The sequence below is a fragment of the Rhinolophus sinicus genome, chromosome 18 (genome assembly GCF_057876585.1).
Source record: "Rhinolophus sinicus isolate RSI-liver-muscle chromosome 18, RSI-T2T, whole genome shotgun sequence".
Lineage (NCBI taxonomy): Eukaryota > Metazoa > Chordata > Mammalia > Chiroptera > Rhinolophidae > Rhinolophus > Rhinolophus sinicus.
The window spans coordinates 38,550,736-38,622,498 of NC_142518.1; the positions used below are offsets into that span (position 1 = coordinate 38,550,736).

Genomic DNA, 71,763 nt, shown 5'->3' on the forward strand with positions numbered 1-71,763 from the left:
CAAACAGTAAATTGTTTTGGCAGTGTTGAACCTTCTCAGGCAGCTATTTTAAGGAGGCTGGGGGTCATCATCCCGGGGACATGGTCTTGAGCCGATAGAAACTGTTCTAGTGTTTATTCAAGTCTCTTAATATAGGGATTGGATGAAATTCTTGGTGCTGAAAGTTGAAGTTTTCATAGGCCAGGGTTGAGGCCTAGTTGAGAAGAAGGCTCAGCAGAGCCTGACTATACCCAATCATCAAGTCATATACCTTAAATATTTACATTTTTATTAAAAATTAATTTTGTTCAAGAAGGGAGACTGTCAATGGTGATGAGCTAAAATCCATAGTACAGGACCTGTTTTTCCTTTACCACACTGTTGTCAAGGGGAACTTTTGATGATGAAGCTGGAGGTCCTGTGTTTGGCTCATGTCTGTGGAATAAGAAGCAGAGAAAGAAAATGTTTACTTATTCTGCAAGCATAAGAGTGTATATCCCTACGATTAAAAAACAAAAAACAAACCAAAAACACCTCTATCTCTCCTAGCCCAGAAGGGTGAAACTGTGATCTGGGCCTGGGAAATGTCTTACCAAATCCCCTAAATGACAAAGACATAAAGGAGGCATATGTCCCTGTGAGTCCCCAACTGATGTAGGGCACTTGTATGTGAGTGAGTGCCGGGACTGTGCCTCATGAGACCACAGAATGGAAACACGGATCCAGGAGAGGCAAAGAGTTTTACAAAGAGGATGGTTTACTGAAAGGAAACTTTCAGAGCTGCCGAGCAGGAGGGAGTCCCGAATAGGGGTGCCCCATGACTGAGGCAAAAGCTCTTACTTTTATACCTTCCCTTGCCTGTTTGGGGAAGGGGAGCTGTTGAAGAAGGGATCTGGCTCCTTCTAATGAAATTCGTCTACCATGTTTGCTCTGCTTGCCCATCCTGAAGGAATTAGCAAAATAACCCACACTTATCTGTCAGATCGGCTCCGTTTGTCAGGCCAAAAGGACTTTTACGATTAATCTCAAGGTGTTGTTGAATTTTGTCATGGAACAAAGGAGTGATGTCAAAACCTGGAGGGTCAGAATATGGCTGCTTTGTTTATTCCACCAGGGACCTCCCTGTCTACCTAGCGACAGGACACGCCAGCTAACCTGTCTCAAACCCCCTCTGAAGAGGAAACCCTAACTGCTGCTAGGGGATAGGGGCGACGCCCGCGATGGCTGCTTCAGGCTGACCGGGGGCATGGCAGAGAGACCGGCAGTTAGGGCTTGTCCAGAGGCCTATCCAAGGGTCCCCGGTAGATGAACAAGTCCAGGTGAGGATGTTGTCTTGTAGGCCAGTGGGTAGTCTGTAAGCTGAGATGCATTGTAGGCAGCAGCATGAGGTCATATCTATAATAATGAATGAAAGAGAAACGAGAAAATTTTCTTTAAGTCCTGTTAAACTGGGAAGCTAGGAAGAAAATATCTAAGCTGAAGAATCTTGTGTTTAGTTTAATATTGGAAAATGGGTCATGAATTTGTTGAAGTTATTCTTTAATTAACTGTGAATTATCAGACAGATTGAAACAGCATAACCCTTTAAACTTTTTACACCCTTGATTGTGTTTGAAAAGTAGATCATCCATGCCAGCTCTGTTTGAGACCTGTTTCTCTGACCTAGCCTAACTCTTGTCTCATAGCTTGGATAGCCTGTGAGATGGCGTTTGGGGATTTTGTCATTGAGTGAGCTATTTGACTATTTAGTCTTCGGTATGTTATTTTGTATCAAAGAACTGTCATCAGTGAGGAGCGCCAATCTGGGTTGTCTAGGGGTGTTTGTCGTAGAAATGTTCTGGCGGCAGCATAGGTCTGTATTACAATTTATTGGCAGTTAATCCTTCCTCCATCTCTGGGAGGAAGGTGGCAGGATTAAGGGTGGTGCGGGTCCGTATTTGGGTTACAGGCCTTTTATGAGAGGGCCTGATGCCCAAGGAGGCGGCTATCAGTGAGCCTGTGACTCTTATTAGCATCTAAAGGCCCTTGAATGTGGTGTGGGGCAAAAACGGTTAAATCTTGCCTCATGGTGAGCTTGGTGGCTTTGGGAACAGGGGGGCAGCTGTAGCTATGGCCTGGAAGCAAGCTGGCCAGCCGCATGCTATGAGGTCTAGTTCCTCACTTAAATAGTTCTAGAGTATTTTTAACTTTAATTTGTTCATTTTGATTTTCTTTAGTTATATAGACCAATGATAAGAAACATGCTAAATAAAATGAGTCCAAATCTGGGGGCTGTCTTTATCTTTACAACCGAAGCAGTTTTTAGACGATACAGATCCAGAGTGAGGGCTTGAGACAGAATGAATGCCTTCTATATCAACTAGGAAATTAATACGCTTACCTGTCACGTCAGGGTCACCTGCTGTGTTTTACCCCCTGTGATGAGAATAGCTTGGGAGCCGCTGGGAACTTCAGGCCCAACAGTGATGACGCCCATTTTGGTGGAGGGAGTCGGTCCTTGCTCCCTTCAGAACAAGGGGTACTCTCTCCTGTAGTGCCCTTCTGTCTGTGTAGGGGGCACGGCTGCTTTGGAGAATTAGGAATCCAGTGATCTGGGCTTGTATATCCAGAGTAGGCGCCTTTTATCTTGGCGCTGTCTCTCTGGGGCTTCTGGAGTGCCCTTAGGTGGCTTCAGCCTTGGGTTGTCTCTAACTGTGGCCAGAAGTCTGGCCTATCTCTGGTCTCATCCAGTGGTCTCTCTGTTCCTCTATTCCTTGTTTTTCTGTCTTGGCTGTTAAAGACGTTTAAACAAATTCCTGGCCTTCTCTAGGATCTGAGCCTGTTAATCAGGGATGTAACAGTGGGCCGGAACCGTTAGAATTCCCTGCCAGTTAGGGGGAAATATTAGGCTAAGCTTCCTTATATTGGCCCATAGCTGATATCGAGGAAGGCACATCAACTCTAGCAGTTCAACAATACAAAAGGTGACTTAACTATTAGCCAAATTCAGTTTTTAGGTTTAATTTTTGAGGAACCAAGGACCTGATTGAGAAAATATAAAACCTAGCAAATTATTCAGGTGACATACGTACTGATAACCAAAAGCAAGCGATGAGCACTTCGGAAGGAGGAATATTTTCCTGTGAGGCCCCAAATCACGTAACCGATGTTGGATCCGCTAGCAGTTTCTGGGTGTGGCCGGGATCCTGTCTCGTGAAGCCGAAGAACGGACACACGGACCAGGGAGAGGCAAAAGGTTGTAGAGGAAGATAGTTTATTAGAAACAGGAGAAGTGGTTGCAGCTCCCAAGCGGGAGTGGGTACCCTAAACTGGGAAGCCCAATAGCTAAGGCAAAGCCTTTTACTTTTATACCTTACCCAGCCTGCTTGGGGAAGGGGGCTGGAGCCTTCTAATGAAAATCATCTATTAGGTTTGTCCTGTTTGCTCATCCTGAAGGGATTAACAGACTAACCCCGTCCTATCTATCATATCTGCTCCTTTTTTGGGCGTGGAAGTATTCGAGATTATTTATTAACCTCAAGGTATATTGTCATGTCTCTGTCCTGGAGTGAAGGAGACATTCCAGGACCTGGAGTTTTAGGGCATGGCTGCCTTTTTGTTTATTCCAGCAGGGAAGCCCTGTCTACCCAGCAACACACTAAGTAACCAGCCTCATTATGTCTGTGCTGTGCATACCTATCTGTCCTTTCCTATGAGTGATTGAAGAAGTGGAGGGAGAAAATAAAGGACTTGCAAAAGTCATAAACATTCTCATTATTTTTTCTTCAGAGGGCAGCTGCTAAAGGAAAGCAGACTCTTAGATATGTTGAGGGTTTCCTTTCAGGTAGGGACTTAATTAGGCAAGTAAGGTCTGTTCTATCGCCTTACTGTAGAAAATGACTTAGAGCTATTTTTGGCGGGGAGGGGTAGAGGGTTGACTTGTCAATGGCCATTTCTGGTCAGGTTCTTCTCTCTTATAATTGTGAAATTTCCCTCCGCTGATTTCCTAGAACATTTGCTTATTGTCTGTATAATTTATCTGAAGTTTACAACTGTAGATCTGGCCTTGTAGAATTAGTTAACTTTTCCTACTCCTGGGTCTCCTACACTGAAGCCTCGAGGGCAGGTTCTCGCTCATTGTATCCACAGTGTTACGGGGCACACAGCTGGGCTCAAGAAACAAATGGTTTTAGAATTTCAGGCAGAAAACATAATTCAAAAGCCACGGAGTCTTGGAATCTGTCGTAATGACAAAAAACTTGCTTAGCTATTTTTGAGTGGGCGGCCTTCTTCTTAGAGCAATCATTCTTACACTTTAGTGTGCCTTAGAGTCATCCGGGGGTTCATCAAAACCAATAGTTGGGCACCATCCCAGATTGTCCACAGGTCTGAAAATTTGCCTGTTATCGTGTTTTCAAACATGATTTAATTCTCACACAACCCTATGGAACGGGTACTATTTTAACCCTGATTTTATTAATGGGTAGCTAGCTGGTGCTCAGAGGAGCCATTTAACTGGTGGTTTAGCAGATTCGGCACTAGCCACTTCCATCATCGCGGAGGTGGGTGTATGTGTATGTGTGCAGAGATTAGCACGCCTTTTCTTTCTTCTAATGTCCAAAAGGCAAAAGAGAAAGTCCCTGAGGGGCTGGTGGTGGCAGTATAAAGGGTCCCTAGTCTGATCTTTTGGCCCCATCTGCTGGTTTCAAGTCTGACTGAGAAGTGTTGGTCGGTTATCTCCCCCTGCTGGTGAGAATGGTAGGGTCGGTCAGTCTCCACGGAGATCCATTTGCCGAGAAGCGGCTTTTTCTGGAGGCGATTATCTCGAGGAGGCTCTGTTCTGAGGCGGCTGTTCGGAGGCGGCTCTTCTGAGGCGGTTAGTCCCCCGTCCCTCTGTCCCTCATCCGTTTTTTTTTCGTTTTGTTTTGTTTTGATTTGTCTCGTTTCGGTTTCTGATTGGTGGGGAGCGCCTTTCCCATGCGTACCTTTAGTTCCAATCCTTGTATGGCTTGTTAAAGGTGTAATTTCTTTTTCTAGGTATTGAAAGAGCCTGTCGCCTTACATATATAAATATGTAAATCTATTCTATGTCAGGGCTGGAGATGTGGCTGAGGGAACTAAGTTGTTAAGTCAAATTTTTTCTTTCCTGTCAAACCAACAAACTTGTCTCCAACATCTGAGAAAAAGTACTTAAATATGGTATTGGTGGTAAAGGTTTTCTCTTTCCCTCCTAATAGTATCTTTATATGTGAATGAATGTTTCGGTTTAAAAAAAAAAAAAAAAAAAAAAAGACCATGAAGGAGAGGAAGGGATCCTGGAAGCACGAACCCCTTCAGGTTCCCTCACAGAACTTGTAGGCATCCTCCCCCCAACACACACCCTTAAGGATCCCCCTGGCTTCAGGGACATTAAAATGGGATGAAGACTGGCCGAGTCTTCAACTTTGTCATGTAGTTGCCCCGTGGGGATGTCAGACTTAGGCCTTCTGTGCCTATTGCTCTCAAAGCAAGATGGTAAGTGGGGGTAATGAGTTCATGTGGCCACTAGGGGGCGCCGCTACTTGGACGACGTATTCCCACACAGTACAAGATTACCCCATACAAAAGCCCATTTTGCGAAGGCATTCCTCAGATTAAAAGGGAAATCGTTGATTCCGCCCTGATAGAATCACTTCCCATCCCACAAACTGCATTTTCGTGTGTAAGACTTATTGACTTAATATTTAATATAATATTTATAACGTAGATGATATAATATTATACTTAGTAATATAATAATCTTTCCTTAATAGCCCCATTATAAAGATGTATACAGGTTCAAAGGGAGAAGTGATTGTCCAACTCTCTGTATAGACCGTAACAGCGGCTCATGTACTTAGACACTCAGTAATGACTCTTGGTGATAACGGGGTGATTGTAATCACAGTAATTATGTTGGCAGTAATAGCATGCTGAACAACATGTGTCCTTTGAAATCCTTAGCAGTTGTGTATTCACTTTTTTGGCACTTAATTCTGCCTTGTGTTGTAGTTGTTTCATGATGAGTTTTATTTTTCCAAGTCCAGAAATGCTTGAGGAGAATGACTGTGTTTTCCTTATTTTCATTTACCCTGCAAAGGATAGCACTAGGTTTATATATATTACTAAGTGCTTAAGGATATTTATATAATTGAGAGTGTGTACATCAGAAACTAATATAATGTTATATGTCGATTATATCTCAATTTTTAAACAAGAAAGAAAATTAGTGGTAATGGTTGTTTAAGAATCGCTATGCCCAGAACCATATAGAAGTGCTTGGCTATGGCTGAGAACACTGGACCCCCTTTTCCAAACTGCCTGGCTTATTGCAATAACTTCCTAACTGGTTCCACTGAATCGTTCCTTGCCACTCTTCAACAGAATTTTTTTAAAGAACCAATGTATTTTAGTAGCCACTGTTATTTTTTATAACAGCTTTATTGAAATATAATTCAAATACCGTCTAGTTCACTCATGTAAAGTGCACAATTCAATGATTTTTAGTATATTCACAGAGTTGTGCAACCATCACCATAATTAATTTTAGAACATTTTCATCACCAGAAGAAGAAACCTCATACCCTTTAGCTACATCACACCCCAGCTCCCTCAGCCCTATACCTCCCCAGACTTAGGCAACCACTAATCCACTTTATGTCTCTGTAGATTTGCCTATTCTGGACATTTAATATAAATGGAATCATACAGTATGTAGTCTTTTGTGACTGATTTCTTTCACTTGGCATATCTTTTTCCAGTAAAGAGTGGTGATAACATATGTGAAATGCTATTTATGAGGGAAGCTCATTAGAGACTCAGTGTTAAGGGCTTTTATTGGAGGCTGGTCCTCTGCCTAGCACTTACAAAACTCCAGAGTCCCAGGAGGAAAGTTGTTGTTCCCCATAAACCATATTGTTTGCACAAACAGTTAAGGTACTCTAAGCTACTCTCATCAGTTAGAGTGGTGGGAACGCTACCCAAATCCAAGTTCCCAAATCCTGGGCAAGGGCCAACTTTGCCAGCAGGATTTTCAAATTATAGCATTCTCACGCCTGCTATCTTAACTGTTTTCTACACAGACTTTGACGGGGATTACGTTGATTCTGTAGATCAATTTGAGGAGGATTGCCGTCTTAACAATATTAAGTATTTCAGTCGATGAACATAGGATGTCTTTACATTTGTTTAGGTCTTTAACTTCTCTCAGTGATGTTTTGTGGTTTTCAGAGTGCAAATCTTATACTTCTTTTGTTAAATTTATTTTCTAAGTATTCTTTTTGATGCTATTGTAAGTAAAATTGTCTTTTATTTTCACATTGTTCCTTGAAAGTGTATGGAAATGCAACTGAGTTTTGTATATTGATTGATCTTGTGTTCTGCACCCCTGAGCTTGTTTATTAGCACTAATAGCTTTCTCTCTCTCTCTCTCTCTCTCTCTCTCTCTCTCTCTCTCTCTCTCTCTCTCTCTCTCTCTCTCTGTATTCCTTAGACTATTAATATGGTAGATTACATGGATTGATTTTTTTTGAACCAGCCTTGCATCCCTAGAGTAAACCCCACATGGTCATGGTATATACTATTTTTGATATATTGCTAAATTCTGCTTGCTAATATCTTGCGAAATATTTTGCATCTATTTCCATGAGGGATATTGGTCTATAGTTTTCTTTTTTTGTACTGTCTTTCTGTGGTTTTGGTATCATGGTAAAAGTGTTCTCAAATGAGTTGGGAAGTGTTCCCGCCTCTTCTATTTTCTGGAAGAGATGGTGTAGAATTGATGATAATTATGCTTTAAACATTTGGTTTAATTCTCTAGGCCCAGTGAAATTATCTGGGCCTAGACTTCTATTCTTTTTAAGAATTTTAAAATTACAAATTGAATTTCTTTAGAAGAATGGAACTATTCCAATTAGGTATTAAATATTGGGTTATTGTGGTAGTTTGTGATTTCCAAGGAATTTGTCCATTCAATTAAATTGTCAAATTTATATGTATAGAGCTCATAGTATTCCCTTAGTATTCTTTTGATGTCATTAGGGTCTGTAGTGATATCCTTTGCTTCATTTCCGATATTGCTAATTTTTGTCTTTTTTCTTTCTTAGTCTTGCTAGCTAGATGTTTGTCAATTTTATTGATGTTTTCAAAGTACAGCTTTTTGTTTCATTGATTTTCACTATTGGTTTTTCTGTTTTCAATTTCATCAATTTATGTTTTTATCTTGATTATTTCCTACCTTATGTTTGCCTTGGATTTATTTTGCTCTTCTTTTTCTAGTCTTGAGGTGAAGTTTAGATTATTGATTTTCAGACTTTTCCTCTTTTCTAATGTAAGCAGTTAGTGCAATATTGTTCAGTTTCCAAGTGTTTGGGTATTTTCCTGTTTTTGTTATTGATTCCATTGTGGTCAGAGAACACACTCAGTTACGATTTCGGTTCTTCTATATTTGCTGGTTTGTTTTATGATTGAGGGTATGGTCTATCTTGGAAAATGTTCCATAGGAGCTTGAAAGGTATGTGTATTCTGCTGTTATGGGGTGGGGTGCTCTAGAAATGTCCATTAGATTCTGTTTGTTCATGGTTTTGTTGAGTTCTTCTATGTCCTTGCCAATTTTTTATCTAGTTGTTCTATCAGTTATTGAGATGAAATATTAAAGTCCCCAACTATGAGTGATGGATTTGTCTATCTCTCCTTTTAGTTCTATCAGATTTTGTTTCATGTATTTTCCAGCCCTTTTGGTTAGTGCATACACATTTAGGATTGCTGTGTCTTCTTGGGGGATCGACACTTTTATCATTATGTAATATTCCTCTCTGTCCTTGGTAATTGACTTTACTCTGAAGTTTACTTTGTCTGATATTAATATTCCTGGTTTTTAAAAAATTAATGTATGTATGGTATAACTTTTTCCACTTTTTAATTTTCAGCTTCCTTATATCATTATATTTGAAGTGGGTTTCTCGTTCACAGCATATTGTTGGATCATGTTTTCTAAATCCACTCTGCCAATCTCTGTCTTTTAATTCTTCTACTTAAACTATTTATATTTAATGTGATTTTTGATCTGTTGGGGCTTAAGGTCACCATTTTACTTTTTGTTTTCTGATTATTCCCTGATTAAAACATTTACGTTTTCTTTTTCCTGCCTTCCAGTCAGTTGCTTGAAGATTTGTTTGAATTCCATTTTGATGCATCGATAGTGTTTCTGAGTGTATCTCTTTGTATAGCTTTATTAGTGCATGTTTGAGGTATTACATTATATATACACAACTTATTGCAGTCTGTTGGAGTTAATATTTTGCCAGTTTGATGGAGGGGTAGAAACCTTTCCTACCTTCCCCTTCCCCATCTATATGATTGTTTTAAACATTTCCTCTACATACATTGAGAAACACATCAGACAGTGCTATAATTTTTGCTAATACTGTCAAACATAATTCAGAAAACAGTATCAGAAGGAGTCTATTGTATCTACCTATATTTTTGCTCTTTCCACTGTTGTTCCTTCCTGATGTTACAAGATTCCTCCTATTAATATCTATTTTTTTTGCTTTGTGATCTTTCTATTCTTTTAAAGTGGGCATCCAAGAATGACTTGATTTCCCCATTACGCCTGAAGGATATTTTCCTTGGATGTAGAATTCTGAGATGAAAGTTCTTTTCTTTTAGGACTTGGAAAATTTTGTGTCACCTCTTTCTGGCATGCATGGTTACTGATGAGAAATCCATTGTCATTTTTTAAAAAATCACCCCTATTAGAAAGGTGTCATTTCTGTCTTGCTGGTTTCAAGGATTTTTTTCTTTGTCTGTATCTTTCAGAAGTTTGATTATGACGTGTCTTTGTTTGAATTTCTTTGGGTTTATCCTTTTTGGGGTTTGGTTCGCTTCTTGAATCTGTAAGCTTCTGTATCAAATTGGGGGAATTTTCAGCCTTATTTCTTGGAATAAGTATTTTTGTAGGGAAGATTACCAGAAGTAGAACCTGTGGGTAAAATGGTTTTAAAATTAAGCAGGTATTTTCAAATAACCCTCCTAACTGTTTATGGCAGTTTTTATTTCCACCAACAGTGAATAAAAGTGCTTGTTTACACACCCCCTTATCAGCAGAAGTTATTATTAATCTTATTAAACCTTTGCCAATGACCTAAACAAACAAAAATAATCCATTGCTGTTTTAATCTGCATTTATTTTTAGTGAAATTGATCATATTTTCATGTTTATTGACCATTTGTATTTCTTCTCTTGTTATTCATTTTTTTGCCAGTTTTTTTTTAATTTATTTTTTTATTGGGAGGTTCATCTTTTTCTTGTCGTTTGTGTTGCCAATTTTTTTCCCAGTTTGTTGTTAGGTTTCTTAACCTTGTTTTTGTTTTTTGTTTTTCCAAACAAAAATTTAAAAATTTTAGCCACTAAAATTTATTGATCCTTTTGTTGTCTCTAGATCTTTTTGTTCCGTTTAGGTCAAATTTTTCCTTCTGCAAGATTATAAAAATATTCTTTTACATTTTGTCTAGTATTTCCATGGTTTCGTTTTCACAATTAACTCTTGGATCCATCTGGAGTACATTTTCATGTAAAAGTGAGGTAGCTAATAGCAGATCCTTTCTATCAGGTTTTAACACAGGGATGTAGAAAGGAGGAAATAGGAGAGTTTATGAGAAAGTTGTATGCCTGGGAGGAGGGAAATACACGAAAATGTTAGAGTCAAAGGGCTGTCTCCTCTTTTCTCAGTTTTCTCTCTGAGTCTACCCAAAGGAAAGGTTAAGTTAATTGGAGGTGTGAAGGTTGAGAAAACAAATACAGAATTGTTGGGGGCAGTTGGATGGTTCCGTTGGTTAGAGCGCGAGCTGTGAACAACAGGGTTGCCGGTTCAATTCCCACATGGGATGGTGGGCTGCGCCCCCTGCCAAGTAAGATTGAAAACTGCCACTGGACTTGGAGCTGAGCTGTGCCCTCCACAACTAGATTCAAGGACAACGACTTGGAGCTGATGGGCCCTGGAGAAACACACTGTTTCCCAATGTTCCCCAATAAAAAAAATTTTAAAAAAGAGAGGCAAATTATTTCCTTAATCTAATACAAAAATAAAATAAAATAAAACACATCTATCTAGGGGGAAAAAAGGATTTGGAAAAATCACAACTTTTACTCAATCACTGTTTAAAAATTGAGGTATGGCTGACATACAACATTGTATTGGTTTCAAGTGTACAACATAATTATTCAATATTTGTATACATTGTGAAATGATCACCATACCAGGAAAAATGTAATTGCTCGTTTTGTGATTTTTGTGTTGCCATTGTTTTGGTAGATGGACCTTTTTTCCTCTTGACTAAAGAAGACATATAGTGACTTGTGTTAATACTGTATTTCCTTTATAGTGCATCTCGGTGGGACACTTATCCACAGTTACGATCTTTAAAGGAAGATACTCATTTGCTTAGTTAACAGACATTTTTCAGTCATCTGTCAAGTAGGCTCGTATCGGGTAATGCTTATGTGTTTGGTCTCTGTAATCAGACCGCTTGGGTTTAAATCCCAGTCCAATAATTTAGTAGCTGTGTGATCTTGGGCAATTTACTGAACTTCTCTGTATTTCAAGTTCCTCTTCTGAAAAATGGGGCTATCAACACCTCATTGTCTTGTTGTGAGTGTCAGAACAGCGTAAAACATACAGTAAGCAATTGATAAATGTGAACTATTATTAATGCTAATCACTGGAGATAGATAGAGCACAAGAGATATGGTCCTTGTAGCTATAGACCTTGCATTCTTGAGTGAGGATATGGGTGAAAAAATTACCATTAGCAACAACTACTCTAAAATAAATGTAAGGGGCTGAGATAGAGTATAAGGGAGGGGGGAGAATTTTACCTTAGTTAACATGGCCAGAAAAGGCCTCTCTGAAGAGGGGACGTTTAAGCTGAGACTTGAAGCATGAGAAAAAACAAGTAGTTTAACGAGTGGAGGTAAGAATATTCCAGACAGCGAAAACAGCATGTGCAAAGATCCTGAGGAGAGGGATTTTGGTATACTCAAAGCTTTGAAAGAAGACCACTGTGGTTGCAATGGAATAAATGAGAAAGAGAGGCATGAGATGAGGTTGATGAGATAGGTGGGACTTTTAGACCAGATTAAGGAGTTTGGATTTTATCTTAAATTCTGTGGGAAACCACTAAAGCAGGAGAGGGACAGGATATGATTTTTCTTTTTAGAAAAGATTGATTTTGTTGTCATGTCGTATCTGTATTAGAGAAGGGCAAGATTGGAAAGGGAAGAGCAGCTTGGAGCCTCTTGAAAGTAGTTCAAATGAGAGATTATGGTGGCAGTGGAGATGGAGAGACGTGGATGGATATACGCTACATTTTTGAGGTAGAATCCACAGAACTTGCTGAAGGATTGGACATGGGAGAGTAAGGTGATGAAAAAGAGTTTGAATCAAGGATGATACCAGGTTTCTGGCTTGATTAACAGGCTTGATGTGGTACCAGTTCCTAAAACGGGGAGGCATTGGAGGAAGGATCAGGTTTGGTGAGGGTTGTGAATATGTTGAATTTATGAATCTGGATGAGATAACCTAGGGAGTTTAAAAAGAGAAGAGGGCCTGGGGTTATGTGAATATTTTACTTTTAACATAGAAGCTATGAGATACTAAAAGGAGAATGGGCTAATAATAAAGGTAGAGATATATTGTAGTGGTAGAGTATCTGCCCTATATGCGGGAAGTCCTAGATTTTATTCCTGGAATCTCCATTTTCTCTTTGCCTCCTCAGAGGACAGCACAGGGCTACGTATTTTTTAGTCTCTTGTCAATTACGTATATTTTCTAGTTCCTGGAACAAAGCAGGTGCTCAACAGATATTTGTTGAATGAATAAATTAATGTATGAATGAAGTACATGAGAAGAATATCTGGGTTGTAGTACCTGCTGTGCCACAATGCAGTTTTGTGATACTGGGCAGTTCACACACTACAATTTTATCTGTAAAATGGCAATAATAAAAGTATCTATCTTTTTGGACAGGGTTCAAAATACTAAAAAATTATAATAACGAGTACAGAGCTAGTGCTGAATTAATAATAGCTACTATTATTAGCTCTCTGCACTTGGGTACTCACCCATAAAATAGGGGGCAGTAATTTCTGCTCTGCTCCCCATCGCAAGGCCATTTGTGAAGCCAGCAGAAGTTAACGTTTGATTCTACAAAGCGTTATTAATATTAATGTTTTAAGTAGGTTGAGCCTACTTTATACCGCCGCTCTCCTCCCTTCCTCCAGCAGTTATTTAAATGAAAATGCCTCTTTAAAGAGACCCAGTACTTTCCCTTCTTAAACCTGCCTAGTCCAGCCAATGGAAACCACGCCCCGATGCAAAGTCTGTTAGCCACCGAGTTCGGTTAAAAAGCCCAGCCCCGCCCCCCTTGCACGCTGATTGGCCCCTGCTGGCCAATCACCGCCGCGCTTCGTCTGGAGCTGTAATTTTCAAAATTCGCTGCGGGCCGATTGGAGGGAGCGCAGGCCAGGTTGAGAGCAGCACGGGTCGCTACGACACGGAGCTTCATTCATTTCCAGGGGCTTCTCCTGGTCTAGGAGTGTGTCCATGGTCTTTCCTGTTCCGCCCTTAATCTCGGTGTGAGGTAGGCGCCTTGGGGCTTGTACTGCCCGCTCGAACGTCTGGCTCTGTCGCACGCGGGTCGGTCCTTGGGCGTCACTCCAGCCCCTTGTTACACGCTGTCTTCTCCTGGCCGGTTTCGCCGGCGTTCCTGTGAGGAAACCTTTGTTTTGTTCTTCTGTCCGTGAGAAGTCTGTGGAGAGAGCCCTGTAAGCCGTGGGGCACGGAGTGTGTGTTAGAGGGTGAGACGGCAAAGTAGATGAGGCTGGGTCCCGCAGGCTGTTAGATGGAGCGTCCCGTACACATGCCCGAGTCAGAGTCCATTTACAAAACGCCTTTATACAAGTGAAAGTGCAGGATCGATTTCCTCCACAAGACGTATTTAAGTCAGAGAACGCTGAGGGATGTCTTTTGGACTACAGATTGAAGGATACGAAGGAGCATGAAAACGAGTCTTTTCTCCCTTGTTATCCTTTTTCTCTTCTATCCCCGCCTCCAATCCCTTCAGCTCCGGCTAGCCCACTGCTCTCTGCTATGTGATTGGAATCCTAGACGGTCAGAGGTTGAAGGGACCCTAGAATACTGCTTCTTAAACTTTAACGTGCATACGTCTCACCCGGGGATATTGTTAATTTGCATGTTCCTATTTGATAAGGCCTACTACCTGGGCCCGAGACTTTAAATTGCCAAAAGCTCCCACGTGATGTTTTGTTGCCGGTTCATTTACCACAGTTTGAACAGCCGGGGCTCCGGTCCCCTTGCCTCATTTTATTAGGTGGGGAAAGGAAGCATAGAAAGAAAAAAGGGATTGTCCCAGTGTCACCAAGCCAGCTAGGGGCAGGGTCGGACTAAACCCTAGGTATCCTTGCCAGCCCAGTGCTGCTTTCATTGACACCATGCTGTTTTCTCTCCCCAATGTCTTGCTGTCTGTAACCTGCCTTTGTATATACCATTTAGTTGCGACTGTTTCCTGTAGATTGTCTTGATCTACAGTTTTGGAGTCTGAACAGTTGGGCTTCTAAAAGAGCCCGCTTTCCCCTGTGTGGGTTTCAGCACTGCACTGGGACGTCCAATGGGGTGGGTGTTCAACCCTTAGTGCGCGTGGGGGGTGGGTGGAAAGTCTGGAAAATGGAAAGGATTCTAATTTTCTTGTTTAAGTAAGGCGTGGCGTTTTGTAAGTGGTAGAAGTCGAGAGTGTTCTGCAGAGAGTGTCTTTTTATGAAAGCTTGTTTTTGGTTTGGTGGTGTCAATCCCCTCCCCCTCCAAGTGGCAGGGAAATTAGTTACTTAAGTCAGTGTATGTGTGTCCCCCAAAGCAAGTGATTATTGTTCAGGATAGTGAAGGTGGTATATGACCATCATGTGGTCGACGTAAGAAACGTCCAAACCTGTGGAGAATTTTTATAAGAGTTTCTTTGAGCCAAACATATGCGGGGAGCAAGATTTCAAATGCTCCAGAGAAGAACAGTTTTGCAGCTTCTTTTATGCCTTTGAAATTAAGGAGGGGGACATAAGGAAGATTGGAGAAAGCAAGGAGGGGATTGGACTACGGGATAGTTAACAAGTGTTATATGCTCTTGAGGGTTATTCTGGCACTTCAAAGGTGTGTTAACCTAAATGCACAAGAGCGATGGACAGGGCTGGCTTAAAACCTTTCACTAAAGAAGTTACAAGCTTGGGATTTGACTACCCACCATGACCTATCCAGTTAGTAATTTATGATCAGATCATCCTGTGAGGTTACTTTCCATAGAACCCCCTTTTATTTGTCCACAGTGTGAATAACCTCATTTTCTCTGAGGTTTAATTAACCTGTGACATCTTCAGCTGAAAGTTTTTTAGCCTTTTTGCTCCAGTCCGATTTTTAATTTCCCTTTGAAAGATAAAGTTTTTAGAACACGAGTCTTTGGTCATCCACTAAAAAATTGTTTGAGGTGTGAAGAATAACAGTGGAATAAGTGGTTTTCATACAGTGCAGTTAAGGGCGGGTGCACCCAACGTGGCTTCATTGCTGCTTGGCAGAATTTTGAAGGATGATTTGAAAACGGGTTTGGATTTGGGGGAAGGGAAGGTGAGTAAGACCCACCATTTATTCAGCATGCCTGCCATGCTTGGTCTTTGGCATGCAAATTTACATTTGAGCCACAGGATGCCTGTGCAAGTGAGAGGTGGCATAGCTCTTTGGCAAAAGAGGAGCCTGGGGCTCAAAGATGCTAATTTGGCTGATTCAGACGCCCAGATGCTTCTGTAAAAAAAGCCTGTGCTCATTCTACCTCCTCACACTACCACACCATGGCCTTTCACTTTAGACCATGGGCTCTTGTGGAGTGTTTTTGAGTGTGATGGGAGAGACTTCATGGCATTTGAGAAAGAGCCCTGGAAAGAGTTGTGTGATCAGTGCTGCTTAGTAGTGTGTCCTGTGTAGTAAGTCAGTTGGAAACATTTTTGTTGTGAGGATCGGCAGGTAGTAAATATGAAGGCACATACTTGTACTGACTTTTAGTCACCGACAAAATGTTTAATACTTCTCCATCCCAAGCAAAACCCAAATCAGCCTTTCTCCTGTCTTAAACCTTCTCAAGCTGTAGTCTTCTCTGCTTTTCTTTCTTAACAGCCGCTTAGCCGCAACCTAGCTTTTAGCCCCTTTCTAACTCCACCGTGAGAGTGATAAATTCTTTATACGCCGCACTCCGGACAACCTGGACGTCCCTGAACCTGCTGTGCTCTGCATATTCAAGCCTCTGCCTGGGCTTAGGCTGTCCTTGCCTGGAAAGCCCCTCAGTCTATGGGAACGGCTTTGTCATTTAAGTCCAGATGGAATGAATATAAACGCCTCTGTGGAGCTTTGCTCCGCCCCTCCTCCCCACCCCCACAAGGTTACTGACTTTCCATTGTGTTTCTATGGTACTTTGTTAAGTCATTTGTCACATTTTGATGTTAGAGTTAGAGCTGTGCATGTGAATACTTCTAGGATAAGATCCATGGTTTATTTGTGTTTGTATCTCCACTGTCTGAAGTATCTGGTGTGTACTGGTACGTTTCTTGCATTGCCTTTAGGGGCTCTCTTAGTGGAATGCGGTTGAACTTGGAGATTGAATGTGGGTGGGGTTGGAAGGGCAGTTGTAGCTGAGTGGGAAGGGTCTCTAGTGTATGCAAAAAAAATGATTCCTCCTGATAACGTGTTTGCTTGTAAGACACATAAGTGTATCCTACCTATTGAGGACTCACAGACTAAAGGAACCTTAAGAAACATAGAATGGGGTCCTGCACTGAAGAAGGTAGGATTCTCCCAAGGGTCGTAATGACTTGTGATTTTCAGTAAGTTAGTTCCTTCTGCTGTTATCTCATCTTTTGATTATTTTCCCTACCAGGTGTCTAGAACTGGATTACAGTTTCTTCTGATTGAATGCAGCCTTTGCATACTCTCTGACCTATTGTGCCCATGTGTGTGTGCAATGCATTCTTGTGTCTTCTCTGTAGCATCGTTATAATCGCTGTGGCCAGGACCCCATGCCTTTTAAAGAACATTAATCCTACCAGCTTCCATCCTGTATTATCTGTCATGTTATTGATTGTTTTCCGTGTAAAACTCTCCTGTAAGTTGCCCCCAATGTTCCTAGGCCCAAAGTAAGGGCTAGGCCATAGTTCCAGTGCCCACAGAAGATGGCAGGTGCTGTGCTGGGCTTTTTACATACAGTATCTCCTTTAATTTGAACAGAACCCTCCAGAGGTAGCTATACTCTTCTCCGTTTTATAGAAGAGAAAACTGAAACCCAAGGAGTTTCAGTCCCTTGCCCAAGGTTAATTGTGGTAGAACCAAGATTTGAACCCAGGCCTGCCTAACTCAATTTCTGTTTTCTCCTAGGGGTGCTATAGAGATACTGGGTGTTTTTTTTTTTTTTTTTTTTCGGTTTTTTTTTTTCATGAGTTTCCAGAGAATTCTGTGATGTTTCTGGTGAAGGGTGTTTTAAAGAGTCCCTTTCTGATTGCAGCTCTGCCTTGGATAGACACTGCTGAATCTGTAAGCGATGCCGCTGCCACTACCACCCCGAAGCTCCAAACGTGAGACAAAGAAATCTCGGTCCAGCAAAGTTGTACCCAGTGATCATGGCCAGTCTGAAAAGGTTAGAGCAAGCTGTCTCTCCCAACAGCAGCATCTCGGGTAGCTTCTTCCTGTGTTGGCTCAGCCCCTACCCTCACCCTTAAATCTTTCAGAATATGGGTGGTTTAATTTGAGGAGGAGGGAAGGAGTGGGAGCTCTTGTAGTGGAGACCAGCAAATTAGAACTTGGGGGAGAAAGGGTGAACTCTTCTTTCTCATAAATGCGTGGCTGAAATGAAGGCCGCCCTCCACAGTCTGCAAAAGCAAACAACGCTCTTGTTAATGATCACATTAACGGTGACATTTATACTCTTACTTTCTCTCAGGCTCAAAGCACTTTGCCAGGAGGCTGCTTGATACATCCTGGGGAAAGTGTGAAGATTAGGTCAACAAATGTGTTATGCTTTTTACAGCTATTTAATTTGAAGAATGGGTCCGTTTTGACTCTGCTGTTTGGACCTCGGGAATAGTTTGACAGAGTCATTCTGATTCCTGAGATGTATGTTTGTTCATCATCATACATATTTTAATCAGAATTTTGCTAACACTAGTGGATTACCATTAAGAAAGTATTTTCTGGAACAAACATCATGAGGCCAATTTAATTTCCTTGATTAGTTTCCTCTCAGTACAAATGTTTCTAATCATTTTTTTTTTTGTTTTACTAAAACGGTTTTCATGGAGGGGCCGAATGTTGTTGTTTTTTTCTATATAAATTGGCAAGAAAGATTTGATACATTGATCAGATTTTTGTCCATATCAAATTTTCTGATTAGAATTCTGCCATTGTAAGTTTTTTGGTATGCTCGGTAGTTATTTTTCAAAATCCAGCTTTCTTGGGGCACATTTTATAAATGTGAATTTTATTGCATTCAGTTTCCACTGTAAATTTTATTTGGCGCTGATTATTTCTATTGGTCATATTAAGGAGGAATTAGATAGCAGATCGACAGTTTATTTCTTAGCGAATTTGTGAGAAAATAACATTGTATTTTTGTTAATTCTACTAGGATTATTTATTATGAACTACACAAGAGACTCATAGTTTACTTATTTCTTAGCTTAATCAAGTAGAAAACAAGTAATTCATCTCAGCTCTTTCAGGATTACTCTACTGGGCTGGATTGGTCTGTTGTATTATGAATCCAATTCTCTAAATTTCTGATCACTTACTGTGTCATGTACGAACCGTTCACGGTGTAGATGGAGGACAGAGCACATAAATGGTCTGACCTCAGTGCGTCTGTTTCACATTATAAGAACTCTCTGATTTAGCTAGGGCAGGGTTTATTTTCATTTCATAAAGGGTACCTGATACTTAGGAAACGTTCACCAAACAAAAACCGTTAAGGTGTAGGGGAGCCCTACAGTGTGATTTACCCTAACTTTATCTCCGTAGATGGTCTTACTCATTTGAGAGTGGGGAAAAGCATGTACAGATAAATAATACCCAGAAACAAAGCTCCCCTTTGCTCCAAAATATTTACCTCGCCTCCCTCCTATCTTCCCTCGTTTGTATACAGTAACAAGTAGGGAGTCTTATGGATTATCAAACTCCTTTCTTAAAATACAAAATTTTCCCTGTAACATTTAAAATTATATTGGACTATATACTTTTTTTAAAAAATTTGAGTTTATTTGAGCCAAACAGATGACATGCCAGGAAGCCAGATCTCAAATGCTCCCTCTTACTACATACTTTTAAAATATGATTTCTGTCCATTTGTAGTTTATACAGACTTTTTTTTTTTACATGTATTCTCTTATTTCATCCTCAAATGAGGTAGGTTATCGTTCCAATTTTACTGATAAAGAAATTGAGGCGAGATATTAAGTGACTTTTCTAAGGTGAACGGCTAGTAAAGAGCTGATCCAGGCCCAGTATCTAGGTATATGTCTTATTGTCCTCATTGGGAATGTCTTACATTAACTGCTTAACATAAGAAACACTTAAATGTTTGTTAAATTATTGAACTGATTTGCCTGAGACCATCCATATTAAAGGCATGACTGGGAATGGCAGGGTACCGGTGGTGGTTCTTCCTCTTGGATAGGATAACCGTACGTATGAGAGAAGTAAGAGGGAAAGGTCACTTCACCGAGCTATGTCGCTCACGCTGAGCTCCATGAGAGGTCATCTTGTCTCCCGACAACCTTGTCCCCATCATCAGTGGTACCTCCTTCAGGGACTCGAAGCGGCAGTGAGTGCCAACATTTCCTTTTGCTGTAGTTTATTGGGGTTTATTATATGCATCTGCGTTGCTTGGAGATTCTAGAGTTTCCCCCTGAGCCCCAAAGATGACCCAAAGTCCCTGAAAAGACTGTTCACAATTGGATATACTCATTTCCCTCTGTTACTTTTTTAGAGAGGAGAGAACTACCGAGCAAAGATGTCTCCGTCTTCACCTCAGGGACCACTCAAAAAGAGATCGGCTCTGGAAGATGTCACCAATGTGAGTATGCCAGTCCAGTCCTCTCTGTGGTGCTGCGTAAGTTTTAGACAGCCTCTTCCTTGAGGGACCTTTGCAGTTTACCAGACTCTGACCCTCTCTGGATGGTGAGAGCTGATTTTATTTGGAACCGGTGACCCAACCTCAGAAACCGCAGGGGCTCTTCTGCTGCCAGATACCATCTGGATTAATTGGTGGAGCTCTCTCAAAGCCTCAGACAAACTGCTGATCAGATATGAAATTGCAGATAAATATGAGAACTATGGGACCTTGCATTTAGATACAGTCCGGAGGTGGGTCAGCTGGCTGCCTAGCTCTTAGAGGTCAGTACTTTGATGGATTGACTCATTGCAGTCTAGGGAAGGGTTGATCAATTCACGCACTGTGGGCATTTTGGGCAGGACACCTTTTTCTGTTGTGTGGGACTGACTGCAGCCAGCATCCCTGGCCCCCAGGCATTAAGTTCCACTAGCATCCTCATCATAGTTACAATAAAAAATGCCCCCCGACGTTCAGAACCATTGAGCCCCACAGTTCCAAGATCTGGTTTTTAACTATGGCGATCTAGAAAGCAATTTTGACTGGAATTCTGGAGTTCACTTCCATGTTACCTCCCTTCTGGTATTATTAAGGTACCAGCAAAAACCAGAATGGATAATTAGGATGTTACTAATTGAATACAGAATTAGGCCAAAGATAATCTTTAGTCTTATAAATAATAACTGATACCTACTGAGTGCCTACCATCTGCCAGGCACTAGTCTAAGCACTTTTTCCTGTATCAACTTGTTCCTCATATAAGCCTATGAGGTAGATACTTCAATTATCTCCACTTTACAAATGAAAACTTGCCTGATGTTGGTGTTGAAGTCTGTTTCATCCAGGATCTAGAGAACCCTGGGGAGCTCTTCCTGTCCTCCAGAATAGAGCGTCCTTCTGTGGCTACCAGAATACTTGTATCTACCAGATAATATTTCACCCCCTCGGGCAGGATTGAATAAGCATTGGCAAAGTTTTCCCCTTTGGATCTCTGATCTTTCGATGCTATGTGACCAGCCTTGTGCTAACACCGTCTCTTCTCCATGGAGATTACAACATATATGATTAGGTTACACCTTTCTGCAGAATTTCAGATTTAGTATAGAATGGTTGCAAGATACTCTTCCCACATAGACTTGTAACTCGTTTCCTGAGTTATTTGTCCATGAATCTAGAAACTTGGCTAAAATGAGGTAGCCACAGAAATCAGGACCCTATGCAATCCATCTTGGTGTGGCTTCCCTTGGCCCACAGAGCCTCTGATGGGAGTATGGTGACACTGCAAAGCAAGATCTCATAGCATGGGAGAAACTTTCTTGTTATGTCTCAGTCCTTTTTCCTGAAGTTTATGGGGCCATTTATGGAGAACAAACACAGATAAACGATTAGGAAGTACGTGCAGATATCCAGGACCCTCCTGACTCTCTAACTGAAGTCAGCATCTGCTAGGTCACATCCAGGGTGGGGGTGGGGTTAGCAAGGCATCCCTGTGCAGTAGCGTTGCCTCTGTTTAGCTTTACAGAATCTCATTTTCATTTTGCATTCAAGTTCTGAAGATTCACTTTGGTCACCGTGATTGGTCTTTGGTGCTTTCTAGAGAACGTTCCAGCATTACAATGTACCTAAACCATTCCTAGGGTTGGGCATTTGCAGACATCTGAGCTCATCTATTTGAGGGTTTAGGACTCTTTTCTCTATGAATTTTTGGGGACTCCCTGTCTGATGGTTTTGTTCTTCCTATCAGGATTATTCGGTCTCCATGTTCCCATATCTGTCTTCTCCTTGACATTCACCACAGTGAGGTCCTGGCCTGCCAAAACAGTTGCTCTATTCTAATTAGTTAATCTGTTATGAGTGTTTTTCTTTTCCTCTCCTTATTCCAGCATGGGACAGACTGTGGGTATGTGAGAGGTGGTCTTCATCCATTAGGTTCCATATCCATGTTTACCTGGATGATTTTGTGTCAGTAGGATTTTCATCTCTAGTTTCCTATTTCTTGATGAAAGAGTTATGGGGAAGTACAGGTAAAGGCCCCCTGGAGCCTAGATCTGAATATGTTAGGGCCTTGAACCTTCACAGATGGCACATGCAGAGTGTTACCCTGCAGGCGAGTGTCTCCACCTCTCTCCTGCTAAGAATGCAATTCTTTTCCAATTCTGAATCTCAGTTGCACATGTAGGGAGTTTGTAAAACTTTAGGTGAAGTTAAAATAAAAACTGGGCCGGCCCGGTGGCTCAGGCGGTTGGAGCTCCTCCGTGCTCCTAACTCTGAAGGCTGCCGGTTGGCTTCCCACATAGGCCAGTGGGCTCTCAACCACAAGGTTGCCAGTTCGATTCCTCGAGTCCCAAGAGGGATGGTGGGCTCCGCCCCCTGCAACTAAGATTGAACACGGCACCTTGAACTGAGCTGCCACTGAGCTCCCGGATGGCTCAGTTGGTTGGAGCGCGTCCTCTCAACCGCAAGGTTGCCTGTTTGACTCCCGCAAAGGATGGTGGGCTGAGCCCCTGCAACTAGCAACGGCAACTGGACCTGCAGCTGAGCTGCGCCCTCCACAACTAAGATTGAAAGGACAACAACTTGAAGCTGAACAACTAAAATTGAAAGGAAAACAACTTGACTTGGAAAAAAGTTCTGGAAGTACACACAGTTCCCCAATAAAGTCCTGTTCCCCTTCCCCCCAAAAATAAGTAAGTAAGTAAGTAAGTAAGTAAATAAATAAATAAAATTTAAAAAAACTGCCAAGCTCTTTGGAGAGGAGAGGTGGATGACTTGAGGGCCTTAGAAAGAATTCCCTGTTGGACTGTCGTTTGCTTATTATGAGCTGATGATACAAAGGCATCACTTTTTTACATTTCATTTGGAAATAGTTTCAAATTTACAGACAGTCGCAAAAAAAGAAAAATTGCACAAGGAACACACACTCTTTACCTAGTCACCTATTAACATTGTCTCCCATTTGCTTACATAAATAATGTCCTTTTACCCCTAAGTACTTCAGTATAGTGTCTTGTATATCCACAGTGCAAATTATGAACTTTATGAAATTACACTGATAACAGTATTTTTATGTAATCCGTCATCCAGTTTTTTTCCAGTTGACTTTATATTGTCAATGTTAAAAGGATATTTCCCCTCCAGTAAAGGATTCAGTCTAGGGTCGTTTACTTGTCATGTCTGTACCTTCTTTTAATCTGGAACGTTTCCATAGCCTTTCTTTGTTTTTCTTTTCTTGTTTTATGACATTATCCTTTTTGAAGAATACAGTCCCCACCTAGCACCCCCCTTGAAAAATAGAACGTTCCTCATTTTGTGTTTGTCTGATGTTTCCATGTGATTAGATTGATGTTCTATATTGTTGGCTGGAACACTGTGTAGATGGTGTTCCATCCTTCTTACTGTATCACATCTGGAGACATACAATGTCCATCTGTCCCTCATTGCTGAGTTTAATTTTGATCACTTAGTTAAGATGTTATTTGGTTTCTCCAGTGTACAATGACTGTTTTTTGTTTTTGTTTTTCTCTAACAACTGATAAGCAGTCTGTGGGACATGCTCTTAAGAGCCTGCAAGTAACCTCTGCATCAAAATGTCACCTAGGTTTAGCATCCATTGATGACTTTTGCCTAAGCCAGCCTTTATGATGATTTTTCCAACTGTAGCACTAGCTCCCTATTTACTAATTTGACCTCGGCATTCTACCACAAACACGAGCCTTCCCTTCTTTTCTGTGTATTTATTATTGGCATGGATTTATGAATTGCTATTTGTTCAGTGGTTTATTGTTCATTATTGTACTTAATTAGTTTGGTGCTCAAACTGTCCCAGATTTGGCCAGTAGGGTCCACTTCAATCTAACTTCTGTGACATAGTCTCATAATTGTGACATACTGCCTTTGTGACAGACTCTTATAATTTTTTTGAGCAATTTCTTTCCTGCACAACAGGATGTTCCAGATTCATTTCAGATGCATTTTATCTCAACCCAGGAATGGTATCAGAGAGCAACATCTCAGTGCTAGATGTGCTACTATCTAGGGGTGTGTGCTTTTTATGCCTTTTCAGCAGACAGAAGTAGAAAATATGTGCATGTATACACACATACATGTAGTTAAACATACATACACATATATGTAAACAGAGATATGCACACATATCTATATACTCAGATAGATAGATAGATAGATACACACACACACATACATATACATGAGGTCATACAGACTTCATTCCAATAGACCGGGCTCTCTCTTGTATTCCCTGATCCATATTTGTATGTTCCTTTTACAATGAGAATCCTGGTTCCCAAGAATATCAATGTATTTACTCAATACTGTAATACATCTAAAAGAGTTTCAAAATTACTTTTTCCGTACCTTCATAATAAACCTACTAAAAATAGTTCCAGATTTATTTACAGTATTCTCTGCCACTCCATAAACCCATCCTGATTGAGAGTATATATGTTGAGGGTATATAGTCTAATAAATACTGTGTTTACTTGGGTTAGTTGTTTCTTATCTTGTATTTTCTTCTGTTTTTATTTTTTCTTTAGTGTGGTCATGGTATTTATTTGCAATATAATTAGGTTCGATTTGTTTCATTTTAAAGGTATAACTTTTAAATTTATTTTTACTAACATTATTTGTAGTCCCATGAGCTCTCCTACTGTTTAATAGAATTAGTCATGATTAGAGTTTGTGGTGGAGCTTCCCAGAGCCCCATGTTAAATAAATATCCCCTCAATGCGCTGGGATAGATGTATCACAGGTAGTGTTGTATTAGAGGTCTACCCTGAAAAGGGAGTTTTTCTGTTTGTTTGTTTGTTTGTTTGTTGTTGTTTGTGGTAGTTTATTTATTTTTCTTTTCTTTTTTTATTTTTTTCCTGTAGTGGATTTTCAGCCCTTGCCATATGGGGTTTCTTTTCTTTCTTTTTTTTAATGAGTTTCAGGTGCACAAAACAATGTACTAGACATTTATCATTTACATCCCTCACACAGTGACAGCCCCTCCCCCCTCCTAGATGGGGTGGGGTGGGAATAAGGGTGTAAAGGTGATCTTGGTACACCCAGGCAGCAAAGCCCGTTATATTGCCTCCCCCGCCCCAAACATCTTACGGGGTCAAAGTGGAACGTGATGTTAGCAAAACGTCTTTTGGGGAATTTTCCGGCCAGTGTGCCTGACGTGGAGATCAAACCGACATCCTCTGTGTCTTAGAATCACTTAGTAATGCTATTTAGCTAATATTTACCAGTTGTATTGTACTGCTAGGCTCCACTGTGATTAGTCCGCACCAGTTCTATACCGGTTGTGAGATGTTTTGGTTATTATTCCTGGAAACACCCAAACAAAGTGTCCAGGGCAGGCATGTGGGTCAGGACTTTCCTGTAAGAGCCACCTATTGGGGAATTGGTGCTTCTCTCCATTTCTTTGCTTCCCTCTCCCCCCTATTTCTTTGCAGGCTTCTCAAAGTCAACCTGCACAGCTCAAGAAGGAAGCCAATAAGGAGTCTGTGAGAGATGTTTCCAAGAAGATAAACAGGAACACACCTACTCTTCGATTGGCTGAAAACGATGAGCTGAATACGAAAAAGTGAGTAGGAGGGCACACAGATGGCTTTGTTTTAGATGGTAAAGGAGAGTGTGTGACATCGTTTTGACCCTTTTGTCACCATTGAGCCCCAGTGGTGATTACTGCATTAACCCTGGTTGCTGAGGTGGGCCCTGCGGTGGTTGTTAAAGTGTTACAGGTGTCTTCTCTCTCTGTCTTTTTCCGTGGTGTGTGTGCATACTGGAAGATGACACAACAGTGTCGTTGGGGAATCTGCCAAAAGATCGTGTGCTCATCTCTTCTATCTTTTAGTAATTCAGTCCCTGTTTGAGCCATCTGTGCTGGAGAATGTGGGGGCAACTTAACTTTCTGGGGGATTCTTAGCAGGTCGTTGATAGCCTGCCTGTCTGCTTATCCATTAGAAGCTTTAGGGGAGCTTTGTCCTTTGTTACTGGAGAACGATTCCTGTCTCCCTAGGCCAAAACATATTTTCCAGCGCTTACAGGGAACTGTTCATAGGTTCTTCTAGTAGGTATGAGTATTCTCATCTAGGATTGGACAAAGGATTTATGTCTAGGAAAACTTTTATTGGAAGAAGAGTTAGAGAGTGGAGTGAGACGTCTCTATGTCCTCTCCTCATTCCAGTGGGATACATAGAAAGCTATTGCAGGGCTAAGCTTGGATTCCAAAGGGTGAGGGGAAAAAGTCAAACTCCAGAAAATTAACATGCAAGGTCCACAGGACACTTTACCAATTACCCAGCAGAAAGAAATCAAACCAGAAGATTAGCATTTAGTCCTATTTTGTTTCTTACTGAAGTGGAATTCCTGGGATTTGCATGCATTTTATGTGAATTCCATGAATTATTTTCTTTTGAATATCTTTCGTCATGCTGACTTGAGCAGGGAAAGCCTCACAAAATGCCGTAAATACTTTTGGCTTCATTCAGGGTTCAGTGGAATGGACCGTAATAACAGACTGGAACGAATAGCTAACATTTATTGAGAGCTGACTATAATCACACATTATTCTGAGTTGTGTGTTTTTTTTGTAACAGCTTAATTGAGATATAATTCACAGACCACACAATTTACCCATGTAAAGTGTTTAATTAAGTGGCTTTTAGTATAGTCACAGTTATGCAGCTGTCACCACAATACATTTTAGACTAACTTCATCAACCCAAAAAGAAACCCTATATTTTTAGCTATTATCTCAATTCCCCCATCCTTCCCAGCTGTAGGCAACCAGTAATCTATTTTCTGTCTCTATAGATTTGCCTATTCTAGACACTTCATATAAATGGTCTTACATGTCTGGCTTCTCACTCAGCATAATGTTTCCAAGGTTCATCCATGTTGTAGCATGCATCAGTACTTCATTCCTTTTTATTGCCAAATAATATTCCACTGTATGGATGCGCCATATTTTGTTTATTCATCCCTTGATGGACAGTTGCATTGTTTCCACCTCTTGGTTATTATAAATAATGCTGGTATGAGCATTCGTGCATAAGTTTTGGTTTGAACACCTAGTTCTCAATTATTTTGTTTATGTACCTAGGAATGTAATTGCTAGGTCACAAGGTAATTCTATATTGAACTCATTGAGGAACTGCCAAGCTGTATTCCATAGTAGTCGCACCATTTTACATTCCTACCAGCAATATCAGAACATTTCCAATTTTCCACATCCTTGCCAACCCTTGCTGTTTTCCCTCTTCCTTCCTTCCTTCCTTCCCTCCCGCCCTCTCCTCCTTGTCTTTCTTCTCCTTCTCCTTCTCCTCCTCCTCCTCTCTCTCTCTCTCTCTCTCTCTCTCTCTCTCTCTCTCTCTCTCTCTTTCTCTTTCCCTCTCTCTCTGTCTCTGCCATCCTAGTTGGGGTGAAGCAATAGCTCATTGTGGTTTATATTAGAGTTGCATTTCTCTGCTGTTGAGCATGTTTCATGTGTTAAATGGCCACTTGCATATTTCTTTGGAGGAATGTCTATTCAGATCCTTTGCCCATTTTTAAAATTTGGTTATTGAGCTTTTCATTATTGAGTTGTAAGAGTTCTTTATATATTTTGTATACAAGTCTCTTATCAGATAAATGATTTGCAAATATTTTTACCCATTCTGTAGGCTGTCTTTTCACTTTCTTGTTGGTGTCCTTTGAGGAACAAATGTTTTTAGTTTTGAGGAAGCCAATTCATTTTTTTCTTTTGTTGCTTATAATTTTGATGTTATATCTAAGAAACCATTGCCAAATCCAAGATTATAAAGATTTACTTTTAAGATTTTCTTTTCAGAGTTTTCAAGGTTTAGCTCTTAACTTAGTTTTTTGAGTTAATTTTTGTTGTTGGTATATGTTAGGGGTCTAAATTCATTGTTTTGCACATAGATACCCAGTTGTCCCAAAATCATTTCTTAAAAAGACTAATCTTTCTCCACTTAATTGTCTTGGCACCCTTATTTAAAATCAATTGACTGTAAATGTGTTTATTTCTGAACTCTCAATTTTATTCCATTGATCTACATGTCTGTCATTATACTAGTGCCACGACTGTCTTGATTACGGGTGCTCTGTAGGTGTCTTCCCATTTTGATATTGGGAAGTGTGACTCCTCCAACTTTGCTCCTCTTTTTGAAGAGGGCTTTGGCTATTCTGGGTTCCTTACAATTCCATATACATTTTAGAATCAGCTTGTTCATTTCTAATAAGCCAGCTGCACTTCCTTTTAAAGAAACAATTCATTTTTTTTATGTTCATGGAGTTGTACAGCCATCACCACTATGTACTTTTAGGACTTTTCCAACACCCCTGAAACTCATACCCACTAGCAGTCACTTCCCTTTCCCAGTCTCCCTTTCTACCCTTCCCATCCCAGACACCACCCCTTCCCAGCCCCAGGCAACCAACAATCTACTTTCTGTTATGGGTATACCTCTCTGATGATATGTCTATTCTGGACATTTCAGATAAATGGAGCCATATAATACCTAGTTTTTTGGAAGCGCCTACTCTTGTTTATACTGATGGTTGTATTTGCCTTCAGTTCTCTTCTGATTTCTAGTCATCTGATTGGGTCATACTAGGTTAGTCATTCTGATTGGACATGAAATCCTGTTCAAAGCTTTGCATCTGATACATGTGAACAAATGTCTGTTTTGGTCTTTTTATTATGTCCACTGGTAAAATATCTTGTGAATAGCCTAGGGTAAAGGAAATATGGTTAGATACCACCAATGTTAAATACCAGCCCACGTTTCTCCTGTATGCCTTCATAAGCCTCTTATACGCCTCTCTCTTATAATACCCTCTCATAAGCCTTCAAACAATATGAATTTCAACATGCATTTAACCAGATGCTTGGTGCTGATAGGCAAAGACAAATAAATGCAGCTAGTGAGGAAGACTGACATATCAACAGATAACTCATGCAATGTGGGATTATAATGAAAGTCTTTGTGTCTAAATAAAGGTAATTAATAAATCATATATAAGAAAGCATAACGTGGATTTCAGGGAAATTTTTTCAGAAAAGTGTGGAGACCTAAGCCATAGAAACTATACCCTGTGCTACTTAATTGATTCACTGTGGTACCAATTGATTTTTACCCTTTAATCTGTCTTTTGGAGTTGAAACCCTTTTCTCTTCCATACCTTTAGTAAATATAGCAACTAAATGAGATGGTAGGTGAGGATTCTAGGAACTATAGTCTTCTTACCCAGACATTGTCTCCTTTACAGGTATACACTGGAACACTCACCAGTAGCAGTTTCTACCACTATGGTAACAAACACTGTGGAGAAACCGCTCCTCTTGGAGATGTCGACCATCTCCCAAACACCCACTACTGAGGAGGCATCTCTTTTCAAAAAGCCATTAGTTTTAAAAGAGGAACCCACTAATAGGGATGCAGTCCTCACCAAGACATCTTTATCTTTAAAGAAGCACACAAATCAGGGGGAAGCGTCCCTGTTGGAGAAGCCACCATCCTTGCAGAAGGAGACTGACAGTGATTGTGAGTTTGCTGTAGAGCCAATGGCGTTTGTGGAAAAGCATGAAACTGAGAAGGTAGCCATCACAAAGAGGACATCGTCCTTAAAGAAGATGTGCACATATCAGGGGAAGCCGTCCTGCTGGGGGGAGGAGGTGGCCTTGCAGGACATTAACGCTGAAGAGCATTCCTTGATGGAGCCGATGAACTTTATGAAGAAGCCTAAAACTGAGGAGGCCATACTCCCGAAGAGGCTGATAACTTTAAAGAAGAAGTGTGCCACTCAGGGGAAGATGTTCCATAAGAAGAAGCCACTAATATTGCAGAAGACCACCTCTGGAGAAAAGTGGCTTATGAAGGAGCAATTGTCCTTTAAGAAGAAGCCTACCACTGGAGAGCCGCTTTTCCAAGAGCCATCTCTGTTACAAGAGAAGCACACCACTCAGGGGAAGGTAGCCCTTTTGAAGAAGCCATGGGCATTGCAGGAGAATATTCACAGTAAAGATGAATTTGTTATGGAGCCAGTTTCTTTTAGGATGAAACATACCACAGATGAGGCAGCCTCCACCAAGGAGACATTATCTTTAAAGAAGAACAAGCCCACCATTCCAATAATGACGTCTACCTGCCCAGAACTGGTTGACTTGCAGAATACAGTTGGCAAAGGGAATGATTCCTTATTTATGGAGCCAGTGTCATTTGGGAAGAAGTCTTCAACTGAGGGAGCAATCGTTACCAAGACACCGTTCTCTTTAAAGAAGAAGAGAAAAACTCAGAGGAAGATGGCCTTCTTAAAGAAGCCACTAGTCTCAGAGAAGAGCACCTCTGAAGAGGAGTCAATCTTTAAGAAGCCGTTGCCCTATAAGAAAAAGCCTTCAACTGATGAGGAATTCCTCTTCCAGGATCCATTTGTACTGAAAGAGAAGCACAGCACTCTGCAGGAGGTATCCCTCTCAGAGAAGCCATCAGCTTTGCAGGAAAAGACCACCACTGAGGAAGAATCAGATATTCAGGAACCACTGGAGGAAAAGCCTACCACTGAGGGCGAATTACTCTCTCAGGAGCCATTTTCATTGCACGTTAAACCTACCAACAAATTTGGGCCCCTTTTCGGGAAGAGTTTGAACGTGCAGAAGAAGACTGATACCAAAGAAGACTCCTTGAAGAAGCTGTTGGCTTTGCAGAAGAAAAGCACCACTGAAGAGAAATCCCTTTTCAACAAACCACTTATTCTGAAGAAGAAACTCCCCACTGAGGCAACAACAAGCACAGAGAGCCAATTATCTTTAAAGAAGCCCACTGCTCAAGGGGAGGCATTCTTCTCGAGGAAGCAGTTGGTCTTCCAAGAGAACATCACCAATGAAGAGCAGTCTCTTCTTAAACAGCCGCTGGCCTTGCAGGAGAAGCCCACAATTGAGGAGGAGGCCATCCTGAAGGAGCCCTTGACCTTGCAGGAGAAGCCCACAATTGAGGAGGAGGCCATCCTGAAGGAGCCCTTGGCCTTGCAGGAGAAGCCCACAATTGAGGAGGAGGCCATCCTGAAGGAGCCCTTGACCTTGCAGGAGAATCCCAGCAGTGAGGAGGCGGCCCTCTTCAAGGAGCCATTAGCCTTTCAGGGGCAGCCTCCCATCAGTGAGGCATGCCATTTCAAGGAGATACTCCCCTTGAATGGGAATCCCACCACGGGGCAGGAGTTGTCCTTTGAGAAGCCAGTGGCCTTGCAAGAGAATCCCACCTACAAGGAAGACACCGTTCCTAAAGATCTCTTCATCCCCCAAGTGAAGACCAGCCCCCACGTGTCCAGCACGGCCACTGAATCCACAACAGGCATGTCCAGTACTTCCACCATGTCCAGTATGAGCAAGTTTAGTACCACAAGCAATTCCAGTGCTTGTGAATCCAGTTCCAATAAACCCTTCTCACCTTGGGACAAGAGATCACAGCACGAGGTATTATGCTCTCTTTCTTCTTATTGGGTGGTTTTCTTTGGTGTCCTGGAGGTGGCTGCTAGCAAAGACAATTTTTTCCTAAGCCTGTAAGCTGTGTATAGGAAGTTATAGTAAATCAAGTTGGCCTTGTAGAATCTCTTGTCTTCCTAATTGGCATAGTGATTCATCCAAGCAATTAGAAAGTTTTTATTCCAGGGATACCCACAAGGGTCTAGAATACTTTATTATGTTATATATGTATATATATAATACTGTATACATAGTGTGTGTGTGTGTGTGTGTGTGTGTGTGTGTGTATGGTGTATACTGTATACACAGTATATACATCAGGGGTGCCAAAAAATGTACACAAGTGGACACTTTGGTCAACGTTGCTCAAGCAGTAGTTCGCCGTAATCAGAAGTGCCTAGACGTTGAAGGTAACAAATTGGAGCACCTCTTGTAATTGTAGAAGTCAACCGTGACTTGTATTCATCTTTTGTTATTGGTATATATTGAGCATTACAATTTTAATACAGTTTTCCTTTCTTAAAATGTGTATACATTTTTTGGCACCCTGTGTGTGTGTGTGTGTCCTTGCAGTAGTGTTTACTTCTTTCAGGAAATTGCCTCTCTTGGTAATTTCAGTCTGCATTACAGTGGGCTTCAGTCAAAGATGGATAAAGTTCAGAGGCAGATCTTAAGGAAGATGGTCTTTAAGTTGTAAATTGAAAGGATGAAGGGATGAGATTTGGCAAGCAGGAGGAGAAATACCCCTCTTGTAGGCAAAACGACCTGGGTAACGGGGGTAGAAGGGAGGAAAAGGCTACTAAGAAGATGAATTAGGCCAGATCAAAGCATTGGGCATAACAAGGAACTTAAAAAGACAGATGACATAAGCCGAAATAGTAAAATACGAGTGTCTTTGTTGGAGAGTCTTGAGCTTACCTGTAAGTATGGTGCCTGGTTCCTGTGGCAGAACAGGCATGTACAAGAAGGACTAAGCCTTTCTCGATCAGTCAGCAGGACGAGGATTGCAGGGCCCATGGGTGCTGTGTTATGGCCCAGGATATGTGAATGAGCCTTGAGGAACCTTAGTAGAAGATGAGAGGGGGAAGAAAAGCATCATCTTTTAAGTGTATGTGCTAAGCCTTCTGTGGCACGTTGTTCCTCGTAATATGTCTTTTTGGTGATTTCCAAGCAGATAACCCCACTGGAGGATATTGAGAAGGACCACAATTATCAGTTTTTCAACTCAGTGTATGCCAAGGATATCTTCACTTACATGAAGCAGAGAGAGGTATGTAGGTGGCTGGGCGGGCCAATGATTTCTAGTTCTCATTTCCTTATCACTTCACCCTTCAAACGCAAGTTGAAAGGGGAACAACAACTGACATCTCCCAGTAGCTCTCCGTTCGTTAGAGATTGTGCTAAGGGATTTATAGACTAAACTATGTTGTTTAATTCTCCTAATAATTGCATGATGGTAGGTATTATCTCCTTTTAATAGATGGGGAAACTGCTCAGTCACACAACTAGTATGTAGTAGAGCTGGGATATGGACTAAAGTTTGATTACCTCGAAGACCGTAAGCCTGCTCCTCTAATTGCTGAGGAGACAGTCTCAGACTCAAAAATGGTCAAGCAGTCTCTTTCTGAGTGGTCGCTCTTAGAAATCTTTTCTCTGTGCAAGTTTCTGGCATCATATGTAAAATCACACCCTTTGTTTCAGCTCTCCACCCTGGTGAAATTTTCTTCCTTCTTTGAAATCTGCCCATCTCTTTTACTACGAATATTCATTGATTCCACGTTTTTTCTGTCTTTTTCAACAGTGCAGATGGGACCAAGATTATCTGCCAACTAGAATTTTAGTAGGCCATGTAGCAGAGGGAGGATGAGTATCTTGTATTCTCGCTAGAGACATAGTGTTTGATTAACTGACTCCAGAGCCCACATTTTTTTTCTAATGTACCTTAGAGGAAGTACTGTGTTTCTCCCAAAATAAGTCCTTTTTTATATTAATTTTTGCTCAAAAAGGCGCATTAGGGCTTATGTTCATGGGACGTCATCCTGAAAAATCATCCTAGGTCTTATTTTCGGGGAAACATAGTAAGAGAAAACTTTGCTATACCAGAAGTGTGGGCCTTAGCTCAGCAGTATAGGTTTCACTTGGGATTTTGTTAGAAATGTGGAAACCTGGCCCTACCCCAAACCTTCTCCAATAGACCTTGAATTTGAAAGATCCCCAAGTGGTACGTATGCATACTAAATTTGAGAAGCATTGCTCTGTATAGCATGGTATTGTGCTTTAGGTTGAATTGCAAAAAAGGGGCAGAATTTCTTTGGTGTCCATCTACAGTTACAGGTGTGTTCCTGCTTGAATAGCATGTGTGTCCATTTCCCAAGGATAACTGGAACTTGTCTGGAAAAGGATACTTTGATATACCCCTATCAGATAGGTACCAGCTGAAAGTAATGAGTTTAGAACTGTGAAGAAGTTAATTATGTTGTTACCATTTTTTTTCTGAGCTATTGGTTGCAATTTTTTTTTTCTAAGTTACAATTTTGGAACTATAAGAAGAGTTTGTTTATTAACATTTCGTTTTTATTGTCACCAGGAAAAGTTCATACTTAAAAAATACATGAACAGGCAGACTGACATCAACAGTGACATGAGGGCCATTCTTGTGGACTGGTTGGTGGAGGTGCAGGTAAACCTGACGACTACTGCTATTCTCTTTATCAATTATTCATTCAGCATCACCAGGAGCCGAGCATGGTAAAAATTTACTGGGTCTACAGAGCTGAATAAGCCGTGGTTCCTGTCCTCGGGGAGCTTATGATTTAGGGGGCAAGATAAGACATGCAGACAAACAAGTACAACACAAAACAGAATACACTAAGTGCTATAAGAATGTTGTAAGTAAGATACTGTGAGAACCCAGTGGAAGGAGAGATTATTTCTAGAAAAGGTAATGATGGTATGCTAGTTTAATCATTCTTAAAATCTGGTAAAAGTATAGTGATTTGGATAGAGGTCAGTGACCAAATCTTTCAAGCTTGGGTGGGATGGGTTACAGAAAGGTCATTGGGATGGGTAACAGAAAGGTCATTGTAGCACCAGACATGGCAGCTGTTTGGCCAGGGTTGGATGTTGAGGGAACACTGCTATGGATATTTAATTATCACTTCACACTAAGGGAAGATAGCACAGAATAGTAGCTGGCACATGGTAGGATGTCAGTACATACTTGTTGAATGAATGGAATTGAATGGATTGTTACGGAGTTTGCATGGAAATTTAAGGCATAGTCTATGCCCAGCAGAGTGTTACTATGCAATTGGGGAGAAAAAGTAATGTAGTTTAATATGCTTTAAGTACCAGAGAAGTGGTTCAGGCTCTTTGTAGTGACAGACCAGGGAAATGTAGATTTGAACATCAGCAAAGCATGAAAATATCTCTCGTCTTATGGAAATGATTAAAAGAATAGTAAATTAGATAAGAGTAGAATCTGGGGAGATATTAAATAAATAAAACTGATCCCAAAGATTGTTGATCATTACCAAGCCAGAAGGAGATTTCTAGTGGACTGTCAGCAGATTTTGTTCTCATCAACAGTTTTATTAGTGACGTAGATGAGAACAGAGAAGATGTACTCACCAAATTCAGTTGAAATTGGGTGTAGAGACGGAATAAATGGATAATAGCGATAAAATATCTCTACCAGCTGGAATGATAACTGAATCTTTCTTAAGCCTCTGTTATTTTTATTGCACAAAAATTCACATTTATTATAGCAAAGTGTAAGAATTTATAATTACCTATGATCCCACAACCATTGTTAATAGGTGTATATATTACCCCCACTTTTAAAGTGGTAGTTACCTACCAGGGTTGCACCTGTAGTGCACAAATCACAGAATCACAGGTGCCCAGGTCCCATCCCAGACTTACCAAATCAGAATTATGGGGGTGTGGCCCAGACACACATATTTTTATAAAGCTCTGCAAGTTAGCTTTATGGAAGGTATACTAATGTACGAGTATACCTTTTGGTAGAGAAGCACAGTTGACTATTTTGGTATATAGTTCTGTGAAATTTTGACATTTGTTTTGAAATAATGGATTTATAAGAAGTTGCAAAAATAGTATAGAGGTCGTGTGTACCCTTTACCTAGTTTCTCCCAATGATAGCATTTTGTATAAATGTAAGATAGTGTCACAACCAAAGTCCGCAGGCTTTATTTAAATTTCATCAGTTTTACATGCACTTATTTCTGTGTGTGTGTGTGTGTGTGTTTAATCTGTATAATTTTATCACACATGTAAATTTTGTAAGCAGCAGCAGCAGCAGCACCACAGTTAAGACACAGAACTGTGCCATCATGACAAGTATCTCTCATGTTATCCTTTTATAACCACCGCTATCTCCCTCCCCTTACCTTCCTGTCCCTGGAAACTGCTAATTTGTTCTCACCTCTTTAAATTTTGAATTTTATGAATGTCTTATAATGTCATACAGTATGTATGTAGCCTTTTGAGATTGACTTATTACTCACTGTAATTCTCTTAAGATCTGTCCACGTTGTGTGTGTTAATAGTTCATTCCTTTTGATTGCTGAGTAATATTCCATTGTAGGGATACCATGGTTTGTTTAACCATTCACTCATTGGAGGACATTTGGGTTGTTTCTAGTTTTTGAGACCCTGAAAAAAATTGCTGTAAACATTCATGTACAGGTTTTTATGTGAATATAAGTTTTCATTTTTAACATCAATACTCAGGAGTGGAATTGCTGGGTCATACGATAAATGTACATTTAACTTAATGAGAAACTGTCACAGAATGATTGTACCATCTTATGTTCTCACCTGCAATATATGAGCGAGTTCTAGGTGCTTTGCATCCTTGCTGGCACTTGGTATTGTTCGTATTTTTTGTTTTTAATTTTAGCCATCTAATCGTTGTATAGAGGAATGTCACCGTATTTTTAATTCACGTTTGCTCAAGGGCTAATAATGAACATCATCCTTATTTGTCATCCATATATTCTCTCTGGTGAAGTGTCTAAGTCTTTTGCCCAGTTTTAAATTGGGTAGTTTATTTCCCTCGTGTCAAGTTATGAGAGTTCATTACATATTCTTGATACAGATTCTTTCTTGGATACGTGATTTACAAATATATCCTACCGTTCTATAGGCATTTGATTCTCTTACCTATGTCTTTCACAGAGCAAAAGTTTTTACTTTTGATAAAGTCCTGTTTTTCAATGTTTTCTTTCTGGATTGTGCCATTTGTGTCATGTCTAAGAACACTGCCTAAAAGTAGGTCATGAACATTTTCTCCTATATTTTATCTAAAAGTTTTATGGTTTTAACATTAATTCTGTAATACATTTTGAGTTTGTTTTTGTAGAAGGTGTGAAGTTTTTGAGGTTCTTTTTTTTTCTTTGCGTATGGATGTCCAATTGTTCTAGCACCATTTGTGGAAAAATATACTTTCTCCACTAAATTGCTTTTGCACCTTTGCCAAAAATCAATTGGCCTTATTTGTGTAGGTCTATTTCTATACTTATTTCTATATTCTATTTCACTGAGCTCTGTGTCTGTCCTTTTGTCAATACCAAACTGCCTTTATTTCTGTAGCTTTATAGTAAGTCTTAAAAGTAGGTAACATGATTCTTTCAACTCTATTCTGTCTTTTTTTCCCCAAAATTGTTTTAGCTATTGTAATTCCTTTGCCTTTCTACATAAATTTTAGATTCAGTTTGTCTATATGTACAAAATATCCTGCTGAGAGTTTGATTGGAGTTGAGTTATGTTTTGTGCAGAAAAAAGTTACCATAATGGGCCTAATACTGCTATCCTTAGAAGGTCTGTTTGCAAAGTGGCCCTTGGCTGGCATCTGGGAACTTGACTGGTAAACAGTTCCCTACACTGCTATAAAACCCTCCCTTAATGGTAATTGTGCCTAAAGTCTTTGTGCAAACAATGGTTTATTCTGAACACCTGCTTCCCTTCTGGGAGTCTGGAATTTAGGTACATGCTAAGCAGAGAGTGTTTACGTGACCAGCTCTCAATAAAATCTTAGGCACCGAGTCATTAATGAGCTTCCCTGGTAGACAACACTTTACGCACGTGGTCATATCTCATCACTGGAGGAATTAAGTGCATCCTGAGTGACTCTACTGGGACTGGACTCTTGGAAGCTCGCTTCTGGTTTTCACCAAACTTTGCCGATGCTTCTTTTCTCTGTGCTGATTTTGTTTTGTATCTTTTGCTATAATAAATCACAGCCATGACCATGACTGTATGCCGAGTCCTGTGAGTCCTCCTAGGAATATGGTCTTGGGGACCCACAACACGCATCAATAAGTAGAGTTGAATAGAATTGACATCTTTTTTATGTTGAATCTCCCAACCCATGAATGTGGTATGTTTCTCATTTCTTTAGGGTTTCTATGGTTTTGGTTTTTCTGGTGTTTTTCTTCTTTTTTTTTTTTTGTAATTTCCTTTATTCTGTGAAATATTTTTGTTTTTTTTAAAGTTTATTGGGGTGACAATTGTTAGTAAAGGTACATAGATTTCAGGTGTACAGTTCTGTATTACTTCATCTATAAATCCCATTGTGTGTTCACCACCCAGAGTCAGTTCTCCTTCCATCACCATATATTGGATCCCCTTTACCCTCATCTCCCACCCCCCTCCCCCCTTACCCTCTGGTAACCACTAAACTATTGTCTGTGTCTATGAGTTTTTGTTTCTCATTTGTTTGTCTTGTTCTTTTGTTGTTTTTGGTTTATATACCACATATCAGTGAAATCATATGGTTCTCTGCTTTTTGTGTCTTACTTATTTCACTTAGCATGATAATCTCAAGATCCATCCATGTTGTCACAAATGGTGCTATTTCATCTTTTCTTACCGCCGAATAGTATTCCATTGTGTATATATACCACAACTTCTTTATCCATTCATCTATCAAAGGACATTTTGGTTGTTTCCATGTCTTGGCCACCGTAAACAGAGCTGCAATGAACATTGGAGCACACGTGTCTTTATGTATAAACGTTTTCAGATTTTTTGGGTAGATACCCAGGAGAGGGATTGCTGGATCATATGGTAATTCTGTTCGTAATTTTTTGAGGAACCTCCACTCTGCCTTCCATAACGGCTGCACCAGTCTGCATTCCCATCAACAGTGCATGAGGGTTCCTTTTTCTCCATAGCCTCTCCTACACTTGTTATTATTTGTCTTGTTGATGATAGCCATTCTGACTGGGGTGAGGTGATATCTCATTATGGTTTTTATTTGCATTTCTCTGATGATTAGTGATGTTGAGCATTTTTTGATATGTCTATTTGCCATTTGTATGTCCTCTTGGAGAAATGTCTCTTCAGGTCGTCTGCCCATTTTTCAATTGGGTTGTTTGTTTTTTTGGTGTTGAGTTGCATGAGTTCCTTGTATATTTTGGATATTAGCCTCTTATCGGAGGCACCATTTGCAAAAATCTTCTCCCATTCAGTTGGTTGCCTCTTTATTTGGTTGATGGTTTCTTTTGTTGTGCAGAAGCTTTTAAGTTTCATATAGCCCCATTCGTTTATTTTAGCTTTTACTTCCTTTGCCTTTGGAGCCAAATTCATAAAATGCTCTTTGAACCCAAGGTTCATAAGTTTAGTACCTATGTTTACTTCTATGCAGTTTTTTGTGTCAGGTCTTACGCTTAAGTCTTTGATCCATTTTGAATTAATTTTGTACATGGTGACAGATAGCAGTCCAGTTTCATTCTTTTGCACATGGCTTTCCAATTCTCCCAGCACCATTTATTGAAGAGGCTATCTTTTCTCCATTGTATGTTTTTTGCTTCTTTGTCAAAAATTATCTGTCCCTGTTTATGTGGTTTTATTTCTGGGTTCTCAATTCTATTCCATTGGTCTATGTGTCTGTTTTTCTGCCAATACCATGCTGTTTTGATTATTGTTGCCCTGTAGTACAAGCCAAAGTCAGGGAGTTTGATACCTCCAGTATTGTTCTTTTTTCTTAAGATTGCTTTGGCTATTCGGGGTCTTTTGTGGTTCCAAACAAATCTGATGATTTTTTGTTCTATTTCTTTAAAAAATGCCTTTGGGTTTTTGATGGGTATTGCATTAAATCTGTATATTGCTTTGGGTAATATGGCCATTTTAACTATGTTGATTCTTCCAATTCATGAGCATGGAGGTTCCCCCCCCCCCATACAGGTTCTGTACATATTTTGTTAGATTTGCAGCAAAGTATTTTATTTTCCTGGAGCTCTTATAAATGGCATTTTTAAAAATTTAGATTTCCATTTTTAGTGCCAGTATGAAATATTTGTATTCATGCTTTGACCTTTTATTTTATAACCTTGCTAAAAACTCACTTATTAATTTTTAGGGTTTTTTGTAGGTTTATTGAATTTATCTATATAAACAGTTATGTCATTTGTAAATGGAGACAGTTTTATTTCTTCCAGCAGTTTTATTTTTCTGTTACCTTAGAGAGTTGTGAGTTGGCAGGTCCCAGAGGCTGAACCTGTGTTTGACTAGCTTATGCATGGCATCCTGCATCAAAGACCCAAGTGCTTATTAATCTGAGTTTGGACATGATTTTCGTACTCACATTGGAATTTTACATTGTATTGTTGTTTCCTTTGAGTGCTAGGGGAAGAGTCACGTTAACTTTTCATATTAAAAAATTGTCATCCATTTCATGACCTTGCAAAACTCTTGTTTTTAATCTTCTCTTTTATGACATAAACATTTCTGGTACATAGCCCTTTCCTTTGAATATGCTGTAGTAAATGCAACTAAAAATCACAAAGACTGATCCTTTTCAATATTTCGGCAAAATGTTTAAAATGTATTACCAGTTTCATTGCTTTTTATACCATTGATATTTGTCTCCATTAAATAATTCGTAATAAATTATAATATTTGCCTAAATTTCTGCAGGAAAATGCACAGCAGAATATATTCAAAGCTCTCTATGGTCATGCTTTATTGCCCTTGTTTCTAATTTTTGCTATTTAGCTCTTGCTCTAGTAAAATAGAGAAATAAAATGACTTCTACCAAAGTATTTCTTTCACAATGTTCCAATCTGCAAATTAGAATAGTTTGGTTATAATACCTTAGATTATAATCTGTAGTATCTTGGTTTAATTTAGTAGAAATCAAGAGATACCTGTGTTAGTCATTATTAATTAGAAGTTAAGAAAATGCATACCACAGTGAAGAAAAATTTAAAGTGGCAATCTATGCTGAAATAATCTAAACTATCAGTTCACACACTTCTTGAGGTGGACCCCAAAGAACTTTGGATTATATGGGTTATACCTATCAATAATTGCTGTATTAGAAATTAAATCTGAAAAATTTTAAACATTAATATATGAATTCAGACAGTAGTATTTCCTTAAAGATTACTAGAAAATTGGAATTTGAAATTCTCAGTGTAATTTTTGTAATCTGTTACTATCTTGCACTTGGGATGGACTTTTGCTCCTGCATGATTTTGTACATCACACATTGGTCATTTGCAAAAAAATGTTCACAGAATTAGGCAGAACCCCCAAATTTGATAAATTTCATTATGTAATGTAAAAAAATGTTAATATCCCCACTGATCTCATTGGAAAAGCCTTTATGTAGGGGAAGCTATCACATGTATGGTGACATGTACAAGTTTTCCAAAATTACAATTTTTCTTGAAAGCTTAAATTTTATCAATGGCTAAAAATATTCTCAATTGTTTCCCTTTGAAATGAAGGTTCACTGTTAATGTTTGAGAATATATCTGCCACATAACCACATGTGAATAATTATAGCCTCATGGTTAGTCATTCCCTGAAGTAAAAATTGTGTTTCATGAAAAAAAAGTGGATAGTGCAGCTAGAAATTCAAATAATTGCAAAAAGATTTCTCCTCAAGACAACGAACGTGCTTCAGTATATGTTCCCTTTAGATTCTGAAAGAAAATAATATGCATTGTATTTGACAGCTTGGTAAAATTGGTAATGAGATTAAATTTTAGGAGGTAGTTTTTTGATACATTGTCTAGGTATGAAGTCTCATTCTTTTTTGTGTGTTGTTTCTTAAATATAATTTATTTAACTAAGTTTATAATTTAGTGTTTAACCGCAGCTCACAAAGTTTCCTAAAGTTTTGTTTTAATAATTGTTTGATTTGCAAAGTACTTTTTTTAACCACATTCATATCTGAAAATTAAAAGAAAAAATAAGCACATTTTCCATGGGACAGCTAAGAAATTTAATTAGTACAGAAGATTTCTTTGTTGAGCAAGGAAGCCCGGTAAGGGCTGACGTGATCTCAGGAGATGTTTCTTTTCTTTCGTATTCTTACTGTTGAAGATCCCTGCTCTTGTCTTTTTTAAAAATAATTTTTATTAAATTCATTGAGATGACATTGGTTAGTAAAATTATATAGGTTTCAAGTGTACAATTTTGTAATACATCATCTGTATATCACATTGTGTGCTCACCACCCAGAGTCAGTTCTCCTTCCATCACATCTATTTGACCCCCTTTACCCTCATCTCCCACCCCCCGCCCCCCGCCCCCCTTACTCTCTGGTAACCACTAACCTGTTGTCTGTGTCTATGAGTTTTTGTTCATTTGTTTGTCATTTTCATTTGTTGCTTTCAGTTTTATATCCCACTTATGAGTGAAATCATATGGTTCTGTTTTTCAAATACAGTTGACGTACAATATACTGCATTAGTTTCAGGTGTATAACATAGTAATTAGACATATAACGTAACAAAATGATCACCTTGATAAATCTAGTACTCATCTGACACCCTACATAGTTATTACAATATTATTGACCAAGTTCCCTATGCTGTACTTTACATCTCCATGATAACCATATTGTCTAAGAAGAATGAAAATAGCCATATCTATTTCATTTGCAACATTTTCACATGTACTTATTTTATCTCTACAGAGTGAATCAAATGGGACTTAATGATAGTTCCCAGGAAAATATAATGTCTTTATAACATCATGGTTTTTTAGAAAATGCTATAAATAAATTTTTCTATACTTGATTCTTTCCAAGTTTATATATACTCGATTCCCTCCCAATTTACAAGTGTTTTACGGTATCTGTCCTAAAAGGTCCAGCTACAATGTGCTTTCTTTACAAAGTATTCCCTATGTCTACAACCAGCAGTAATTCCTCCTTCCTCTTAATTCACATAGCTCCATGTTCATGACCTCTATTTTGGCGCTTTTCAGTCTATTTTTTAGAATAATTAATATTATAAAGGAAGAATTTTCTGTTGAAACTATTCACAGAGAGATTGGGCTGTATCAGCAGGTTCTGTGGCAGGAACTGACCACCTTTCTTGGTGGAGATATTAAAGAGAGGATTCAAGCATTGGTTGAGGTGTTGGACTAACACAGATTTTATTGTTCTCCAATCCTAAGAGCCTAAGGGGTTGTGAGGAAGAAGCATCACTGAGGATTGGGTAGGAGCCCTGTGTACAGTGCACATAGTGCCTGCACACGGCCTCCAGCCAAAGCCAAAGTGGGCAACGGAATCCAGCTCATACTCTGTTTGTCAAGCTGTGCATTCTGACCGTGGGGCTGCCATGCCCTGAGGCAGGGGCACCTTTTGTTGATTCATATAAAGGTACTGTCTACTTGATAAGGTGTGTGCCTGCAGGGTGGCGTTCACCCACAGAAGGTACCTTCTCTCTAATGTTCACAAAAATGCCATATAGGCGAGCACTAACTCTGGGGATGCTGCTATAGGAGATGGTTTCTTGGAATTGGTGAAGGCAAGACAAGAATAAATAAAAGGGAAGGAGGGTTATACTACTACCATATTTCCTGAAAATAAGACCTAGCCGGACCATCAGCTCTGATGCATCTTTTGGAGCAAAAATTAATATAAGACCCAGTATTATATTGTATATATTATAGTGTATTAAAGACCCGGGCTTACAGTAAAATAAGACCGGGTCTCATATTAATTTTTGCTCCAAAAGACACATTAGAGCTGATGGTCCGGCTAGGTCTTATTTTCAGGGAAACAGTAATGCTTCATCTCATTCTGGCTTCTCCAGCCCCTCAGCTCACTTCCAAAGGGTACTATTGGTGCTTGTTCCCAGTCCATACATTCTAACAGCATAGCTAGTTGGGATGATAAATTAATGGATGAATAAACTGGTAAATAAGTGTCTATTTCAGAGGTAGATAGACATGCTCTCGTTTGGGAGTTCAGTGTATAAGGTAATAGCAAATGGGGAAAGGAAGAATCTAAGTACGTATTGGAGATCAAGGGGGGAGGGCGTTCACTCCAGGCGTTCATAGACAAGGCAGAGTCTTTCTCTCTGATTTGTATGACTGGTCACCTACCCAGATGTGTAGGGATAGATACTGCCAGTCCTCAAAGGCACTGGAGATACCCTCAGGCACCTACCTGAAGTAGTTCCCACATTTATAGCAGAGTCGCACCTGGCCAGGTCTGGTAGCTCTGCTTTTCTCAGTGCTGCAGATCAGGTAGTCGCATTTATCTGGATGTGATTTTGGAGCTGGACAATATGCAGATTTTTGCTCTGTTTGTGTATTCCTCCAGATGACCTTTGAGGTGAGTCACGAGACCCTCTATTTGGCAGTGAAGCTGGTGGATCACTACCTTATGGAGGTAATATGCAAGAGGGACAAGCTACAACTCATTGGTTCCACTGCTTTTCTGATTGCAGCAAAATTTGAGGTGAGCCTGAGTCCACAGAACCTGGAAAGAACTAATCAATCAGATTTGCTCAACCCAGATACATATATATATATGTCTACGTATATGTGTGTATATGTAGGCATGTGTATGTATATATGCATGTGTACCGTGTATGTATGTGTGTATGTGTATATGTGTATACATATATACACATGTGTGTATACGTTTGCATATATTTGTACCTGTGTGTGTGTTTACAATTATACACACACACAAATAATTTTTTCTACCAATTTTTTGTCTGTTCTCCCCAGCAGGGCAGCCGGTGTTGGGTGTCGATGGTGGTATGTTTGTTTCTTGGCATCAACAAGGTTCTTCCATTTCCTCTAAGATGTGTATATGTGGGCATGTGCCTAATTAAATGGGTCATTCTTTTTCAAGCTTCCTTTTGGTCCATGATTCTCTGTCCTCCACCCTTTCCTTTTTCCACCAATCCATCTCCATCTCGTGGAATGTTGTACTGCATGTATAAGAAAGCATTTCCAAACTTGGGTGCTGGAGACATTTAAGAGAAATGGCCTGGGATACATGATAACGAGTCGGGTGAAAGAGTTATTTTTCAAGTGGCAGTATAAGAACAAGAAGCTGGTCACTCCTTCATAACCACAATCCATCTAACTCATTTCTCTGATTCTTTCCTCTTCTTTCGATGCTAAATGATCTTGTTTAACTCTCATTTTATAGGCTGGTTGTGTGAAATCGTAGGGTTTAGGAGCAGAGAGGTAGCCAGTTTTACTGAGTTCTAAGAGCTTTAGAACTGTGGGTTTGTATTTGTGCTCCCTCCCGTACTTCCTCCCTCCCCAGCTCTATCCCTAACTGGCTTCTTGCCTTCCTCCCTCCTTTGCTCATTCACTCCCTACCTTGGTCAGTATCTCCCTCCCTAACTCTAACCCTCCCTCCTTTGCTCCTTACTTGCCTCCTCCTCTCCCTCTCTTGCCACCCTTGCCCTTGCTTCACTTCCGCCCCCACTTCACTCCTGCCCTCCCTTCACTTACACCCTCATTCCCTAGGAACCTTCCTCCCTCCAACCCTCTTTCAATCCATCCGTTGATCCCTCCATCCCTGCTTTGTGTACTGGCTCACTCCATACTGGGCTCCTTCCCTCTGTGGCTCTTTCCCTCCCTCCCTTTCTGGGTCCCTCTCTTGCTCACTGCCTTACTTCCTCACTTGCTCCCTCATTTTATCCCTTGCTCCATCCCTCCCTCGCTCACTGGTTCCCTCCCTCTCTCCCTCCCTCTGTTCCTTCCACCTTTGTTCATCCCTCACTCCTGTGTCTCCCTCCCTTCCTCCATCCCACCTACAATCCCCTCCATCCCATCCTCCCACTTTCCCTTCTTGCCTCCCTCCCTTCCTTTCTCTCCCCTTCCCTTGCTGACTCTCTTCTGTCCTCCCCTTGCTAAGTCTCTCCCCTCCATCCCACCCTCTCTCCCTTGCTTGTCTTTCCCTCCCCCACCTTGTTTCTCTTATGCCTTGCTCCCTCCCCCCTCTGATCTCCCCTTCTCTCCCTCCTCCCCACTTTTCTGCTAATTCCTTCTCTCCTTTCCTCTCTTTCCCCTTCCCTCCCTACTTCCCACCCTTGATCCCTAGTCTTCGCTTGCTCCCTGTCCCTTTTCTCTCTCCTTCCCTCCCTCCCGCCCTCGCTCTCTCCCTCACTGTTTCCCTCTCTGGCTCACTTCCTTCCCTATTTACTCCCCTGGTTCCCTTCCCCCCCTCCCTGCTTCCTCTCTGCTTCCTCCCTGCTAGCTCCCTGTCTTGCTTACTTCCTTATTCATTCCCTCCCAGCCACTCTTGCTTACTTTACTCCCTTCTATCCTCCTTTCATCCCTTGCTTCCTAGCCTCCTCCTTCCTGTTCTCCCTCTCTCCCCTCGTCTTGCCTCATTCCCTCCCTTGCTTCCTCCTTACTGCTTCCCTCTCTGGCTCATTTCCTCCCTGCTCACTCACTCCCTGGTTCTTTCCCTTGTTTCCCCTCCCTGTCTCCCTCCCTCCTTCTCTCCCTCCTTTTCTTCCTCCTCCCTTTCCCTACCGAGGACCCTTCTTATGGCTTGAGCAAATACTTTATGCCTCAGCCTCAAGGGGGTTAAAAAAAGCAGCTGGGGTCCCTAGAGTGCAGGAGGGAGGAGGAGAGTACCGGGGGCACTTCTAAGCAAATCTTGAAACCGGGAACACCACTCTTTTGGTTGCCAGGACAAAGGGCCCCTACTAAGTTTTTTGGAGAAGGGGTGTTTTCCCCTCACAAGATTGAGAAGTACAGAAAGACTTTTGCAAGGGGAGGTGTGGAGGTAGTATGAAAATAAAAGGAAGGAAGGAGCCTGTAATGAATAGAGCAATGGAAAGGAGAGTTTCTTGCCATGGTCCTAACTACTAGGTTGCTGTGTGAACTTGAACAAGTCACTTCCTCTCTCTCAGCCTCAAGTTCCTTGTCTGAAAAACCAGAAGGTTGGTCTAGTTTGTGATCTGAAAACAGAAACAGAGACAGGTGTGGGAGAATGCTGGGGTGGCCATGCAGATGTAGTAAGAGAAACACTCCAGGGCTCTTCCTGCCTCCTACTCCTCTCCCCAGAACCAGTTTTCAGCCTTCAGAGGGCCTGGCATAGTAAGGTGTCCTGGGCGAGTTCTGCTGACCCTTGGCCTGGCCAGGACCTTCCCAGTCTAGCCCCCATGCACGGCCTCCCACCCCCTGCAGGCCTCAGTCTCCACTTAGGCTCCCTCTGTGCCTGGCTGCCTCTCTCTCACTGCCTGTTTCCCCCGGCAGTGCTCCCTCCCAAACTTTGTTTATTCTTTAGACTAGGACACAAGTGAGGGCCTCTTTCCCATCTGTACTTCCCCTTTTTTGGTCTCCTTCCGCCCTTCCCCCCAGAACAGGCCTTACATTTCCTTTTCCTGTCTCTCACTTACTAGAAGTGTGATCACTGATCCCAGTCCTGGTGCCATTGTTTGCTTTTCTATGGCTGTAAGAATCCATCCTAAGAGGCTGCAGCCTTTCTCCAGTGGTGCAGTTTTTAGGCAGATCTCTCCTGTCTCTCAGATTGTTTTTTGCAGATGGGTCACTGAAATCAACCAGAAGCTGGCTCTCAGGGCTGAGCAGAAGGTTTATGGCAGGAAATGTTATTGCCTCCTGTCCTTCACCCCTCTCCTCCTCTGCATTTCATCTCCAAGCAGATAGGAGTGGACGGTCTTTGCCTGGTTGTGACTGCCTCTCCTCTCCACCTGTAGGAACCCTACCCACCTTGTGTGGATGACTTCCTGTATATCTGTGATGACATTTATCAGCGAAAGGAGATGCTCGCCATTGAAATTAGCATCCTGCAAACCCTCAAATTCGATATCAACATTCCTGTAGCCTATCATTTTCTGCGCAGATATGCTGTGGTAAGATAAAGGCGGCACATGTCCATTCTCCCACTGCTGGGTTAGTCCCCTCCATACCCAGAGTGACTGTGTGAATGGCAGGGAAAGGGAAAGGCAAAGGGATAACTGGGGGCAGGGGAATTGCTTCTACAGTCCACCCTCCTAGAAGGGCAATCTTTATGAAGTGTGGGAGGAAGAAATTGCAGGTTTCCACAGTGTGCTTAAAGTTTTGAGGTGAGGGCAGAGTAGGGGAGGGAGAGAAGATTCTTTTATCAGGAAGGGACACATGGGAAGTTTGAGGGAGATGCTGGAAAAGTTTTCCTTCACCTGATTATTGGTTAAGGGGTGGGGGAGATGTCACTTTATAATTACTCGTTGTATTCTACAAGTGGGTGTTGTGTACTTTTCCTCTATGTGTGTGCTAGAGGTTATAATTGTTAAAAAAGACAAACAAGAAAGGGGAAGGAGTGCTTTTGGAGCATGGAACACCCCCTAGGCTGGACCCAGGTGCAAAGTTGCGTGGCATCAGGCAGAAAGCCATTTAGGCGTGAGGTGGTATAAGTGGAGAGAGTGGGTCCAGGGGTCTGCTGCTTGGTGCTGGCGTTCTAAATTGTTTGCTGAGCTAGTCTTCTTGTGACTTTAGTGTCTCCGTGCTGACATGAACATACTGACCCTGTCCCGCTTCGTCTGCGAGATGACCCTGCAGGAATACGACTATATCCATGAGAGGGCTTCCAAGCTAGCTGCTGGCTGCTTTCTCTTGGCCCTCTACATGAAGAAGCTCGGACACTGGGTAAACATTTGCTCTGGGGCAAGGGGTAGGGATTCCGAAGCACAGGGTCAGCTCCGGAGGCAGGAGGAAGGTGTACATTAGGGCTGTGGGGGATTCAGTGACATCACTGCCATATACCCACAGTGACGGATTCTTTGACATCTCGACATAATAGGAGCCCAGCTGCCTAAAGGGTCTCTACAGCAATTGTTTTAAAGAATTGCATTTCATTTTTCTTAGTCATGGTACCCTTCATTCCAAAGAACGCTTACCTGAAAGCCTGATATTGCAAAACAGACTAATGTGAAATGACTCTGATTGCAGCAGGGGGTAGGTAGGGTGGGCCCAATTCTTACCTGACCCCATTTCTCCTCTGCCCCTCACAGTCCCCTCGGCGAGGTTGTCCCCTGAGGGAGCTTGTTGGAACAGGGTTTGAAAGGCACTGACCCAGAGAACAGAGGAGTGAAAGCAACTACCCATGTGTATAACAGGGGACCCACATGTACACTGTAGTGCTCTTCTCTGAAGAGGAAGGTCCCTGAGCCTCCTTCCCCAAAACAAATAAAACCCATATTTGATGGTTTCTCTGTTTTATGAAAAATTGAATGAAAGCAACTGCAGAGAACTGTGAATTTTTACTGATGTGTAACATGCAATCCAAGTACAAAGAGTATGCTTGCAAGTGACCATACTCTTCCCAGCCACTCCTGAGCACCCCCAACCTACAAATCCTAGAGCAACTACTGATGGGAAAGCCTCTGTGTACTGAGAAAGAACCCTGTAAACAGTTATGTTTCTATAGGTTGAGTGCTTAAATAGTGATCTCAGCACTTTGTTTAATCTTCACAAGAACACTGTAAGATCAGTATTATCCCTACTTTAGAGATAAGAAATAACTACCCATGTTTTGCTAATGAGTGGCACAGCCTTGGGTGGTGCACGGTCAGTACTGTATAATCAGAATGGATGTGGCCATAGCTCTGGAGCCACGTTCTGGGAGGCCCCACGCTGAGCCAGGCTTTGACCCTTGGATCCTGGGGAAGTCTGGTAGGTCCTGAGGAGCTCAGGGCAGCAACATGCTTGCCAACCAGTATAGAAATATTTCAGTGTTTTAACCCTTGGCATGGCTGTACCAGTGAGTATTAGGTAAATGTCAGCCCTGATCTGAACCCTGGTAGTACAGCTCCATAGTCCTCTATGCTATATACCCTGCTTCTATAGATAAGAAGGCTTCATAGAGGAGGTGACTTTTGAGTTGGATCTTGAAAGGAACGTGTGAGAGGAGACAATCTAGGTAGACAGATAATTGAAAAGGGATGAAGCTCAATAATTGAAAAGGTGTGAAGGAAGTGAGAAAAGAGTGTGATGTATTTGGGGCAGAAGAAGATATTTCCTGTGGATAGAGCAGAGGCTATGTGAATAGAGAATGGTGAGAGATGAGGCCAGAATGGTAGGCTGCGGTCAGATTGTAAGAGCCCTTTGATGCCATGCTGAGAGGCCCATTTTATGCTGAGGCATTGGAAGTTTTCTAGGCAGGGGAGTGACATACTCACATTAGTGTGTTTTGGAAACAGTATTGGTATAGCAGTATAGAAGGTGTATACTACCGTGTTTCCCCGAAAATAAGACCTAGCTGGACCATCAGGTTTAATGCGTCTTTTGGAGCAAAAATTAATATAAGACCCTGTCTTATTTTCCTATAAGACGGAGTCTTATATAATATAATATTATATAATATAATATGATATAATATAATATAATACTGGGTATAATATAATATAATATGTAATATAATAATACCAGGTCTTATATTAATTTTTGCTCCAAAAGAAGCATTAGATTGTCTGGCTAGGTCTTATTTTTGGAAAACACGGTAGATGAGAGTGTAAAAGTGGCAACACCAGCGAGTAAGTTTTGGTAATAGTCAAGGTAAAGCACTGGGGTCCCAACCAATGCAGTGACAGTGGGGCCATGATCTTATTTAGTACACCGAATATAATGTGTGAGTCCCCTGCTCACTATGCCAATGACTGCCCTTTGCTTGTGACAGTGGTTTCCAAACATTATTCAGTAGAGCCCTGGGATTCCTGCAGTAGGGTCTCAGGGCCCATGTAAAAGGTAAAGGGATCCAAATTGGTGGGCTTGTTTGCCCTCACCCCCAATTCCAGGTAAGATATTTGGGCTTCCAGGTAAGCTGTTTAAAAAAAAAAAAAAAAAAAAAAAGGAGTTCAGGTAAAATAATTAAAGATATTTTTAGAAAAACCACTGCCTTATAGAATAAATCTTCCTTTCTCTACCTGTGGAGCTGCCACTTGACTTTCGACACTCATTGCAGATGTGCCCTCCTCTGTGACGCTTTCTGTGACTCTGCTGGCCAAAGATCATGGGTCCTGCCCTGCTCCTCCAGTGTCCCAGGCTCACTTCCATCATAGCACTTCCCACACATTTTGTAATTCTCTGTGTGCACATCTCTGCTCCACTACACTACAGACTCCTGAAGGGCTTTAGTCATACGTATATTCCCAGCATCCTATACAGGGCTGGGTAATATCCTTAGCCCTAGCCATCACTTTTTAGGCACTTACTATGCACTGGACTCTGTTTCATGTGTTTTGTATATAGTAACTCATTTAATACTATCATTTAATTACTGTAATGATCCCTGTTTGGCAGATTGAGAAACTGAGGCACCAAAAGGTTAATAAAGAACTGGTTTAAGGCCATGCTGTTAGTGAAACTAGAATTTGAACCCAAGCAGTTTGCCTCCAGAATTTTTGCTCGTAAATACTCTGCTATTTTACTTGCCACAGAACCGGCATCCTTGAACTTGAATGAGAAAATGAATGCATGGAATGATAGCTGTTAGAGCCAGAGCAGAGGAACAGCCTTAAGTTCCTGTTGGCTGTTGAGTTGGGCCCTCAATTTTAATCAGAGGTTTGCCTGGCCATTGGCTCTTGACCTGAGAGTGAGTAAATTACAAAGTCAGTCCTGTTCCTTAGGTGGATTTCAGCATGCCTGAATACCTATGGGCAGGGCTAGCACCCAACTGGTCCCTATGGATATAGCCATACCACTTGTTTGTGGCTGGACCCTGTTCTTCTAGGTAGTACCCTATAATTATCAGTCAGTGTTTGTGTCATGTGAGTCTGAAATGTTTTTGACTGGCTTCCCTTTCTATATCAAGGATAGGAAGTTTGGATTTGGGATAGCAGGGACAGAGGAAGGGTCTGCTTCCTGTCGTAAAAGTCACTATTCATTGCTTCTCCCAGGCTCCCACCCTGGAGTGTTACAGTGGCTACAAGACCTCTGATCTTCACCCCTTGGTCAAGCAGCTGAACAACATGCTGACTTCACGTTCTTCCAATAAGCTCAAGACTGTGCATTCCAAGTATTCTCACCAGTAAGTGCCAAGCTCCAGGTAAAGTTGGGTTTGTGCTCAGTCATGGGGAGGCCCAGACTAGCTTCACTTAAGGGAAAAGAAAGGTTCACGTACTGTTTTCCCTTACTGTCTGCTCCAGGGTTAAAGCAAGATAAGGAACCAAGGGCCTTAGGTCCCACTTATTCCATGGAGCCCGCTTCCTTGGCCTATTTTACACTGAGCACACACCTCTTCCTTTTGCAGGGTCTTCTTTGAAGTCACCAAAATCCCCCCCTTGGACATGTTGGAGCTGGAGGAGATTATGAACTCCTGCTAATTCTGAGACTGAGGGCCTGGACCTCTGGCAGCAGTCACCAAGGCCAGGCGTGCATTTAAATAGGCTATATTTATTCTGTCCTTTAATTTGTCTTTTTATCACTTTTCTTCATTTTTAGTCTTTGTTTGACTTTTCCCAAACTGTTAATGTTATAAATATTTAAGTTTTTTTATGAAAGAAAAAAAATGTTGTATTTGTTTTGAGAATTAATAAAAAAATATTTGTTGTTCAAAGTGGCTCACCTCCCCTCTTACTGCTCAGGAACCCCATGCACAGCCCAAGGATTTTTTTCCCCCTGCCTGCTAAATACTGCCTCAGGGTGTAGCTTATCTGGTTCCCTTTTCAGTTTGGAAGCTTTCTCTTCACCGGAAGAGGAATTGAGCTACGTATGAATTGATGGATGTGTCTGTAGAAAGAGGTTTCTTGGGAGGGCGCGCGGTTTGGGGGATGTCCAGTTCAGGGAGAGCAACCTCTACCTGACAGGCAGGCCTCAGGGTTCAGATTTGAACCAGTACCCTTTGGTCCCTGTCTCAGGTTTGCTGTCTTTATTTCTTCCTAGATGACGAAAAGATGGAGATCACAATTTTCACCCAAATGTAGCACTAGTTTCATAGTTAGGCAGCTTTCTGGAGTCTAAATTTGAAAAAACTGCTTGGAGTGGCGTGCTGAAATCACTTTTAGTCTTTATCTTCTGTCAAGAGGAGAAATTTCCACCTGTAAAATCAGTGTGGTGTGCCATGAATGCAAGTATCAACCATTTGCTCAATCTTTCATGCATAAAGCCTTAAGGAGATTTTACATATATATAGTCTCTGGGGTGATGTGTCTGGGACAGCTGTCTCCGTTGTTCCCACAAGAGTTGAACATCCTTTGCTAGTTGATGAGGAGCCACTGCCTTAATCTTGCCTTTAGGACCTCTGGGTCCTCCCCATAATCTAACCACTGAAGCAAGTAATGTCTGTCATAGCAGTATGCCTCTGGGGCTCTGTTCTGGTACTGTGGCTGGCAACTGTTCTGATTGGTCTGTGGCCATTTGTTCCCACTTGCCAAGTGTTTTGAATATCAGTCTTCGGGGTAGATATCTGGTGGAGGGGGCAGTCAATGGAGATGTTACGGGGAAAATACCTCCCCGATTCTTGGCCCAGACTCCCCATGCTAGTTTGGTCATATCACCTTTTCTGATGGGTTTGGGATAGGAGGGAGAGCATGCCATGTCTCTACTTAGATGTCTTAGTGCTTTCTTACCCTTTCTGTCAATATCCCATTTTCCCTCCCAACTTGGCTTTGTCTTGGTGACCAGATATCATTAAGTTTCTTCCTGCCACATTCCACTGCTTTGCAAGATGACTAAAAGGGACAGCCAGAGAGGTTCAAGCTGCTTGGTCATGACTGAGCGGGCACAGCCAACATTACATAAATCTGCTAAAAGCACTGGGCTGGAATCCATCTCGCAAATCTCCAGCCTCATTAAAAAGTGTCTGGTACCTGCTTTTTTGATTCTGGAGCTTCATCAGATTAAATTATTTCCCCCCTTTATTCCAATTCTGTTGTTCTTTAGAGGTGCTAATGGGACCATAAATCATTTTTGTTGTCGTTGCATATGTCTCAGATTTATTTTACATTGATCACTGCTTCAAAATCAAGAGAGCTATTAGGCCTGTATCTTATTATTTAATGCCTTGTTAAAGAAGCACATTTATTCCATTATCAAGAATTTGTTTTTATATTTTGATGACTCTAGTTCAATATCACTGATTTTCTTTGTAACCTTATATATTTTAACAGTTTTAGTGGGATATAACTCACATATCATACAATTTATCCATTTAAAGTGTACAATTCAATCGTTTTTAGTGTAGCCAGTTATATATCTATTGCCACAATCTAATTTTGAAACATCTTTATCACCCCCAAAAGAAACCCCATACCCGTTAGCAGTCAATCCCCATTCCACCCTATCCCCCACCCCTCAGCCCAAAGCAAACACTAATTTACTTTCTGTCTCTATAGCTTTGTCCTAGACATTTTATAGAAATGGAATCATTAAGTGTGTGGCCTTTTGTGTTTGGTTTCTTTGGCTTAGCATAATGTTTTCCAGCTTTTTCCGTGTTATAGCACGTGTCGGACTTCATTTTCTTTTATTGCTGAATAATATTCCATTGGATGGCTATGCCACATTTTGTTTATTCAGTCATCAGTTGATGGAAATTTGGACTGTTTCTACTTTTTGGCCATTATTAATAATATTGCTATGAACACTCGCATACAAGTTTTGTGTGTACATGTTTCATTTGTGTATATACTTATGAGTGGAATTGCTGGATCATGCACTATTTTACATTCCCACCAGCTACATATGAGGGTTCCAATTTCTCCACATCTCCTCTAACATTTGTTATTATTTATCATTTAATTATAGCCATCCACATGAGTGTGAAGTGGTATCTTATTGTGATTTTGATTTGCATTTCCCTGATGGTTAATAATGTTGAGCGTTGTTGTTGTTTTCCACATGTTTATTTGCCATTTGTGTATCCTCTTTGGAGAAATGTCTATTCAAACTCTGCCAATTTTTAATTGGGTCATTTGTTTCTTTATTGCTGAGTGGTAAGAGTTCTTTATATATTCTGGATCATATATGATTGCAAATATTTTCTTTGATTCTATGGAGTGTCTTTTCACTTTCTTATTAAGTGTTATTTGAAGCATAAAAGTATTCTGGTATTTTTATAGTTTTAGCTCTTACATGTATGCCTTAAATCTATTTTGAATTCATTTTTATATGTGGTACATGTAGATACCCTGCTGCCCCAGCACCATTTGTTGAAAAAATCTTGGTGCCCTTCTTGAAAATTAATTGAGTGTAAATGTGATAGCTCATTTCTGTACTCTCAGTTTTATTCCATTTACCTATATGTGTATCCTTATGCTAGTAACACACCACTTTGATTACTGTAGGTTTGTAGTCAGGTTTGAAATCAGGAAATGTAAGTTCTCCAACTTTTTTCCTCCTTTTCAAGATGGTTTGAATATTCTGGGTCCCTCACATTTCTATATGATTTTTAGCATCAGTTTGTCAATTTCTGAAAAAATAGAAAGCTGGATTTTGTTAGAGATTGCATTGAATTTGTAGGTCAATTTGGGGAGTATTGACATCTTAACCATATTAAATCTTCTAATCGTGTTTTGTGCTTGTCTCAGCCTGCTGATTACTAGTGTTGTGGCTGGACCGGCCCTTATGTTTCTTAGTATGATTGCAAGACACCTTTGGCAATAACCATCAGGAAACTCTGAAAGAGACAAGGTGTAGTACTTTGAAAGAGTCAATGTCTAGAGGTCCTAGACATTACACAGCACATCTGATTGCAGGCTAACCACTTAGTGACATACACACACATACTCCAGACAGATCTGAATAACATTACAAAGGCTTTGAAAACTGAACTGACATTGGACCATCAGCCCATGGAATGAAGACTGGTGGCCTGAAAATCAGATTGACCACTAAAGCAAAACTATAAATGCTTTCCATACACATTAAGCAACCAGTTTTATAATGTCATATGAAGGTCAGACAATGAAGTTTGTGAACTCATCCTAGAAAAAGTGCTACATACCTCATTGCTGAATATCACTATGGTCACCTTCGAAGTACTCCCCTTGGGAAGCTATGCACCGACACCAGTGCCTAGTCCACCCTTCAGAGCAATTTTGGAACTCTTTTTCTGGAATGGCCATCAGAGCTGTCCTCATGGTACCCTCGATGCCCTAAATGTCATCAAAATGTCTTCCTTTCAATATTTCCTTTATCTTTGGGTAAAGAAAGAAGTCATTGGGGGCCAGATCAGGTGAATAGGGAGGGTGTTCCAATACAGTTATTTGTTTATTGGCTAAAAACTCCCTCACAGACAGTGCCGTGTGACCTAGTGCATTGTTGTGATGCAAGAGCCATGAATTGTTGGCGAAAATTTCAGGTCGTCTAACTTTTTCACACAGCCTTTTCAGCATTTCAAATAGTAAACTTGGTTTACTGTCCCGTTGGTACAAATTCATAATGAATACTTCTGATATCAAAAAAGTTAGCAACATCGTTGCAACAAGTTTGCAAACTTAACTGTCACCTCATATTCTAAATGTCCACTGTATCAACCATATTCACAGTTTAAAGAAGAAAAATCACTTGTCAACTGATGTAGAAAAAGCATCTGACAGAATTCAACATTCATCCATGATAAAAATGATCAACAAACAAATAATATATGGAAACTTCCTCAACCTGATAAAATTTTTGTCTCCAAAAATCTACATGTAATATCATATTTAATGGTGAAAGACTGAACACTTTCCCTTAAGATTAGGAAAAAGGCAAGGATGTCTATTCTTCATCAGTCCTATTAACATTATACTAGAAGTCGTATCCGGTACAATGAGATAAGAAAGAGAAATAAAAATACAGATTGCAAAGGAAGAAATAAAATTGACTTAAAAATGATTTTTGCAGGTGGCATGATTATATGTACAGAAAATCTCAAAGAACCTACAACAAAACTCCTAGAACCAGTATGTTTGTTTAGCAAGGTCACAGAACACAAGATCAACACACAAAAAAATCAATCACATTATATCCTGGCAATGCACAAAGATATTCAAACTTTAAAATACCGTTCATAATAGCTCCCCAAAATGAAATCTAATAAAACATTCACGAAATCTGTGTAGTGGAAACTACAAAATGCTGATGAAATAAATCATATAAATTTGAAATACATGGTGTTCATGAAGTAGAAATGTCAACTGAGTAAAAATGTCACTTCTCAAATTGATCTGTATATTTAACTCAATACTTGTCAAAATTCTAGCAGGATTTTTTTTTTTTTTTTTTTGGTAGATACAGACAAACTGATTCTGGAATTTACATGGGCAAATGAGCTAAAATAGCTAAGACCATTCTGAAAAAGAATAAAGTTGGAGGACTCACACCACCCAATTTGAAGACTTACTATAAAGTTACAGTAATGAATATGGTGTGGTATTGGGGAAGAGAAAGACATAGAACAATGTAACGGAATAGAGTCCAGAAATAGACCCACACAATTATGACTGATTTTGGAGAAAGGTGCAAAAGCAAGTCAGTGATAAAAGCAGTCTTTTGAATACGTGGTGTTGGGACAATTGGATATCTGTATGCCAAAAAATGATCCTTCATCTAAACCTCATTTGTTATACAAAAATTCAAAATGAATCATAGATGTAAAATTAAAACAGACTATAAAACTTTTGGATATCAACATAAGAGAAAATCTTTGTGACCTGGGGTTAAATCAGGGTTCCTGAGCAGCAAGCAACACTATTGACATTTTGGCCAGATAATTCTTTGTTGTGGGAACTTTACATTGTAGGATATTTAGCAGTATCCCTGGCCTTTACCCATTAGATACCAGTAGCACCCCCTACCCCCCACCCAGCTGTAACAACCAAAAATGTGTCCAGATAGTCACCTGTGGTTGGAATCAACTGAGTTAGAGGAAGAATTCTTAGATATGACACAAAAAGCACAATCCATAGATGAAAAATTAAGAATTGTTCTTTATAAAAATATAAAACTTTTCTTCTGGAAGATATGTTGAAAGAATGAAAAGATAAACTACAGACCAGCAGAAGATATTTGTAAATTATGTATCTGGCAAAGAACTTTGATCCAGGATATATAAAGAATTCTGAAAACCCAACAATAAGTCAATGAAAAACAATTACGAAAAGGGAAATGAATTTGAACAGACTCTTCTCCAAAGAGGACTTAAGTATGATAAATAAGCACATAAAAAGATGTTGAACATCATTAGCTCTTAGGGAAAATGTCATGATAAGATGCCATTAAGCACCTATTAGAATGGCTAAAATAAAAATGAATTCCCAGAGCTGGTGAAGATGTGGAGCAAGTGGAACTCTCATATATTGCTGGTTTGGATGCAAAAATAGTACAGCCACTTTGGAAAACAGTTTGGAAGTTTCTTACCAAGTTAAACGTGTTTCCCATGTAACCCAGCATTTATCCTAGAGAAGTGAATACAGTAACCTGTATATGAATGTTTATAGCAGTTCTCTTCATAATTGCCAAAAACTGGAAACAACCAAAGGTTCCTTCAGTGGGTGAATGGATACACAAACTGGCACATCCACACGATAGAATGCCATTCAGCAAAAAAAAGGAACATTATTGATTCACATGACAACTTGAATCTGGAAGGCTGAGTTAAAGAAGCTTGTCTCAAAAGGTTGCATATTCTTTAACATACTTGAAAGGAAGAAAAAAACTATTGTGATGGACAATAGGTCAGTGTTAGCGCTGGGGTTAAGTGTGGCTCTGAAGGAATGATACGAAGGCGATTTATGGAACCGTAAAAATTTCTATGTCATGGTAGTGGTGGTGGTTACTCGAACATCTACATGTGTTAAAATTCACTGAATTTTACACCAAAAAAGGGCAATTTTATTCTATTGTAATTTAAAAACCAGACTTCAATTCTGATGGTACTTTCCTGGCCTACAGGATGTATTCTAAACTTAACATGAATTACAGAGCCCACCCTGGTGGTAGCTTCTCTGCAACAGGGCTGTTTCCCTCATAAAGCCTAAGACTAGTTTTTATGAGGATAGACTGAAATGTGGTCCTGAAGGTCACAACTGTTTTTCTCCCTAAGTAAGAGACAAGTTTTAGTATTGGAAAGTCAAGGATTTAGAAGATCTGAGCATTTATGGAATCCTGGTCTAGTACAGGCTCAGGTCCCTACCTATTAAATGTGACTAATAAATGGCTCCCCCAGGGTCACTGTTAGTGGGCCAGAAATAGATCCACCTTCAATCCCAGGCCTCACCAATTTTGCATCTGAACAGAACTTTCCTTCCCACCTCAAACCCTTCTGGAGGGGTGAGGAGTATCTCATGTATGTTAGGTGGGCAGATTGTGTTGTCAAAAGTTTTTCAAGGTGCTTTTTGCACTTATGTATCTATTTAGCAGTCTGGGCTATATTCCTCTACCTCACTTCACCTCCCCAGTAACTAATTCATTTCATTGAAATCTGGATCCTACAGAGAATTGGCTTCTAGAACTATGAAAGTAGAAGGCATTTATCCATAGGATTGTCCCAAATTGCAGCTAGATTTTAGAACTTTTTGTGGCAGCCATTTTCGCGCTATGCCGTCCTCCCAAGCCCATCCCGCATTTCCACCATCATTCAACTCCCCCCATGCTGAAGTAAATGAGACACTGGTGTGGATTATGTTTATCCATTTATTAAAATATTTTAAGAAGCAAAACTTTATTAACTTTGAGGACTGGCGTTCCATTTGGGGGTGGGGAGGAGGAATAGGCACCCTTTGCGGACCTTTTGTTTCTAATTTATTCTGTTACCCCATAACTACCCCAGCTTCCTCCCCCAACCAGCCCCTGGCCCTGCTGCTTATTTGCAGAGGACTCTGAGGGAAAAAAACACATAGTACAGAAAACAACATGGATTACAGTTTAGCAGACAAATAGACAAATGCAGTTCTACAAACAATATGGCCAACCAAAGTCCTTTACAGGATGGAATGATGCTAATGGGTTTGGTTGCTTTGGTGTTAGTTTCCATCTCTGATGAAACTAAAATTATTCTACTTGTTTCCTGAGGGAAGATTATGTTGACCCCGACTGTTTCTTCTGATCAACCTTTAACCTAATATTCAGTTGAATTTCTCTTCTTTATTCTTCCCCCGCCCTTGGACACAGCAAGATCCTTTTTGGAGAAAGGACTCATAGCTGCTGACCTGTCGTATTGACACCAGAAGCAATTGGTGGCAATCCAAGTCTCTTGGTGTTCTGCTTCCCCACTGTTCTGGCCAGGAATTGCCCACTCAATCAATCCCTCAGGAAGTGCTACCAAAGATGCAACCAAACCCTAGAACTTTGGCTCTTAATGGCATCGGAACATAATTGAGATGGATATTTGGTGTCTGCTCCCACCACCCGAGCAGTTGTATTATTGCAAGTAGTAAATAATGAAGTCCTGAAAGGAGCTTATGCATCCAGAGGCTAAATAAGCCAACTCCCTTGAGAAAGAAATCACCACTTCTTGCTTTGTTTTCAAGCCAGTGCATGCAAGAACAGGTGCTCAGCAAGCTGTCTTCCTTTTGGGGAAGCAACTGGTAACTAAGCCATTTAGGAGGTAATCAAGTGACTTAGCAAGCTACACCTGCTCCTGGGCCCCATCACCTGTCGGTTCTGCTCCAAGAGTTGACTCCATCCCCAAATTCTTGTGGTTTTGTTCAATATCATTCTGGGTCAGAGTGGGAGGACAGGATGGGTGAAAGGGAATCCAGATGGCACAACAGAGCAACAGTAGCATTACAGTGTACAAAGACGTATAGTAAGTCAGCAAAATAAGCACAAAAGATGTAAGCACAGTTTACTATCATCAGTGATAAAAATAATTACAAGACCCAGCCCTGCTTAGGCACTGCCAAGATAAGGCTACCCTCTCCCAGGACTTCCTTTTGTTTCCTTAAATTTGCTCATTTGGAAATTTTCCATTTTGGAAAAGGCTCTTCTGAGAAAAATGCAACTTGGTTCCCAACTCTGTGAGTGATGTGTGTGCAGGTGTTAATGTGTGCAGCCACAGAGGAGCCAAGTCAGGCTGCAAGGGGGACCTTGCTGATTTGATCTAATACCTCCGCCTGGGAAGAAAGAGTGATACCAAGAAAGACAAAGACACAGCAACAGCACTTTCCCCACTCAAATATGTACAGTAAGTTCACATATGCTGATGCTTAAATAAGTTTTAAATGTTTGTCTTTTTCCATTAACGTTCTTCTGAAGTTGTAGAGCTAGAACTTTTTAGTTTGTTGGGCACAGAAATCAGACATTTGGGGACAATCCCCTTGGTAGTCTTTTTCTCCTCACCCCTGCAGAGGTGGAACACAGGTGGCTGGTTTAAGTGGGCAAGGCTGGTGGAGTTCCAGAGTTGAGAACCAGTGCGTGGAATCTGGATTGTGCACCTCAATGAACTAGCTGTTGGACTGAGTCAGGTAACTGAGCACGCTGTTTGAGAAGTGAGGAGAGGCCAGTTATCTGGCTTTCTTTTGACAAGTGGGAAGGGACACTTACCTAAAATACGAGCTGAGGGTGGGGTGGGGATACAAGGCAGACCAGAGAGAACCTCTCTGGACACTGGAGTTTGAACAGATTTGCCTGACTGGGAGTGGGCGTTGAAAAAAATGCTCATTGGGATTGAGGGCAATTTTGGCCTAATTTGTTTTCATGAGAAATTTGGAAGAACCATGGGAGAAGCAGAGGCTTTTAGCCTCCATTTTCCCAGGCCCATGTTCTTTCTGGTTACTCTGAATGCCCCTCCGTACTCAAGGGAAAGAGTAAGATGGGAAATTCAAAAATGATTTCAGGACAGACCCAACAGCCTGTCCAGAAAATGCAGGCCAAGATGGAGCTTGTGGGGAAGGGCCAACGCTGTTACTTGATTGTCAGGCAGTCCCTAGCTTAGGCATCTAAGTCACAGCTCAAGGCCTGTTTGCTCCATATACTCTTTTTAGTGGAGAAGAGGAAAGCACAGGTCAGGGCAGCTGCTGATGTAGAATCCAGGACAAATAGAACAAAAAAGGCAGCATGCTAGCTTGGTCCCCTTCTCTAGGGCACTGGTGTTTTTGTTCCCCTTTCCGTGGCCTGGCTCAGAATTTTAAGGGGGCGTCAGAATCAGCTAGGCTATAGGTAGATCCCAGCCACTTCAAAGACGCTAAAAATGCACCAAAAGATTAGAAGTTCCACCAAGAACTAGGGCAGTTGGTAGAGGCATATATGTGTGTGTAGGGTAATGGGGGTTGGGGATGGGATCAGAGTGAGGAGGGATTCCTTGGTTAGCACAATAAATTATAGGGTCACTTAGAGGTCGAGTTGTATTTTCAGCTCTTAAAAATATATATATATATATAATATATATAGAATATATACATCTTTATGTCTCTATACACAATCTATACTGCAGCACAGCGGCAAAACATTTAGATAAAAAATCCAGCAAAAATGCAGGCAAACACTCCATGGAAGCAGGAAGGCTAGGATCAAGGCAGTAGGAGGGTAGCCTGTATGGTTGCCATAGGGGTGAGTTCAAACCAATGGGCTCACCCAGCCACCAGAGCACCACCTGGACATGTGCAAAAACATACGTGCACACATGGAAAAACAAAAATCTGCAGAAAGAGCAGTCATCACATCTACAAAGAAAGATTTCATATGATCACTGTAACAGGCAAGTGGACAACCCCCCAGGACCTCGTTCTCATGGTAATGAGCCAACTAGAAGAGACCTCCTGAAGTTGCACCTGGCAGGGATTGGGGGAGAAACACAACCGAGCCTGGTTATCCTGACCTCTCTCCTCATCTCCCTGAGAGTATTTCTTTCTTTCATTCATTCCCTAGCATCAACAGTTTCTCTGCTAGTCAGAGAAAACCACTGAATCCTTTGTAGATACCAGGCCATTCAAAAATTGCTTATCCCAATTAAATACTGTAGTTGCCCAAGGTGCACAAAGAGAAGGAGAACTGAACAAGACAACTCGAAACAAGAATCTTTGGCCAATGAGATGACATAGACCTCTAAGGAGACCTGATTGAGTCCAGGAAAAATGTATTAGTGTAAAGAATTAGGGGATCTTTCTTGGTGGTGCTCATGTTTGTTCTGAAATTATTTAGTCTAGCCTGTATTAAGGTTTTGAGAGTTTTTTAGTAGAATGCTAAACATTGTGAACTGTACTTCCAGCTTTCAAGGGCTATAATTGAGATATTGATGATGTTGTAGAATCATCATCTTTTGCTTCATCCACACGGTTTCTGCGATGCCACAAATTTCCTTCAGAGAAAAAACAAGTATAGAAATAATGAGGTTAGCACATTGCCAAATGCCCAAATGTATGGACCCTAAAGAGAGCAAACAAAGGCTGTTAGGAGACAGACTGGTTTATTTCTATTGTTCCAACCATCTCTGAACCCTCCAAACAAAAATGGGATGAGTTCTCAGAATCTGATAACCCATGGAACAGCTATTGACCCCTTCAAAAGCTTCAGAAAGACTCTCATACACCATGGCCTCCCAACTGGCAGATTCTCAAGGAATCAAACCCGCTGGACCAGACTTGAGAAAACACAGCTTGGTCAAGGGGATTCTCCCTTGACATTTGTGCAAACTCTCACTTCCTCAAAAATAAAACAAACTGCCACCCTCCATCCCTTTCCCCCCATGTCCACTGTTGCTATCTCTCTCAAGCTTCCAGGTTGTCTAGACCCTAAATTTAGGAGAGACCATTGACATCAGAATTGGCATAACTGACATCTCTAAGAGAACCTTCTTTTGAGCCCCACTGACATCAATAATGCATTAAATCCAATTGTGAAAAAGAGATAGAACTAAAATTCGAATAATGCAACATAGAAATTTTGTATTGCCTGGGCCTTACTGTAACATAGGGAATAAATATGTTTAGATAGGTCATGGAACCTGTTCCTGACCCTGCAGGTGCCTATCAGTGACACTGCCAACCCATCTCAAAGAATACTGCTTTCTGGAGCAAGGACCAAACTCTTGTATTTGACTAGGAGACAGATCTAAGTATGACTATTTTGCCATACTTTCAACCAGGAACAGGAATGGGTCAAGCAGAAAAGTAACTGCTTGTCATCATTTTTCTCTTCAGTTCTCTATATCACAGAGACCACACAGCAAGGTTCCTTCTCAGGTTCTCCCCCTGCCACTTTCTAACTCACATCTTGTCCAAGAGACTGCTTAGCATTACCTAAAGTTGGCTCCCAGCCAGCCTCCTCCTCCATCACCACCATCCATACCTATAAACATTTCTAAATGGAGCTTTAGGTCCTTGGGAGGTACCAGGGCTGCCGGGGAACCCCCAAGCCTGTCGGGGAGACTTACCAATAAAACCCTGGACTCCTTGGCCTGATTTAGGCTTGTCTTCCTCTTCTAGCTTCTTCTTCCTCAATTTGGGGAATTTAATTTTCAATCTGAGGCTTCTATTGTCAGTGTCTGAAGATTTGTCCTGGGTAACCATAGCAAGAGGAAGGTCAAAATGTTAGTTGCCTAACATTCAGAAAAAGTTCCTGGAGGCCTAGCAAGACAATGAACAAAGATTGCTTCAGAAAGCAGCTGGATCTGCTATCTATCCAGGTGTGGGTGGCATTCCTACCCACTAGTCTCATGCCCTAGGAAGGCACCATTTTTTTTTTTAACCAAGATCCTACTCTGTGTCAGGTGCCTGGCTAGATGCCTTAAATGCTGTCATAGGAGCCCCCAACAATCTTCCAAGGTGGCTATCATATAAATAAGGAAGGAGAGGCTCGGAGAGGTAAAATATGTCACCTGAGGTCATGCAACTAGGGATTGGTAGGATGAGATTGCTAAGGCCACTGCTAGCTCATGTGGCATCTCTGCATGAATTAGAAAAACCACCCCTTCCTTTAGACATGGTTTGGTGAGCCCCAACTCATTCCCTTGCCCAAATACCTTCCTATAGGGAAGAACTAGGCCACCTGCTTCCCTGTATGGAATACAAAAAGTGTTCTCTACACATAGCTCTTAATTATCAATGTGGGGTCTCTGCTCTACAGATCATGCAGGCTCTTTAATTCCAGCTCAGCCTCTCAGTCCTCTCGCTCCTGCTAAGTGTGCTTGTTTTACTACTGGTCTCAGTCAAATATTATACCAAGGTTAATTTTATTGCTAGAAAGTCCAGCCAAACACATTCCAAGAAACTTTGGGATTTTCTTCTCTTCAAGATTTTGTATACCTCTGATCCCCTCCATTGGAAGAAGAATATAAACCTGTCCTCCTCTTCTTGCTCTGACTCCCACGTACCCTCTCCTTTAGGTTATATACAAGAGCCTTCACAGCTGCCTTTCAGAACAAACCTAATGGAAGGGCACAGGACCTTGCTCCTCAGCCGAAGCCCAATGAATAATTGAGTCACCCTGCTTTTCTCCATCAAAGTGGATCTGAATCTTCTGTGGCCTTAAGGTGAGTAAAATTAGTGTCACATGAATGAGCAACATCTTGCTGGTTTGCTTTCAGTCCACTTTGCCCTCCTTTAGAGCTTCACTTCTTCGTCTTTATGGGAATACTGAAGCCCAGAAAAGAGATTATGCCCCGGGCCAGCCAGACTCACATACCGAGACATCAGGCCATGCATGACTTTTCTCATTCTTCTTAATATCCAGCCCACTTGCCTAGTTCAGGCACTTGGTGAGATACAGCTGAACTGAGTAATAGTAGAAACAGGGTGCTACAAGAGTTTGCTTCCTTTTCTGCATACCAGCATGTTTTCTGTCCCCAGAGGGCTACTGATCAAGAGCAGCAAAGTCATCAGTGAAGTCATATAAAAAAGTTATTAAATCATTTAATACCTGAAGTTGTATATGACTTTTTCTCTTAAACGGTAGCCAGATTGCTACGCTAGTCCAAACATGCCTGTGTGGATTGCTCATGTGCATATAACTGGGGTATGGAGCCAGAAAACAGGTATAATGAGTAGGGGAACCAGGGACTCCTACAGTTTGAAATGAGCCGTTTTATGGTGGGGAAATTTAATGAAAAACCCTGTCAGACTATAAAGGTAGTAATTTACCTAGTGATAGGTGGACATCTTTGAGTCATTTGATTTATTAAATGGGACTATTTTTCGATCTCAGGAAAGTACTCAGAGTTGTCCAAAAATGACAGCATCCCTACAGCTATGTTGTAGCCATGCCTGCCATGCTTGATTTGCTTTTAAGCCACACATCTGCTGGGGGGAGGCACTGGAGAAACTCCTATCCTCTCAGAGGGGGAGGGAGTAAGCAGCAGCAGAGAGAGGTGATAGTTGGAAGATTTAAGCACCAGTAATACCTGGGAAACAACCATATAGAACAGAGGTTGGCTGTAAACAGCTGGCATGGCCCTAATGGTATGTGCCAGATGTAGGCACTGAGCAGGGAGGGCAGATTGTGGCCAGGAGAACAGCACAGAAAACAAACAAACAAGCAAACAGTCTTGCTTATTCTTTCCCAATCACCTGCCACAGAATTGTTCTTCCTGATCACTTTCCCACGGTCATCTAATTTTCACATGTGCTTTCTGTCTTGTCCTGTCTACTTATGATGATGAGATGGGAGGGGAGGCTCCATTCAAAGCTCAGTCCAAAAGCCACTCCTGGACTCCCTGTCCTTCATCAGTCCTGGCCCACACTGGAAGGTAAAGCACCAAGAAAGCACCCCTCTTCCCTTTTGTTTCCCAATCCCCAGATCTCATACCTCCGGAACAAGGACTGAATTCATCCAGTCGATCTCGGATAGCTTTTCAAGCTCCTTATTCATGGCATCCAGGGCAGTCTGCAGTGTGGCTTCATCCTCAGCATTTCTCAGCTGGTGAAGACAGGAAAAAGAGTGAGTGTCCAATGCCTAGTAGCCTGCCTTCATAGACTCTTGCGTTATCCCCCACTCCCAGTCCCTGCCAGTGACCATGAGACCACAGGGTGGCAACTGGTGTCTCAGTTGGCTTTGGGGTCATGGGAAGCTCTTTTCTTTCTCAACGGGGAGACCTTGGAAACAACCAGGTGGGAGGGCTTTCCTTGGGGCTGGACATGCTCAGTTTGGCAAGCAGAAAGGCCCTTTGAGCAGTGTCAATTAACACTGACTTATACTTCTGCAGCTTAGGGTATAGGACAAGGATCCTACCCTTGACCCTCAAATTCCTAGAGACATCTAAGTTCCTCCCTAAAGAATAGGTACCCATTTTTGAGCACATACTATATGCCAGGCACTGTGCATACATGATTTCATTCCATCTTTCTAATAACTTTTAAAAAATTATTTATTTCCTTTATTTCTGTTACAGTTGACATTCAATATTATTTTATATTAGTTTCAGGTTTACAGCATAGTGGTTAGGCATTTATATAATCTATGAAGTGGTCCCCCCACTAGTCTAGTACACACCTGGCACTATACATAGCTATTACCTTATTATTGACTATATTCCCTGTGCTGTACTTTACATCCCCATGACTATTTTAAAGCTACCATTTGTACTTCTTAATCCCTTCACCTGTTCCACCCTTTTCCCCTCCAATAACTTTTCCCAACCCCCAACACCCTTACCGTCCAATAACTTTTCAGTACCTTTACAAGGTACTATTGTTTTCATTTTATAGGTGAGAAAACAGACTCAGAGAAGTTTAGTGCTCAAGATCACATGGCAAGAAAATACCCAGATCTGTTTAACTCTATAGCCTACCCTCTATACCACACAGTCCTAGAAAGGATATGTGGGATGGCCAGACGCCGTGTGGGGTGGGATCTTTATTGCACAGTTACTATGATATAAAGGCTGCTTTGTGAAGCAAGGAGAGGGATAGAGAGAGAGAGAGATTGGCTCAATTTCCCTTCCTGGCAAAGAGGGCCTGCCTCCCCAGGCTGTGCTTTAGCCCCTATCTAATCACTCTTATTAAGAAATGAATTCGAGATGGTTTGTCCCAGAGGTTCAGGAAACACAGCTTAAGCATTCCTTAGTAACCTGTGACACCCACAGGATGAACTCTGTTCAGTCCAAGGGAGACAAAATGGATTCTTCTGTCACAAATGGGTGGCAGATGAATGTGTGGGGTATGACATTGGAGGTTATAGCCAGTCAGGTTGGGATATGAGAGAGAAACAAGCCAGTGCTGACAAATAATCTCTTGATTTTGTTTTACAGCTAGTGACTCAGGACAGTACAGAGTAGCCCAGATGCACAGGACATTTGTGTGCACATGGCAGTGGGTTGGGGGCAAGTGGGTGTCAGGTAGAAGTGGCCATCAGTTCAAGGTAAGGGGAGTCCTTAGGGGCATACTTACTAGTATTACTCAAAAGTGGTGTGGTAGTCAAACCCCAAAAGCACAGAAGAAAAAGAGGAATTTGGGGCCTTGGAAAGTGATTATTAATCATAACCGGAAAGGAATAAAATGGCTTCCTAATGACTTCTTATTTGGCATCTGGAGACTCAGGCTCTGAAAAATAGAAGGTGGGTGGGCCTGAGTCTTGTGGTCTATTCTCCTGTCCTTCTGGTTCCAGTGGAAACCTTGTCCAGGACCCTTCTCTGAGGTAAATGTGCAAACTGGCTCAGAGGACTTTGTTGCTTATTATTTCTTGGTTCCTGTCCCAACACATCATTAGCCATAGTATAAGTGAGGCTGCCAAATAAGGGAAGTGGGAGTGATTGGGTGGGATTTACTTCATCATAAGTCTACATTCCTCTGCCAACACTGAGCTCTGTACTGTCCTCCTTCAAGGGGAGGAATAACAATATCCAAGTGAAATAAGCCTTATCTCCATGCCACCTCTATGACATAGCTTTTCTGGAGGTACTTGGTCATTCTTAGCTGCTGCCTGCCCTTGGTCTCATTTGGATGTGCGGATATGTGTGTAGATCCTTACTAAGCCCTTTGTTAAGTATGATATGTGCTCAATTTGGGTTGTTGGCTGGCAGGAACCAATATTCATACCATGAGCCTCAAGAAAGCCTGAGTGGCACTGAGAGACCAAGTTCCCATATTTCCTGCTGCCCGAAGTAGTAAGGTCATTGAGTTCTCCCTATATATAGAAAGTACTTCTGTTGCTATTGTCTAAGGCTGAAAAACTCTAGCTTGGGGTTCAGGTACTGGGACAGCCTGACCTGATTGCCTTAGCCACTCTGCTGCCTGTGCAGTGAGCCAATTAGATTTGCAAATGGAAAAGAAGACGTGGATGCACTTTTTGGAATATCAGCTCAGAAGCCCCTCTTCAAATAAACCATAGTTAGATGAGAGACAAGAACAGCACCTGCCTGAGGGCCTTAACAGCCGGCCCCAAAGAGCAGCGGTGATGATCAATGGACTCATCAGACCACACTTACCAAGTGTGCCTATGGGCTTTGCCTTTAGGGAAACACACAACTATTTTTGTAGCTCAAAAACTGAGCCTCGGTTCATTTTCCCTAACACTAATAAAATTTATCATCTATCAAGCTGCTACTATGTGCCAAGCACAGGTAGGCACTTAATATACAATAGTTTATTTAATCTTCACAACAACCTGGAGAAGTAGAGATTACAATTCCTATTTTGTAGATAGAAAAACTGAGATCCAGAGAGGTGAAGTTATTTCACACAGCTAGTGTTATGGATTCAATTGTGCCCGCCCCCCCAAAAAAATGATATTTTGAAATCCTAACCCTCAGTATCTCAGAATGTGATCTTATTTAGAGATAGGGTCATTACTGATTTAATTAGTTTTTAAGATGAGGTCATACTGGAGTAGGTTGGGCCCCTGATCCAGTATGACTGGTGTCCTTATAAGAAGATGGCCATTTGAAGGCAGAGGGACACAGGGAGAACATCATGTGATGTTGGAGGATTGGAGTGGTGCATCTACAAGCTGAAGAACACCCAAGATTGCCAGCAAGTCACCAGAAGCTAGGAAGAGGCAAGGAAGGATTCCCCTGTAGGTTTCAGAGGGAATATCTCCCTGTTGACACTTTGATTTTAGGCTTCTGGCCTGCAAAACCGTGAGACAATACATTTCTGTTGTTCTACATCACCAAAGGTTTAGTACTTTGTTTCAGCAGCCTTAGGAAACTAATACAGCTAGTAAGTGTCAGATTTGGTATTTGAACACAGTCCCCCAACTTTTCCCACTATTCCGTACTGTCTTCCCACATGGTGAGAGAGGTATGTGGATGCTTGGGAGACACAAAAGAGCTCACCCATTTCTACTGAAGCTATTTTAGTATGATGAAAACAACCTACTTTTGATTGGCCTGGTATGGACCCAGGAGACATTTGCCAAAGAAGAGGGGGACACTTTTCGTCAAGGATATGATAATCCCTATGGATTAGTATACTCTATGAAGTGATACAATCAATGACAACCCTGAGTGAGGATGAGACAGCAGGGACTTCCAGGTAAGCACTTGGCCAAAATACACCTATAGGTCTTCCAATGTCCTATAACCAAACATAGACCATGACCATCTTCGGATGGGATACTTTGCCCTCCCTTGTTCCAACCCCCTCCACTCACCAAGTTTTCATCCAGGAAAGCTTTGGTGTCATCGTAGAGCCCTTTAAGACTAAATGTAACATCTACTGCGTCATTTCTGCTTAGAGTCTGAGAGGAGAAGAAAGAAAAAGAAGGGAAGAGAAAGGACAAAGATAGGAATTGTTGGTTAGTAAGCATGCAGTAGCTGGCTTCTCTGTGGGAAGGTAGGAGCAGGCTAGTAGGATGTGGCTGTAGGTGAAAAATATTCAAAATATAGCACAACTAGTACAGCATGGGCACCAACCCATCAGAACTGATGCCAGCTGTCAACTACTGGAGCTGTATTGGTGTGTCCTATGAATGGTGGCACAACACAACTTGGTGTTTGGCATCATTGAGTGCTATGGGTATAGGGAAATAGGAAATATGCAAACCAGAGAGTAAGTTTGAGGCTACTTGCTGTCGCTGGGCTAAAACTACCTTTCCCATGATAGGTGAAGTTAGGCCCAACCATCTCTCTTTTTGAAACTCCAAGCCTTGAGTTCCAGGCCTCCTCCAACTAAGATCTGGCCAAAAATAAATAGGTAACCCACATTTCAGGAGGCCCTCACCCTGGCTCTTTCATATCATTTGCCTAACACTAAAGTTACTTTTCAAAAGCATCCCTTAAATCTTTTGGCAGTGGGCAAAGTCATGGGATAGCACATTTAACATCAAGCATCCTAATCTGGACCTTTCCCTCAAGAGTGAAACAAAAGCAGCCTGGAGCTCAGGTTTCAATGATAGGTGTCACCTTAACAGGGATGAAAAAGGGCCAAGACCAAGTTTCTCCCCATTCACTTGTCATTTCTCCCCTGAGGCCGGTGTGGAAGATGGCTATCAGGGAAGAGGGCTAGCTCTCAGGGTGATGAAATCTGCTATGGGATCCCCCAGTAGCCACTCTGGACCTGTAACAAGTCAAGGAATACCTGCCTTCCCCTTCACTCTATCCATCAGTTTTCTGACATATCATGTGCCCAGTTTCTCCATACAGCCTTTGACTCCTCTTCCTTCCTTTTCATCCCCTTTCCTATTTGGTTTACCTCTTTCCTTCATTTGCTTCCCCCCCCTTACCTCAATGGGAGTACAGGAAGCTGCACCTGCCTCGTTGCTACTCTCTTGGCCATAAAATACATTGTTCAGGATGTTAGCACTGGCATTCACAGAATCCATGAGGACAGACACATGCTGGTGGACCTTGCTCAGATCAGTAAGTCTGTAATAAAACAAGGACGGGTAGATGAGTCTGGGTTCTGAAGGACTGGGGTACTGATGAGGGTTGGGATAAGAATAGAAATGAAAGCCCTGGGTACCCAAATTGGGTTCTTTCCTCCCTCCTGTTATTTTCACTCATCTCTAGGTAGCCACCTATTCCAAAAATGCTTCTACTCTTTTCTAGGTATTCACCT

The 71,763-nt window shown here is 41.2% G+C and overlaps 2 protein-coding genes across 5 annotated transcripts in view; one reads left to right on the top strand and one right to left on the bottom strand.

Moving 5' to 3' along the window:
• Nucleotides 1-4,724: 4,724 nt before the first annotated feature.
• On the top strand, nt 4,725-52,469 carry LOC109438754 (G2/mitotic-specific cyclin-B3). 4 transcript variants are annotated; one of them, XM_088794716.1, is made up of 12 exons: nt 4,725-4,834; nt 17,584-17,715; nt 20,059-20,145; nt 25,641-25,771; nt 29,461-31,660; nt 32,841-32,939; nt 34,257-34,349; nt 44,262-44,399; nt 47,635-47,790; nt 48,413-48,562; nt 51,811-51,941; nt 52,164-52,469. In XM_088794716.1, the coding sequence occupies exons 2-12, from the start codon at nt 17,620-17,622 to the stop codon at nt 52,234-52,236; spliced, it is 3,354 nt and encodes a 1,117-aa protein (XP_088650842.1). In that variant the 5' UTR covers nt 4,725-4,834; nt 17,584-17,619; the 3' UTR covers nt 52,237-52,469. The 4 variants fall into 4 exon arrangements, with proteins under 4 accessions (XP_088650842.1, XP_088650845.1, XP_088650844.1 ...); XM_088794719.1 differs by having other exon boundaries at nt 32,844-32,939; XM_088794718.1 differs by lacking the exon at nt 4,725-4,834 and adding an exon at nt 8,398-8,488.
• Nucleotides 52,470-59,522: 7,053 nt separating this feature from the next.
• DGKK (diacylglycerol kinase kappa) overlaps nt 59,523-71,763 on the bottom strand; it is a 137,800-nt gene continuing 125,559 nt past the window's right edge. The window contains exons 24-28 of the mRNA XM_019718795.3: nt 71,429-71,570; nt 70,358-70,444; nt 66,575-66,685; nt 64,206-64,329; nt 59,523-63,131 (exon numbers count right to left, since the gene is read on the bottom strand). Coding sequence (XP_019574354.2) covers nt 63,052-63,131; nt 64,206-64,329; nt 66,575-66,685; nt 70,358-70,444; nt 71,429-71,570 — 544 coding nt within the window. The 3' untranslated portion in view covers nt 59,523-63,051. The remainder of the gene's footprint in view (nt 63,132-64,205; nt 64,330-66,574; nt 66,686-70,357; nt 70,445-71,428; nt 71,571-71,763) is intronic.

What these genes read in the sequence shown, in the direction of transcription:
- LOC109438754 (XM_088794716.1), top strand. Translation starts at nt 17,620, where the DNA reads ATGCCGCTGCCACTACCACCCCGAAGCTCCAAACGTGAGACAAAGAAA. An exon ending in ATCATGGCCAGTCTGAAAAG is followed by an intron (nt 17,716 to 20,058) that starts GTTAGAGCAAGC and finishes TTACTTTTTTAG; the next exon opens with AGAGGAGAGAACTACCGAGC. An exon ending in ACTGGTTGGTGGAGGTGCAG is followed by an intron (nt 34,350 to 44,261) that starts GTAAACCTGACG and finishes GTATTCCTCCAG; the next exon opens with ATGACCTTTGAGGTGAGTCA.